Source organism: Phoenix dactylifera, unplaced genomic scaffold, assembly GCF_009389715.1.
Source record: "Phoenix dactylifera cultivar Barhee BC4 unplaced genomic scaffold, palm_55x_up_171113_PBpolish2nd_filt_p 000350F, whole genome shotgun sequence".
NCBI lineage: Eukaryota > Viridiplantae > Streptophyta > Magnoliopsida > Arecales > Arecaceae > Phoenix > Phoenix dactylifera.
The window spans coordinates 208,625-280,713 of record NW_024067808.1 but is presented as its reverse complement, the minus strand read 5'-3'; the positions used below and the strand labels follow the sequence as shown (position 1 = coordinate 280,713).

The window sequence follows — 72,089 nt, the reverse complement described above, 5'->3', positions numbered from 1 at the left end:
CCGAAGAACCTAGGATTCACTTTCAGCTGGAGGTGAACCTTTAGGGACCAAAATTTAGTCGCCAAAAATTTTACCTCCAGCCTGCGTGAAATACTGGACTCGCGCCAACTTGGTTTTGATTTTTCGCGATCAAATATGCATTTAGTTGGTGTAGGACAATTATTCAGTAACTAACAAGGATGCCTGCAAATTTATTTCTAGGCGGATTTTCTATCCTGCCCGTAGGATGTCCAAGAATTCTATATATTTCTAAGCGGATTTCCGTTTCCACGTCCGCATGCCGCATATCCTGTCGATCTGTATATTTATTTGACAAGGAGTCAAGCACCGAGCTTGAGCTTTTAAAAGTATATTATAATAATAATAATAATAATAATAATAAAGAATTTAAGTATGTAGAAAGGTTGTGGGATTGAGATTCAGCCGAAGAGACGAGGATATGCCTAAGTGAATTAAGGTGTTAAACGACACCATTTGAAAATAAGCAGTTTTTTTTTTTGAAACTTAGAAATTAGCATCTTACAGGGGCTAGTACAACATTGTTCAGTTTTACGGAAACCTTCCACTACCAAAAGTTTGGTCACTAAAAAACTCAAACTTTCTGCCCAATTTTTTTATCGGAACAAGGTGCCATTCGTAAAAGTTTTCCTAGACTAAATTTTTTTTAGTCGCTGGAGGTGAACCTTTAAGGACCAAAATTTAGTCGCCAAAAGTTTTACCTCCAGCAAAATATTAGACTTGTGCCAACTTGGTATTGTTTTCCGCGACCAAATATGCATTTAGTCGGTGTAGGACAATTATTTAGTAACTAACAAGAATGTTGGTCGCCTTATTTTCAGCGACCAAACTTTAGTCGCCAAACATTTTACCTCCACCCCGCCAACTTCGTTTTGATTTTCCACGACCAAATATGCATTTAGTCGGTGTAGGACAATCATTCAGTAACTAACAAGGATGTTGGTCGCAAATAGCCTTATTTGCAGCGACCACTATTCATTTGTCGCTGAAAGTGGTCGCTGAAAGTGTATTTTCTTGTAGTATATGTATACTGTCACGACCTCCGCCCCGTTCCGGCAGGCCGCCGCGACGGTCCTAGAGTGCGGGTAGGCATAAGGCCACCAGCCATCGCATAGGACCCTACTACCTATCAATCATCAATAATTTTTGAAAATTTTTGGCATGATGCATGCACAAAATGATCACCTTTTCTATGGTGACCTGTTATGATTATCTCAATACATACAACAACACTACCTGTCAGAGCAGCAATCACATAATCTGTCACATAATGAACCTGGACAATATATATCAATACATCATCACAGGCATATAACTCATATGTATAAAAATCTGGTTTCCATTTTATCCATGGTCAAACCCATATCCACAACAGGATCTATGACTGTAACTATACACTATATACGATAGAAGGTTTATAATACACCAAAATGTATAAATCTCTATCTACATTATACTATACTATGGAGCGGCACAGCTAGCAGGCAACCACTAATCCTGCTCCTCTCTATACAATACCTGTCCTGCAATCAAAAACATCAAACTGGGGAGTGAGTATATGAATACTCAGTGAGTGGAATAGTGAGTACTATGCATATAAGACAGAATGTAATCATGGCTCGAGATGAAATCTCAAGATCAATAATAAGATGAACATGAACTCAACATAGAGAAGATGGAGTAAATCATCAATATCACCACAATCACAATTAACTCATCTGGAGCACATATGGAATAATCAAGTAAACATATATGCTACTCATGAATATGCTCGACAGATCATAATGCTGGAACATACAAAACGGGTGTCAATATGCTGAAACATTGATAAATAGCTATCGAAAGGTGGGTCTTACGCCCCAGGAGAACCACAACAACTCCCTACTGCCATATGCATGCATAGAATATGACACCACACCAATATGTAAATCAGGGTGTCAATATGCGAAGTCATCACTAGACAACTGTCGGAAGGTGGGTCTTATGCCCCAGACAAATCACAACAACTCCCTACTATCACATGCATATGCAGGATAGGACACCACACTGATCATGTAAATGCTGACCAGTATCCAGAACAGAAATTCATAGAAAGATCTCATATCTATATACTAAATGGCACCTCGCGGAAATTCTACATCCGCGGAAAGCCATACTGCACCTCACGGGGTCTTATCCCAGCGGCAAGCAGAATATAAGTCGTAGGACCGGCCGATCCTACGCCTAGGGCCGTGTCCCCCTAGGAAGGGACTGCGCTCCGCCCACCCAGAAGGCTACTATGTGCACACAGGCCGATGTCTAACCCCATCGACTATAGGTGTCCTGTAGATACTGCCAAGCCATGCATAAATGCCATAATGCACCCTCCCAATACTCTACTAAAAAGGAGTATAATCAAGACTACCACTCACTCGGCCACGACCCAATCATAACTAACATCAGGGTTGGGAGTGAGGAATCATGAGAGTGCAATGCAACTCAATTTACCACTGAAAAGGGCTCTACAAATCTTTGAAATAGAGAAAATGAAATTAATTTACAAAAGAAGTCATTTCACAATTTGGATCCAATTTAATTACTCATCTACCCCTCGTAATTACTCTCAATGTTTCCTCAAATGCATGTACAGAATAATCAAGCATGGAGAACAAAATATAGAGGAATCTACCACAACAATTAATCAATAAGTTCAGATGGAATCAAGTCACACTTGGCAACGTTCATGAAAATGAATAAGGAATGTGCTCATGGTACAAAGTACAAACTTCCACTCACCTGCCAATCTAGCACGGTCCTGATACGCCTCCGAAACTCTATGAAAGGCAATAGGGGACTTCTTCCTGTTGATCTTTAGTTCCTTTCCCAACTGAAACATGCATTAATAACACATTTATTCTTGTATCAAGGGCCTATTATCTATGTATCAATCATAACATAGAAAGCTTTAGTTGACTCAACTCCCCCCTCCCTAAATCTTTTTCTTTCTTTTGTTTTATTTTTCTTATTAATTAACTCACCATTTATGTGTATTAGGGACTCCATTGCATGAGTACAAGGTCTTCCTTGGCCTAATCTAGGCTTAATACCTTATTATGGCATGAAATTTCTTATTTTCCCCTCCCGGATAAACAGTAACCTATACCGATAGCTGGTCACTTCATCCCAGGTTTGATCCACTTTTCAAACTCCAAATTTTATGAAATTTTTACCTAACATTCTACACTCATGGAGGATTCCAACGAAGTAATGCATCACTATCGGAGGCCGATTGACCCCCGAAACAATTCGCTGAAGTTGAGACTTTGACATAGTTTTTCCGCAGTGCCGAAAAATTTGTCGAAATCCAATTCTTCCTCTTTTAACCTCCTCTACAACCCTTATCTGATCCCTCTAGATTACATCCACCCTTTGTATAGCCTAATTTCATCAAAAGACTAGGTAGGGATGGGTATTTACCTTTTTCTCTTCGGAAAATCGAGGTCTTTGCGTAGAGGGGAAGGAGATCTACGCTTTTCCCTTCAGTTGGCAGCGCAACCGGGGCTCCCTTCCCTTCTTCTTTCTTCTTCTTCTTCTTCTCCCTTTTTCCTTCTCTCTATGTTTCCACCGCCTGAGACTTCCCCCCCTTCCTTCTCTGTTTCATTCCACTAACAGCACCCAACCCATAAATTAAGTCACATCAAACACTATTCACCCTTTGTTTAATATTATTAAATTTTCATTTTGCCCCTAACACTTCAACATATCTACTGTTATGCCATTAACTTTTGATTTCTTCCAATTTTACCCTTGCCTCTTCAACGCATCTACAACTATCTCATTATCTTTTGATTCGTTCCAATTTTACCCCTTATATCAACTTTAAAGGACTATTCTATTTCTTTTTATATATATAAAAAAAATTGGGGTTATTACATTCTCTCCCTCTTATATAAAATTCGTCCTCGAATTTAAAAGAGTAAATTATCTGATTACTCAAAGATGTGAGGGTATTTGTTCTTCATACTTTGCTCCGACTTCCAAGTGCATTCTTCAACATTGTGCCGGTGCCATTGGACCTTCACCATACATATTTTCTTATTTCTTAGCTTCCTGATCTGAGTATTAAGGATAGCTACAGGAAGCTCTTCATAAGAAATGTCTCCCTCTACTGTAACTTCCTGCACTGGTAGCACATGGGATGGATCCGGCACATATTTTCGGAGCATAGATATATGGAATACTGGATGCACATGGCTGAGGTTTGGAGGCAGTGCTAATCTGTAAGATACATTGCCAACCTTGTCTAGTATCTCAAAGGGGCCAATGTATCAGGGACTAAGCTTGCTTCCATATATTTAATGCAAATATGACAGCAGCCATTTCCAAGTCATGAGTGGGATAGTTTACCTCATGCTTTCTCAGTTGTCTGGATGCATATGCAATCACCTGGCCATTCTGCATTAACACACATCCCAATCCCACTCTGGAAGCATCACAGTAAACTACAAACCCGCTTGTATCTGTGGGTAGAGTCAAAACTGGAGCTGATGTGAGGCAATCTTTTAGCTTCTGAAAGCTTTGTTCACAAGAATCTGTCCAAGTGAACTTAACCTGCTTTCGAGTCAGCTTTGTTAATGGGGCAGCTATTTTTGAGAAGTCCTTTACAAACTTCCTATAGTACCCAGCCAGACCTAGAAAACTCCTGATTTCTGTTACATTTGTTGGTCTCGGCCAATCCATAATTGCCTCAATCTTCTTGGGATCCACCCTGATTCCTTCCTTACATATTATGTGTCCCAAGAATCCAACTTTTTGTAGCCAGAACTCATATTTGGTAAGTTTGGCATACAGTTCATGTTCTCTCAAGATTTGTAGCGCTATCCTCAAATGCTCTTCATGATCAGCCTAACTCTTAGAATATATGAGGATATCATCTATAAAGACTATCACAAATCTGTCAAGATAGGGTTTAAAGACCCTATTCATCAAATCCATGAATGCTGCTGGGGCATTTGTCAGCCCAAATGTAAGCACTAGAAACTCATAGTGCCCATATCTCGTCTGAATGCAGTCTTCAATATATCTTCCTTTCTGATTTTTAACTGATGATACCCAGACTGCAGATCAATCTTCCAGAAGTACTCAGCCCCTATAATTGATCAAACAGGTCATCTATCCTGGGGAGTGGGTATCTATTTTTTGATGGTCACTTTATTCAGCTGTCTATAATCTATACATAATCTCAGCGACCCATCCTTCTTCTTCATAAACAGAACTGGGGCACCCCATGGTGATGTACTGGGTCTAACAAACCCCTTGTATAGCAGATCCTGCAACTGCACCTTCAACTTCCTCAGCTCTGTAGGTGCCATACGATAGGGAGCAATCGATATAGGGTTTGTACCAGAAGAAGTTCAATACCGAACTTAATTTCTCTATCAAGTGGCAATCCTGGTAATTCCTCTGCAAATATATCGGGATACTCCCTAACAACTAGAATCTGCTGTAGATCCACAGACTCTACCTAGGTGTCCATCACATAAGCTAGATAGCCTTGACACCCCTTTCTCAGCAGCCTCTTTGTTTTTACTGCAGACACCAAATTCATTGGGATCTCACTCCTGTCCCCTTGATATGTAAATTCTCCCTTATCTAAAGGTCTGAAGATAACACTCTTTTCTTGGCAGTTAATGGTGGCACGATTGTCTGATAACCAATCCATGCCCAGTATGACATCAAAGTCCAACACTGCCAACTCAATCAAATCGACTTGGAGTATCTTACCTTCTATCTCTATCACATAGATAGGATACACATATCTCACTTCTATACTATCCCCTACAGGTGTGCTAATAACTAAGAAAATATGCATCAATATCTTATCCTTAGCTAACTTTTTAGCAAAATAAGGGGACACAAATGAATGGATAGCTCCAGAATCAAATAACACTCTAGCTTTATTTTTATCAATGAGAAGCATACCTGTCACAGCTGCATTTGATGCCTGTGCCTCCTGTGGATTTACCGTGAACACCCTTCCTTGCCCTCTGCCTGCTGGAGCTGATGGCTGGGATGGTTCAGCACTCTGCTGTGATGCTGGTGTCTGACCTCTACCTCTGCCTATAGGCCTCCTACTACTAGGCTTGTCCATCTGCACAGAAGGGTAGGATGCTGAAGGCACAAACTGCGGGGTGACACCCTGAGGGCATTCTCTAGCAAAATGACCCGGCTGTCCATATCTGTAGCACACTCTCTAACCCATTCTGCATCTGCCAGGGTGCTGCTTCCCACATATGCCACACACTGGCCATGATTGGAACTTGGATTCATTTCTGGCCATAGTGACCGAAGGACGAGGTGCTGATGGTAGAGAAGCATCCTGTGACTGACCTCTTCTCCTCCACTTCCTCTTACGTGGGGCAGGTGGAGCTGAGCGTACAGACTGCTCTGTCGGGCCCTCCGGGAGACTTGCTCCCTCAGATCTACCTCTGCTGCTTTGCCCTTTCCCCATACTCATTTTCCTCTGTTCTCTTTCAGCTCTTTCCTCTTTATTTCTATTCTTCCGCTGTTTTGCTTTATCAATCAGCCTAGACAAGGTGGGGACCTCTACTGCCAGTACTGTATTATAAAGTGGGAAAATCAGACCCCGCCTGAATCTTTCTATCCTGACAGCTTCAGTGGGGATGATGTAAGGAGCATACTTTCCCAATCTAGCGAACTCATGAGCGTACTCAGATACGCTCATTCCGGGCATCTGCTTCAGCCTCTCAAATTGAAGAGCCCGATTCTGCCTCTCAGCCGGAGACAAAAACTCATCCATCACTGCTTGCCTGAACTCTTCTCAGGTTGGAGGATTCCTACTGTACAATCTGTCCTCCATATGCCTCTGGTACCAGTTTCAGGCATCTTCTTTCATTGTGAGCCTTACAAGTTCTATAGCCCTTGCATCAGAATAGGGCAGTCTCCGTATCATCTTTTCAGTCTCCTCCAAGAATCTCTGAGGATCTTCACCTTCTTCCCCCTTAAATTTCGGGGTTCTGAGTCTCAAAAAGTCCTGTACAGTAATCCCCTCGTCATCCAGAGCCCGCATGGCCAAACTCCTTGGCATAGGTGCAAGAGGTTGGATAGATACTACTGATGGGGCAGGAGGTTTCCCCCGAGCAATCTGCTCCCTCAGAGCCTGATTCTCCGCCAGTAATTGTTCCATCAATGCATCTCTACTTCCTACCTCCCCTTGATCATCAACTCTCCGCCTGTCTGCAGGAGGAGATTTTTCTCTCTGGGGCTCAACGTGTGCGGAACCCGCATCCAATGCTATATCTGGCTCCATCCTCCTTCCAGGACGAGCAGGTCCTCTCCTTGGAGGTATTCTTTATATGTCTCTAAAAGAGTCAAAAAGAGAGGGCAGTCGTTACGCACTGAGTCATAATATATTTTACTGAATTGTAAATGACTCATAAATTAACATACAGAAAAACCCTATGCTCCATAGTATAATCCTATACTTAATCCTAACTCATCCTATTGCTCTGACAGGACTCTTCTTTAACCTTTGCTCTGATACCACTTCTGTCACGACCCCCGCTCCGTTCCGGCGGGCCACCACGACGGTCCTAGGGTGCGGGTAGGCATAAGGCTACCAGCCACCGCGTAGAACCCTACTACCTATTAATTATCAATAAATTCTAAAACATTTGGCATAATGCATGCATAAAATGATCACTTTTCCTATGGTGACCTGTCAGGATTATCTCAATACATACAACAACACTACCTGTCAGAGCAGCAATCACATAATCTGTCACATAATGAACTTGGACAATATATATCAATACATCATCACAGGCATATAACTCATCTGTATAAAAATCTAGTTTCCATTCTATCCATGGTCAAACCCATATCCACAACAGGATCTATGACTGTAACTATACACTATATACGACAGAAGGTTTATAATACACCAAAATGTATAAATCTCTATCTACATTATACTATACTATGGAGCGACACAGCTAGTAGGCAACCACTAATCCTGCTCCTCTCTATATAATACCTGCCCTGCAATCAAAAACATCAAACTGGGGAGTGAGTATATGAATACTCAGTGAGTGGAATAGTGAGTACTATGCATATAAGACAGAATATAATCATGGCTCAAGATGAAATCTCAAGATCAATAATAAGATGAACATGAACTCAACATAGAGAATATGGAGTAAATCATCAATATCACCACAATCACAATTAACTCATCTAGAGCACATATGGAATAATCAAGTAAACATATATGCTACTCATGAATATGCTCGACAGGTCATAATGCTGAAACATACAAAACGAGTGTCAATATACTGAAACATTGATAAATAGCTATCAGGAGGTGGGTCTTACGCCCCAGGCGAATCACAACAACTTTCTACTGCTATATGCATGCATAGAATATGACACCATACCAATACGTAAATCAAGGTGTCAATATGCGAAGTCATCACTAGACAGCTGTCAGAAGGTGGGTCTTACGCCCCAGGCGAATCACAACAACTCCCTACTGTCACATACATATGCAGGATAAGACACCACACTAATCATGTAAATGCTGGCCAGTATCCAGAACAGAAATCCATAGAAACGGCACCTATATACTAAACGGCACCTCGCGGAAATTCTACATCCGCGGAAAGCCATACTGCACCTCGCGGGGTCTTACTATGCCCGGCGGCAAGCAGAATATAAGTCGTAGGACCGGCCGATCCTACGCTTAGGGCTGTGTCCCCCCTAGGAAGGCTACTATGTGCACACAGGCCGATGTTTAATCCCATCGACTATAGGTGTCCTGTAGATACTGCCAGCCATGCATAAATGCCATAATGCACCCTCCTAATACTCAACTAAAAAGGAGTATAATCAAGACTACCACTCACTCGGCCATGACCCAATCATAACTAACATCAGGGTTGGGAGTGAGGAATCATGGGAGTGCAATGCAACTCAATATACCACTAAAAAGGGCTCTACAATGATATAGAGAAAATGAAATTAATTTACAAAAGAAGTCATTTCATAATTCAGATCCAATTTAATTACTCATCTACCCCTCGTAATTCCTCTCAATGTTTCTTCAAATGTATGTACAGAATAATCAAGCATGGAGAACAAAACATAGAGGAATCTACCACAATAATTAATCAATAAGTTCAGGTGGAATCAAGTCACACTTGGCAATATTCATGAAAATAAATAAGGAATGTGCTCATGGTGCAAAGTACAAACTCCCACTCACCTGCTAATCCGGCACGGTCTCGATACACCTCCGAAACTCTATGGAAGGCTGTAGGTGTTAGAGACCCGCCCATGCCGCAGAAAAATTGTAAAAATTTCAGATGCAGCGGAAGAGGCATGCGCGGGATCAACCGTTCATCGCATGAACGTTGTTAAAAACCGTTCACAGATAGATAAGGATTAAAAACTTTTCAAAACATTAGAAGATCATATTTTCACCTTGTGTGGGTAGATGATCACCGCAAACTGATGATCGTGATTTTGGATGAAGGTTCGCTTGAAGCCGTTCAAGTGCCCGGCCTCTACGGGTATCCACACGAAGCAGGAACCGATCTAAGCTCTCTATCTCCCCGGGGTGCTAGCTCCCTTGCAGAGATATGTTTTGATGGCTGATCTCCTCTCTTTCTTTCAACTCTTGAATGTGCTTGAGAGGAGGAAGAAGAAGAAGCAACCAAGGAAGAAGATCACCAAGCCTTGCAGCCCTTTTCTTTCCCTTGCGTTGGATGAAGCAAAGGAGGAGGGAGGAGGCTGCCAAGCTTCTTTCTTGTTTCACCTTGCTTGCAGCTGAAACCCAAGGAGAAGGAGGAGGGGGCGTACGGCTGAGGAGAAGAGGGATTCACATGAATTAGGGCGCCTCCTCTTTACCCCCTTTTAAAGCATCTAGGGCTCCTACAAATTAGGAGCCCTTGATGTTATGCCATGTGGGGCGCCTCCCTTTCTTCTTGCCGCACCAAAGGAATCAAGGAGGAGGGGCGTGATCCCCTCCTTCTTGTGATGCCCTAATCGTGTCCCTCTTATGGCTTAGTTCTAATCCAATTAGGTCTTAACCAAATCATGAATCAATTGGGTTCAATCTATGCTAGTCCTAATCCAATTAGAACTTGAATGAACCATGACTCAATTGAACTCTTCAATCCTAATCCAATTAGGAGTCATGTTGATTCATTAGATTAATAATTAATTAGGACTTAAGAAATTCTAATCCAATTAGGACTTGTTTAATTCTAGTCCTAATCCAATTAGGACTCTGATTTGAATTCCAAGTCCTAATCTGATTAGGACTCTGATTTGAATTCCAAGTCCTAATCTGATTAGGACTCTGGAAATCCTACTTCAAGTAGGAATCCAAATTTAATTCAAAACTCCTAATCTAATTAGGATTGTAGGAATCCTACTCCAAGTAGGAATCCTAGTCCTACTCCAAATAGGATTTTCAGTCCAAGTAGGAATCTCAGTCCAAGTAGGAATTCCAGTCCTAATCCAATTAGGGCTCTAGGAATCCTACTCCAAGTAGGACTCTTGTTTCAAGTCCAATTAATTAATTCCCTTTGTTCCTTCTTCAACTTATTATCAATCGAATTGATTACTTGTGATTCCTAATCACGATTCAACCATCGAATCGGTCAATGCTTCTAGTGTGTGTGACCCTATAGGTTCTACTCTGACTGGTAGTGAGATATATTATGATCTCTATTACAATATCATTGAAAACTCCTTTCAATGGGTCGGAACGATTCCAACTCTACTCATTAGGGTTAATCGATCATCGAGATAATCCCTGCGAGTCCCACCATCCACCAGTGACACCTAGCAGCATGTAGTGGCTATCCAGCAGAATAGAATGATGAACTTCTAGGTACAGTTATCATGTAATACAGTCCTTCTATCGTGGATCCCTACAAGACGGAGGTCATGGATAACTCGTCAAACCCCTTCGTCTGTCACATGTCAAGATTTATTTGACTTAAGTTCGAGAGCGGAGAACTCTTTCTTCACTGTGCAATCTGCCCCGGCCGAGGTCTTACGAACTCAGTCTTATAAATCACATAGGATTTCTCCTTATCTATCAAGGTTGATAGATTCCTTATAGGTACATACCCTACTCTTACAGTGAACCTACTGTAGCCAATCTGCACTGCATGGACCCATATGGCTAGAGAACATGTATATATGCAGTCAAACTATAATAACCTCACTGTGAGTAGCCAAAGTATCGCAGGTCAAAGGACCAGTCACACTACTGCAACATCAAGCAAGTCACTAACGAGTGGATAGACATCCAAGTGACTTCTTGTCTTGGTCACGCTCAGTACCCTTGTTCTTAACAAGCACCTGCACTATTACTTCAGTGTCGCCACACTGTGGACTCGAGTCTCGTCCATCCATAAGGAAAGCAATGTGTGCATTGATCGGATCGATCACCGTCCTTGTGATGATCCATTGATCAGGAGCATTCCGAAATTAATCAATGATGCATGGCTCAAATTCTTAACTCTTAAGAATACGCATCATCATCTTATTAATTCTTGGACGATTCATAGACACATAAATAATATGAATAAAAAGATGCCTTTTATTTATTCAATAATAAATAGTCAAGTACAAAATTATGTCCCTAGAATTAACAATGTGTCAGCCAGATTGGCTTCTAGGGCATACATCCAACAATGTCCCACTTGCACTAAAGCCAATCAGTCATATATCTTAGTCCCATCTTCTCAAGATGGGCTTCAGTCTTTTGTTGACTTAGCTGGTTAGTGAATGGGTCTGTCACGTTGTCCGCGGAGTTTACTCTCTGCACCTTGACATACTTCTTTCTCAACATAGTCGCATATGAGGTGGAAGCGCCGCTCTATGTGCTTGGACTTCTGATGAGACTTTGGCTCCTTAGCAAGAGCTATGGCGCCATTATTATCGCAGTAGAGTGTTATGGCATCTGATGTCATCATGTCCAACTCTGCAATGAATTTTTTGAACCAGAAGCCTTCTTTAGCAGCTTCAGAGGCGGCGATGTATTCAGTTTCCATAGTAGAATCAGCAATGATCGATTGTTTAGAACTTTTCTAATTCACCGTACCACCATTGCACAAGAACACATATCCAGATGTTGACTTCCTATCATCGATATCAGGTCATGAAGTCTGAATCTGTGTACCCTTCTACCTTTAACTCTGATGATCCTCCAAAGACCAAGAATAAATCTTTAGTTCTTCTCAAGTACTTAAGAATATTCTTCACAACTGTCCAGTGTTCTGTTGGGTTTTTCAGTGCCCTAGGCGCAGCGGAAGATACGGGGATTATAAAATTTTCATATAATGGGTTTTATAAGAAAATTTTATAATCGTGTATCTTCCGCTGCGCCCTAGGGCACTGAAAAACCCAACAGTGGTATCAGAGCCACCCTTAATCAGTTTAACCAAATGATAATACATGCTATTATCTTGATGCTATGAGATAGCTATGTTGTTTGTATGCATGATTAGTTTATGCCATGAGATAGTGTTATATTCATGTTGTAGCATAGTATAATTGCTAGTGCTAAATTATAGAATGTGCAATGAGACCAATATAGTAGTATGAAAACTTTGGGCTGACCCATTCTGGAACAATCGACTCAATTGGTGTCTAGGAAGGAAGCCACAGGTGGTTACTTAATTAGGACCTCACTCTCTGAGTGAGGGGTGCCTCCCACCTGCTTTCCTGGCCAATTATTTGATTGTCCTTTATGGTTGAGCTTAATGTTAGTAAGATACTACTATTTGAAAGCCCTCACTAAATTCATAATTAAGTCGTAGTGTTAATTGCTTTAAGCTGAGCCATTCTGAATCAATTGACTAAGTTGGTATCTAGAAAAGAGGCTACAGGTGGTTATTTAATTAGGACCTTACTAAGTAAGGAGAGCCTCCCATCTGCTTACCTGGCCAACTATTTGATTGACCTCCATGGAAAAGCTAATTGCTGATATAACACTATAAAGGTCCTTCCTTCATGCTTAGATATTATTATGTCAATATCTATGCTAGCTTGTTATGATTCCCACAAGGCTAGTATTAGGGATTGATATTGTAATATCTTGGTGCATATGATGCATATGGCATATTTTAATATGTTGCCTTGTTGTGATTCCCACAAGGACAGCATTATTCAAATATGACTGTATAAAAAATGAAGGGTTTGACTTAACTAGACACAATAGCTTGTTGTGATTCCCACAAGACTATATGTGTGCTAGAGGACAGAATAAGTTGGAAATTGCATGGGATGCAATTGGAAAGAGTTTCCTACCTTTGAACTTATAAGGATTGTTGTGATTCCCATAAGGTCTTTTATAAGGAATTTGGATCTCAACCCCGCTAAGAAAATTAGTATTTTCTCGTTCATCATACTTGAGGGTTATGATATTCGATAAAAATAGTGGAGGTAACAATTAGATAAAAGTCCTTGTCTGATTGAATACATGTCATCATGATTGGTCTGCTTATATTAGTGTTCTTTGTAATTATAGATTAATTCTGCAAAAATGGCATCTTCACTCTCACTTAGAGGTATCTTAGATACAAACAAATTGACTGGTCCCAACTATGTGGACTGGTTGAGGAATTTAAAGATTGTTCTCACACAAGAAAAACTTTCCTACATTCTTGAAACCCCTGACCTAGGGTCAGTAGGGGAAGATGCAACTGAGGAGGAATTGGCCACATATCGTATGTGGAAAAATGACAGTTTGACTGTCAAATGTATCATTGCTTGCTTCTATGAATAATGAATTGCAGAGGCAGCATGATAGCATGGATACTCACTCCATACTCCTTAACTTGAAGGAGTTATATGGTGAGCAGAGCAGAACTGCTAGATATGAGATATCTAAAGCAGTTGTTCCGTGCTAGAATGATCGAGGGATCGTTGTGCAAGACCACTGTTTAAAGGTTATAGACTTGATCACTCGATTGAGTCAACTTGGCTTTGCTATGGACAGTGAGCTCAGTCAGGATTTGATCCTGCAATCACTACCCGACTCATTCTCACAGTTTGTTGTAAATTATCACATGAACAAACTGAATTCCTCCCTGCCTGAGCTTCTAAATATGCTGAAAACAGCAGAGTCTCACATCAAGAAGGACAAGGGTCCGATCCTTCTTGTTGGTGAAGAGCTCAAAGAAGAAAACGGGCAACAAGGGTTCAAAGAAAAATTAAACCCTAAGAGTCGCATCAAAAAGAAGAAGGAAAAGAAAATCTCTGGACCCGGTACCTATTTCCACTGCGGCAAGATGGGGCATTGGAAAAGGAACTGCAAGAGCTTTCTTGCAAGTGTGAAGCCTGATGCAAGTGTTGCATCAAAAGGTATGTTTTTATTACATGCCAATATGACATTAAGTTCTTCTGATTCTAATTCATAGGTATTAGATACCGGTTGTAGTTCTCACATATGCAAATCTTTGCATGGACTGCAGAAAATTAGAAGACTGAAGAAAGGTGACTTCGAGCTATATGGCGCTGGAGGAGAATCCATCCAGGCTGAAGCTGTTGGCACCTACATACTGGAGCTACCCCTCCGGAAAGTTCTTGAGCTAGAAGACTGTTATTTTATGCCAAAAATCATTAGAAATGTAATTTCAATTCCTTTGTTGCTTAAGAAAGGATTCGAAATAAATGGAAAGAGCAATGGTTGCTCTATTTCTTTATCTAATGAGTATTATTAATATACCCTTCTCTGGCATACCGATTAGGTCATATTAGTGAGACAAGGTTACATAAGTGCTATAAAGATTAAAATTCTTGACCTTATGATTTTGAATCATTAAGAACTTGTGAATCTTGTCTTATGGGTAAAATGACCAAGTCTCCATTCTCGGGACATGGAGAAAGGGCAAGTGAGTTGTTAGAACTCGTACACACTGATGTGTGCGGTCCTATGTCAACTCAAGCTAGAGATGGATACTCTTACTTCATTCACATTTACTGATGACTTATCAAGGTTCGGTTTTGTGTATCTAATGAAACATAAATCCGAAGCCTTTGATAAATTTAAAGAGTATCAAAGTATGGTCGAAAGACAAACTGGAAGTGTATTAAAATCCTTCGATCTGATCGAGAGGAGAATACCTTTCTAGTGAATTTTTAGATTATCTTAAATTAAAGGGTATACTCTCTGAATGGACACCTCCATATACGCCACAATTAAATGGTGTAGCTGAAAGAGAAATCGTACCTTATTAGATATGGTACGGTCCATGATGTGCTTCACAAATCTTTCAATTTTCTTCTGGGGACATGCCCTAGAAACTGCTGCATTATTATTAAATAGAGTACCTTCTAAGTCTGTATCTAGCACTCCATATGAGATATGGAAAGGAAAGAAACCTAATCTTAAGTATCTTAAGATATGGGGTTGTCATGCTTATGTCAAAAGAAATTTTGGACATAAGCTAAGTGCTAGATCAGACAAGTGTACATTTGTAGGTTATCCTAAAGACAGTTTAGGATATATCTTCTATGATCCTACCGAACAAAAGGTATTTGTTGCTAGGCATGCCACTTTCTTGGAAAAAGAGTTTTTCTTAGAAAAGGGCAAGGATAGAAGAATTGAACTTGATGAAGTTCAAGACCTACAAGGTGAGACACATAATAATCCTCAACCAGATGTATCCATGGAAGAGGTACAACCACTACACACTACTCCTCTCCGAAGGTTAGAAAGAGTGCGAAATGCACCTCAGAGGTATGGATTTATCATTGAGAATGATGAAGCCCACATCATTGATAACGATGACCCTCTGACCTATTCGCAAGCTGTCAAGAGTAGGGACTCTGACAGATGGCTGGACGCCATGAAATCCGAGATAGATTCTATGTATACAAACCAAGTGTGGACTTTGGTTGATGCACCTGAGGGAGTGATTCCAATAGGGTGCAAATGGGTATACAAGAAGAAGATAGGAGCTGATAGCCAAGTAGAAACCTACAAGGCCAGGCTAGTGGCAAAAGGTTTCAGGCAAAAACAAGGTATTGATTATGATGAAATTTTTTCGCCAGTAGCTATGCTCAAATCTATTCGGATTATGCTTGCTATAGCTGCATACTATGATTATGAGATATGGCAGATGGATGTCAAAACCGCCTTTCTTAATGGTCACCTTGAGGAAGAGGTTTATATGACACAGCCAGAGGGATTTGTCTCAAGAGGGAGAGCAAATCAAGTATGTAGGCTTAAGAAATCCATTTATGGATTAAAACAGGCATCTAGGAGTTGGAACATCCATTTTGACATGATAGTCAAAGAGTTTGGCTTCATTAAAAATATAGATGAACCTTGTGTGTACAAGAAGACTAGTGGGAGTGCTATTGTCTTCTTGATATTATATGTGGACGATATATTGGTCATTGGAAATGATGTTCCAATGATGCAATCGGTCAAGACTTGGTTATCAAAGAAATTTTCCATGAAAGACTTGGGTGAAGCATCCTATATACTTGGTATAAGGATCTATAGAGATAGATCTAAAAGGATGCTAGGTTTGTCCCAGTCTAGGTACATTGATAATGTGCTGAAGAGGTTCAGCATGGATGGATAGTAAGAAAGGTTTCTTACCCATAGGACATGGCATACAACTCTCTAGGAAGATGTCTCCTAAGACATCTGAAGAGAGGAATAGAATGAGTTCTATTCCCTATGCTTCGGCAGTAGGGTCGATCATGTATGCTATGTTATGTACCAGGCCTGATGTAGCTTATGCCTTGGGTATGGTAAGTAGATTTCAGGCAGATCCCGGGGAGGATCATTGGAAAATTGTGAAAAGCATTCTCAAATACTTGAGAAGGACTAGAGATGTTTTTCTAATTTATGGAGGATCAGAATTGAAACTAGAAGGCTATTCAGATTCTAGCTTTCAATCTAATCCAGATGATAGCAAGTCAATCTCTGGATATATCTTCACTTTGAATGGTGGAGCTGTGAGTTGGAAAAATTCCAAACAGCAAACTGTAGCTGACTCAACTACTGAGGCAGAATACATAGCTGTTAGTGAAGCTGCTAAGGAAGCAGTCTGGATGAAGAAGTTCATCACAGAGCTGGGTGTAGTTCCTGAGATTGCCGGACCAGTCCCAGTTTATTGCGATAATACTGGAGCTGTTGCACAGGCTAAGGAACCAAGGTCTCATCATAGATCCAAGTACATTTTGAGACGCTTCCACCTTGTTCGAGAGATAATCGAAAGACAAGACGTCAAGATTGAACGAGTCGACACAAAGAACAATATAGCAGACCCATTTACTAAAGCTCTACCACAGCAGCAATTCAATCGTCACCTCGATTGTATGGGGTTAAAATATAAGGGCGATTGGCTTTAGTGCAAGTGGGAGATTGAAAGAGTAGATGCCCTATAAGCCAATCATTTGATAGGTTTCTCTTTGTAATCCTCCCAATCATGTACTTTGACACTTGATATATATCAATAAAGGCATTGTGTTTCATCATTTGCTGCTTATCTGTTTTATTATTGGATGATGAACCCCATAAATTAGGACATTGGTTTTAAGGTTATGATGAGATCATACCAGTGAGATCTAAAATCCTAAAATCCTAATTTAGAATATTCCCAGTCAAATTGGTATATTGAGTCGGGGATCAATATTACCGGAAAGACTGGCACATCTTATGTATGCTCAATATAGAGGGTGATTGATCTCACAATCACTTGTGTGAGACACTAATACAAAGATGTGGGTGCTCATTAGAGGAATGAGTTCACTGAAATGACCAGCCATGAGAACATCTTATGGATTCTTACTTAATTATCAAAAGATGGTTCTCATAGTGGGAGTTGTGCAAGTGATCCTTAGACCTGAGATCACCATGGTACCTTGTGCACTTGAAGCTATGTTTTGGTTTACCCTCATTCACGACATTGCGTTGTGTACGGGGTATTCTGGATATGGTGGATTTTGTACGAAGGTTGTGAGTAGGTCAACAAGGAATCAGTCACTTCTAGTAAGAGAAGGTAACATCCTACTTACTCTAATCTTATGATGATTCAAGAAGCCTTTGATCAAAGCAAAATGAATATTAGAAAGAGTTTCTAATGTTTCATTGTTTGAATTATCATATAAAAGATTGAGAGAGACATGAATAAGTGATTGAGTTTGATATTGATCCATACTCATGCACTTATTCAGGATGTAGTATGACTGAGGAATTGAATTGCATAGTAACTTGCCACTGAAGGGTATGTTTGGATTTGTCCAATACATTCCTCATCTTCCGGGTAGACATGATACGTTGCTAGACGTCAATCATGTCTTGTGGGTTGATTGGATCAAAGAGTTTGATTAGATCAAAGCATCAGAAAGGTTCTGATTGCTAAGTCAGGTTTAGCACTAAATTGAACCTAAATTGGATTAGAGGTATTCTAATCAGGTTAGGTCATCTTGCACCTGCACCTACTGCTGGCTAAGATAAGGAACCCAATGGGTCACACACAAGGGAATTGATCAAGGGTCTAATTGGATTAGATCATGTTTGCAAGATGAACATGCTAGCACGTGTTGCAAACCCTAGCTCCTGATTCAAATTAAATTCGAATCTGATTCTTAGGTTAGGTTGATCTAATATGATTAGATTATGACCTAATATGGGTTAGCCAAGAGTTGAAACCCATTTGGCTTTAATTAGACCTGATTTGATTAGGTTTAATGTTTTCTTTAAGTTGGTTAAACCCAATTGGATTGGGTTTGATAGGGCCTTCACTTCTGGACCATTGGATCGCTTCCTGGATGAAGGATCTGGTCCACTGGTTGGCGCCTTCATCTGGACCATTGGATGGATTCCTGGATGAAGGATCTGGACCATTGGTCAGCGCCTGAATCTGGACCACTGGATGGATTCCTGGATGAAGGATCTGGACCATTGATCAGCGCCTGAATCTGGACCACTGGATGGCTCTCTGGATGAAAGATCTGGACCGTTGCTCAGCGCCTGAATCTGGACCATCGGTGATGGCATCTTGCTTCTGGACCATTGGATGGCACCCTGGATGATGATGCCTTGATCTGGACCATTAGATGGTGCCTAGATCTGGACCATTGGCTTTGATTCACTGCATTTGGGCCCTTGGATCATCAGGATTTAAGAGGGAGACATGAGAAAGAAGTTGATACACCCTTCTCCTTAGCACCCCATCATGATGGGATGCCTCTCTTGGCACATGCCTCATCATGATGAGGTGTGTGGATGGGATGCATCCCTTTATGATGCATCCCTCCATCTCTTATAAATAAGGAGGTGCCTTGGGGTTCTAAAGATCATAAAAGAAAAAGTCTCTCCTTCTCTCTCCCTTATCCCTTCTTTCTTACAAGCCTCTCTCTTTTGTCCTAACCCAAGACAAGAGGGTCTTCTTTAGGACAAAAAGGCTAGTGAATGTTTTAGAGGTAGAAAGGAAGAAGGAAGTGAAGGAAAATCAGCCAATTAAATTCTTTGGAAGGATTGAACAATTAGAATCATGTTTTGGTGGAGCTAGAGTCTTGAACCCATTCCTGTGTGGATCAACATCGGAGGGTGAACATTTGGGCACCTTAGGACATCTTCAGACATATTGGATATAGCGTGATAGGTATTCTTCTATACCAAGATTATATTTTCTACATTATTTGGTTATACTATTAAGGTGATCTTGGCTTATTAGGGTTTCATATAATGGATTTTATAAGAAAATTTTATAATCCCGTATCTTCCGCTGCGCCCTAGGGCACTGGGTAACCCAACACTTAAGGTGCTGATTTCTAGATTTGATCTTGTAAGCATGCATGAATTAAATTGTTTGATTCAATTTTTCCGCTGTGTTTTAAAACTTAAAAAGAACTACGTATGGCTTGATCCCCCTTATGAAGGGGTACGTAGGCAACCCGATCAGGTTCAGCCATGGTTTTTTTTTAAAAAAAATCAGCCATGCTTAACACCCGAAGAACCTAGGATTCACTTTCTCCATCACTGAAGTGAAACCCAAAGCTGTTCTATATAGATATCTTCATCAAGATATCCATTCAGGAAAGCAGTTTCACATCCATCTGCCAATTCAAATCATGAAATCTGCAATGCAAGCAATGTTCGGATGGATTTAGCATGCTACAGTGAAAAAGTCTCCTGATATCAATGCCTTCGCATTGACTATACCCTTTCGCCACTAGCCTTGCTTTATAGGTCTCTACCTTTCCATCCGAACCTATCTTCCTTTTGTAGATCCATTTGCATCCATAGGTAAATACCTTCTGTGGATCTACTAAGGTCCAGACTTGGTTGAATCATGAGCTAATCTGACTTCATAGTTCACCATTCTCGAATCGATATCAATATCGCTCTCGTAGTTTTGGATCCTGTTGTATCCCTATCCCACTAGGACATTCTCGTATCCCTCTAGTATACCTGTATCACGGGAGGAGGAGCCTACTAGATCTGCGAGGTGGTTGAGGACATCGTGTACTGGCTCTGTATGATGGGTTCGATAGGATCCATGACTCTTGCTTTTCAAAGACTTTCTTCAAGCTCAATTTCCTCCACAGCCTTATCAAGGAAAACTGGTTTTCCAAGAAGATGGCTGCGCTCACAAACACATTGTATCCTCTGAGACGTAAAAATTGTATCCTAATGACTCTTTAGGATATCCTATAAAACGAGCACTTATGGTCCTAGCCTCTAGTTGTCCGCCTGTAGTCTTTTGACGTGGGCCGGACATCCCAAATCTTGAGATGACCAAGACTTGGTTTCTTACCATGCCATATCTCATACGGTGTGGTAGGAATGGATTTAGAGGGAACTCTATTCAGTAGATATACTGCGGTAAGTAAGGCATCTCCCCAAAGAAACATGGTAGATCAGTGAAGCTCATCATGGACCGGACCATATCCAATAGAGTCCGATTTCTCCTCTCTGAACCCCCGTTGAGTTGAGGTGTACCCGGAGGAGTCCATTGTGAGACTATGCCATTATCCTTGAGATAGTCTCGGAATTCTCCACTAAGGTATTCTCCTCCTCGATCTGATCGAAGAGCCTTAAGAGGTTTTTCAGTTTGTTTTTCTACTTCATTTCTGAACTCTTTGAACTTTTCAAAAGATTCAGATTTGTGTCTCATAAGATACACATACCCATACCGTGAATAATCATCGGTAAAGGTAATGAAGTACGAATAACGTCCCCTGGCTAGCACATCGAATGGGCCACACACATCTGTATGTACTAGGGTAAGTATTTCAGTGGTCCTCTCTCCATGTCCTACAAAGGGTAATCTAGCCATTTTTCCTTGAAGATAGGACTCGCAAACTGGATATGACTCGGAAGTCAATGAGCCGAGAAGCCCATCTTTATCCATTTTGTTCATTCTGTCCTCTCCAATATGGCCAAGCTTGAGGTGCCACAAATATTTTTGGTTTATCTCATCCCTGGATCTCTTGGATCCTTTGGCACTCACTTCTTGCTCAGACACATTTACAGATACATCCATATGTAAATGATAGAGACTGTCAATCATAAAACCACGTGCGACTATTTTATTTCTGAAATAAATAGAACAGCAGTCTTTGTCAAATGTAAAAACATGACCTTCCTGTGCTAGACATGAAACAGAAATCAAATTTCTGCTAGCAGCAGGTACATAATAGCAGTCTCTAAGTAATAAACTAAAACCAGATGGTAGTCGCAGATGGTAGGTGCCCACAGCCACAGCAGCAACTTTTGCCCCGTTGCCAACCCGAAGGGTTACCGCACCTTCCGCCAGCCTTCTACTTTCCTTTAGACCCTGCATGGTAGTGCACAAATGAGCACTAGAATCAGAATCTATAACCCAACTAGAAGTAGAAGAAACCGTTAGATTAGTTTCAATTATGAGCAAGTCTATACCTTCTGAAGGTGTGTCACCCTTTTTGTTCTTTAGGCTCTCGAGGTATGAAGGACAGTTTCTCTTCCAGTGGCCGTCGACATTGCAGTAGAAACATTTTCCTTTGTCATTAGCCTTTTTCTTTTGAACTTCCTTCTTTGGCTTCTTGTCTTTCCTCTGCTTCTTAGCAGGTTTCTTTTTCTTCCAAGTAGATTTTTTCTTGGAACCAGAAGTCAACTCAGCAGCAAGGACATTGCCCCTTGAACCTTTCAAGGCTTCCTCAGCAGTTACCAACATATTTATCAGTTCAGTCTTAGTGCTTTCAATCTTATTCATGTGGTAGTTTATTATAAACTGTCCAAATTAATCAGGCAGGGATTGAAGGATCAGATCTACTTGCAATTTCTTGTGCATGTTCATACCGAGCTTCTCAAGCTCCTTTAGGTCCTTGATCATAGTCAGACCGTGATCATGGACAGACTGCCCCTCGCGCATCTTTGCTTTGAAGAGCATTTTGGACACTTCAAAATGAGCTGTGCGACTCTGCTCACCATACAACTCTTGCAGGTGTGCTAGTATGTCCCTAGCAGTCTTCATATTCTCATGCTGGCATTGGAGTTCATTGGACATGGATGCCATCATATAGCACTTGACTCTAATGTCATCATCCATCCACTTTTGATGCATCTCACGCTGAACATCAGTAGCACGTGTTGGTAGTGTGGGGATATCTGAATCGAGTATGTAGCCTATTTTCTCACAGTTCAAAACAATTTTGAGGTTTCTTAGCCAGTCCTTGTAATTGGTTCCAGTCAGACGGTTGGTCTCAAGAATACGGGTCAAAGGGTTTGAGGCTGACATTATGATCTGCAGAGAGTAAAGATTCTAGTTAGACTTTTGTACTTGATCCTTAATCTGTTCTAAGGTCTTTTAGAACAAATGTACCTCCCACTATTTTCTCGAATCCCTTACACTCCCCTGAAAAGAAAACGGAAATCCTACGCGACTAGGATTTCTAGTAGGTACTGCGGTCTCACCAATCTATATGGCACCTCATCTAACAGTTATTGGTGACACATAGATGGATGAGTGTACAACTCTTGTACAATGCTTCTCAAGCATGTTGCAGTGCAACTTGGTCTCTAAGCCATGAAGACCTCACCTAACAGTTAGTGGTCCCATTTCTTAGTTAAGTCAGACCCACCGTATAACCGTAGAATAAAGTCGTCATTGGGTTCTCACCTAACAGTTATTGGTGCCCAACCCTATCTTTATCCCTACAACATCTCATGTCTATAGAGAGGTCCAGCCCCCCGATGCAACTTGCCCACTGTATCCAGCCGAGACAAATCAACATCAGAAAGACCTTAGCAGCTCTACTACAGTGGAAGACCTATTGACTTAATATTGGTTAATCAGGTCTTAGTGTTTGCAACTTGAGCTCTTCATAAGAGGTAATCGAACAATTGGCCAGGTAAGCAGGTGGGAGGCTCCCCTTACTCAGAGAGTAAGGTCCTAATTAAGTAACCACCTTTTAGGCTTGCCTAGACACCAATTAGATCAATTAATCTAATATGACTAACTCATGTTGGTTCACCCTCGACTTGATTGAGGAGGTTTTAATTTAGGTCTCAATTGGGTTTGCTACATCACATGTAAACCTATCTACCCCGCTCTCATTCACATCACATGCAAACGGCACATCACAGGCAGTTATAATCGCAGCATCAAATAAAGCTAAACTTTAAATAGGTGATGATCATGGATTCTAATTAGGTCGTATTACAAGCACATGCACGTCAATCGATCAATTGGTCTTCAACTCTTGAATTGGTTCCAAGCCTCCTTGATTCGATCCTTGATCAACTCTTGATCCATCGCCATCAACCGCTTAGATCGCCGTTCATCTCATGCCTTGTCTTCAACTTGATCGTTAACGTACATCACATCACAGAAATACAACCAGATATAAAATAAAAATAATAATAAATTACATCCCCTTTTAGGAGGCACGCAAGCCTCTCAAAATATCAAATAAGATGCATGCAAGCATCTGAAAAATTACATGACATTACAGATCACATCGCAGGTCATTACATTTGATACCAAAAGGGTTTGAATCTTATGATCATCACCACATGCAGCAATTATAATTTTCAGATCTGAAAACTAACTTGATTATCTTCATGACATAGGTTGCTGATCATGCTAATCATGATTCTAAACTTTGTAATCCCATTAGAATCATCTTTTTATCACATAAAAATCAGCATGCAAAAATCAGCACCCTAGGAAAAAATCTGCATGCAGAAATTTTCAACATGCATGATCATTCAATTTTCAGATCTAATAAGCCTTTAGATAATTAATTCTTACCTTAATCTACGATGCCCAGGCTCTGATACCACTGTTGGGAACCCGCCCATGCCACTGATATTTCAAAAATAAAATCAGATGGCAGCGGAAGAGGCATGTGCGGGATCGACGTTCATCGTATGAACGTTGTTTCATGAACCGTTCGTAGTTAGGCAAGAATTAAAAACTTTTAAAAACATTAGAAGATCAGATCTTCACCTTGTGCGGGTAGATGATCACCGCAAATCTGAGTTCGTGGTTTTAGGAAGAGGGTTCGCTTTGAAGCCGTTCCAAGTGTCCGGCCTCTACAAGTATCCACACGAAGCAGTGATCCGATCAAAGCTCTCTTGTCTTTCCGAGGTGCTAGCTCCCTTGCAAAGACTTCTTTTGATTGGCTGATTTCTCTCTTTTCAATCAACCCTTGATTGTGCCTGAGAGGAGGAAGAAGAAGGATGAACTCAAGGAAGAAGAACACAGCCTTTCTTTTCCCTTGCGTTGGAAGAAGGATTGGAGGAAGAAGAGTGCCGCCAAGCCTTCTTTCTTCTCTTCTTTGCTTGCGGATGAAACAAGGAGAGGGGAGAGGGTGATGGCGGCTGAAGGAGAGGAGTTCCAAGCTTAGGGCGTCAGCCCCCTTGTATCCTCTTTAAAAACTATCTAGGGCTCCTACAATTTAGGAGCCCTAGACTATCTTCCCTTAAGAGGAGGCGCCGGCCCCTTTCTCCCTTCATGTCGCACCAACCAAGTGAAGAGGGGCTGATGCCCCTCTTTCTTGTGATGCCCTAATCCTCCTCTAAGGAGGATTAGGTGTCCCTCTTATGGCTTAGTCCTAATCCAATTAGGTCTTAACCAAATCATGAATCAAATGAGTTCAATCTATGCTAGTCCTAATCCAATTAGAACTTGAATGAACCATGACTCAATTGAACTCTTCAATCCTAATCCAATTAGGAGTCATGTTGATTCATTAGATTAATAATTAATTAGGACTTAAGAAATTCTAATCCAATTAGGACTTGTTTAATTCTAGTCTTAATCCAATTAGGACTCTGATTTGAATTCCAAGTCCTAATCTGATTAGGACTCTGGAAATCCTACTCCAAGTAGGAATCCAAATTTAATTCAAAACTTCTAATCTAATTAGGATTGTAGGAATCCTACTCCAAGTAGGAATCGTAGTCCTACTCCAAATAGGATTCCCAATCCAAGTAGGAATCCCAGTCCAAGTAGGAATCCCAGTCCTAATCCAATTAGGGCTCTAGGAATCCTACTCCAAGTAGGACTCTGTGTTTAAGTCCAATTAATTAATTTGCCCATTTCCTTCTTCAACTTCTTATCAATCGAATTGATGTTACTCGTGATTCATAATCACTTTTCAACCATCGGATCGGTCAATACTTCTAGTGTGTGTGACCCCATAGGTTCTATTCTGACTGGTAGTGAGATATATCGTGATCTCTATCACAATATCATTGAAAACTCCTTTCAATGGTTGGAACGATTCCAACTCAACTCATTAGGGTTTATCGATCATCGAGACAATTCCTATGAGTCCCACCATCCACCAGTGACACTAGCAGCATGTAGTGGCTACCCAGCAGAATAGAATGGTGAAACCTCTAGGTGCAGTTATCATGTGATAGCAGTCCTACTATCGTGGATCCCTACACGGACGGAGGTCATGGAGCAACTCGTCAAACCCCATCGTCTGTCATATTATGTCAAGATTTATTCGACTTAAGTTCGAGAGTGGAAAACTCTTTCTCCACTGTGCATACTGCCCCGGCCGAGGTCTTACGAACTCAGTCTTATAAATCACATAGGATCTCTCCTTTTCTATCAAGGTCGATAGATTCCTTATAGGTACATACCCTACTCCTACAGTGAACCTACTGCAGCCAATCTACACTGCATGGACCCATATGGCTAGAGACCATGTATGTGTGCAGTCAAACTACAATAACCTCACTGTGAGTAGCCGAAGCACCGCAGGTTAAAGGACCAGTCACACTACTGCAACATCAAGCAAGTCACTGACGAGTGGATAGACATCCAAGTAACTTCTTGTCTTGGTCACGCTCAGTACCCTTGTTCTTAACAAGCACCTGCACTATTACTTCAGTGTCGCCACACTGTGGACTCGAGTCTCGTCCATCCATAAGAAAGCAATGTGCGCACTGATCGATCGGATCGACACTGTCCTTGTAATGATCCATTGATCAGGAGCGTTCAGAAATTAATCAATGATGCATGGCTCAAATTCTTAACTCTTAGAATATGCATCATCATCTTATTAATTTTTGGACGATTTATAGACACATAAACAATATGAATAAAAAGATGTCTTTTATTTATTCAATAATAAATAGTCAAGTACAAAATTATGTCCCTAGAATTAACAATGAGTCAGCCAGATTGGCTTCTAGGGCATATATATAACAGTAGGAGACTTCTTCCTGTTGATCCTTAGTTCCTTACCTAACTGAAACATGCATTAATAACACATTTATTTCTTGTGTCAAGGGCCTATTATTCTATGTATCAATCATAATATAGAAAAGCTTTAGTTAACTCAACTCCCCCCTTCCCTAAATCTTTTTTTTCTTTTTTTTTATTTTTTTTATTAATTAACTCACCATTTATGTGTATTAGGGACTCCCTTGTATGAGTACAAGGTCTCCCTTGGCCTAATTTAGGCTTTAATACCCTATTATGGCCTAAAATTTCTTATTTTCCCCTCTTGGATAAACAGTAATCCGTACCGACAGCCGATCACTTCATCCCGGATTTGATCCACTTTTCAAACTCCAAATTTATGAAATTTTTGCCAAACATTTTACACTCATGGAGGATTACAAGGAGGTAACATGCATCACTATCGAAGGCCGATTGACCTCCAAAATAATTCGCCGAAGTTGAGACTTCGATATAGTTTTCCGCAGTGCCCGAAAAACTTGTCGAAATCCAATTCTTCCTCTTTTAACCACCTCTACAACCCTTATCCGACCCCTCTAGACTACAATCCACCCTTTGTATAGCCTAATTTCATCAAAAGACTAGGTAGGGATGGGTATTTACCTTTTTCTCTTCAAAAATCGAGGTCTTTGCGTAGAGGGAAAGGAGATCTACGCTTTTCTCTTTAGTTGGCAGCGCAACCGGGGCTCCCTTTTCTTCTTCTTTCTTTCTTTTTCTTCTTCTCTCTTTTTCCTTCTCTCTGTGTTTCCACTGCTTGAGACTTCCCCCCTCTTCCTTCTCTGTTTCATTCCACCGACAGCACCCAACCCATGAATTAAGTCACATCAAACACTATTCACCCTTTGTTTAATATATTAAATTCTCATTTTGCCCCTACCACCTCAACGCATCTACAACTATACCATTATCTTTTGATTCCTTCCAATTTTATCCTTACCACTTCAACGCATCTACAACTATGCCATTATCTTTTGATTCCTTCCAATTTTATCCCTTATATCAACTTTAAAGGACTGTTCTATCCCTTTTTATATATAAAAAAAATTTGGGGTTATTACATATACCCTTCTTCTTTTTTTTCATATATATCCATGTCATCTAATACCGTTAAGAAGTTAGTGGTTTAAAATTGAAATGACGAAAATACCATTAGTCGATAAACATACAAAAAAAATATATTTATAAAGGTATACATGCAAATAGCAATTTTAAAATATATTCATGCAATTTTATATATTTAGGAGGGTATACACGCAAGTAAATCCTTAGATTTTTGCATAAATATCCCTCTCAATATTGAAATTTGCATAAATACCATCCAAATTGATATTTATATCCATACCCTCTGTATGAATACCTTTGACATAGCGATTCAGTTAACATAATTAGCAAAAATCATATTTATTTAAATTAAAAATTAATTAAAATTATGAAACTATTGTTTTTATTTTTGAATCGGATTATATATTAATAAGTCTCACCGAAAACTAATATCTCTATCTTTTTTGAGAAATTTTCTAATTCCTCTCGACTCTCTCTTTGACTTCTCCATCTAGAATCAAAACCATTCTCTCGACTCTCTTCTTCACCATAAACAACCCTTCATTGTATCTTTTTTTTACATAAAGATTGTTGGGTACTACTTTTAGTTTTATGAATTATTTTAAAACAAGTGATTTGAGAGATTTGCAACATTTATTCTTTAGTGTATGAAATTTACAATGTTTATCATTTAGAGTTAGAAAATTTTTCATGTATAGGCTGGTGGCTGATTTAAAATTATTATGACAAGATGGGCCCTATACCCTAGATATTTTCTTCTTCTAGAAAATTGAACCTCCAAAGAAAAGTGGCTTAAAGTACACAACGTAAGGGGTGGCCCTCTGCCACATGGTTGCGAAGATTGTTAATGAGGAGTTCATCCCTTACTCCATGATATTTGGTTGATGGTGAGGGAGGCTGTCACATTTCAAGCTGTACATGTATATCGTGAGGTTAACGGGATAGCGGACTGGGTGGTGCATTTGTAGCGCGCCACTCAGGAGGCGCCTATGGGTTGGAGAGGATGAGATGCCTAGTGTATTTCGAGACCTTTTGTTTGCCAATTCTACTGGGTGTATCGGTACCTACATTGTATGATATGCCTATTTCAGCAAAAAAGGGGGGGGCATTTGGTAACCCCAACAGGATCACCACGGTGATCTAAGATCTCTGGTGATCCGAATGCTAGAGTAATTTGATCCTCAGTGATCTAAGATCAATGTGTTTGGTAGGCCATGGTCCAGTGATTAAAAATTTTCGGGTATCAATGAGTAACCTGTTTGGTATGGTACGGAGATCTAAGATCACCGACCACAAAATCCATAAATACCCCTGATATATCTTGGATGGATTTTTTATGTATTTTTAATTCTCATGAATAAAAATATAAGTCAATATGCTAATTTCTATAATAGCTTCATAATTTTGTCACTTATTCTACTTTTAGTAGCCCTTATCATATATTTATTAATCATATAAAATATATTATATTCAAATATTAATATATTTATCAATATATTAATTATTAATATATTCTATAAAATATATATATTACTCCTATAAATTATTAATCTTATAAAAATATGTTATTTTTCATTATAGAATTAATATTTTTATTTATACTTATAATAGATTTTTTAATACTAATAATTATTTTGATTAGGAAAATAAGGCAAATAGGAGTAATATATTAAATATTTTAATTATATAAATATAAAATATAATAATATATTTCTACTATAATTTAAAATTATCCTTCAATAATAATAGGATAATAATATGATTAGTAATAGATTATAATATAATATATATATATCATTAATATAATATATAATATCAACATAACATTATATATATAATATTGACATAATATATTGATGGTATATTGATTTATCAATTTTTCTGCTAAATTGAGGGGTATTTTTGTCTTTAACGTTCAACCTAGGATCACTGCCTTGGGGTGATCTTGGATTTTCGACCTCAAGGATGGGTATCCCATCATCGAGTTGGGCGGTGATTTGAGGAGTGGAGGTGATTTAGGATAACTGTTATGTAGAATCACCGTGGTGCAACCAAACGCGGTGATCTCCTCATCTCCACCCACATCACTCTTGATCCTAGGATGATCACCCATACCAAAAGCCCCCTAGGAGGCGTGTGGAGTGATTGATTAAAACCCCATTTGATTTTGATGAGCTCAAAGCATTTGAGTATATCTTGTGATTACTAATGAATTTAATTGAGTGTTTCAGTGAAAATCCTGTCCAAGTGTTTCTAGACTTGGTTCATAGTATTTTGGATAAGTTAAGAAGTCTGCATGAACCAATGTCTGAGACTCGAGTCGACTCCCGAGTATCACGAGTCGACTCCAAGCGTATCAAGTTCACTAGCACGAGCTCGAGTCGACTCCAGATCAGTACGAGTCGACTCCGACTGAGAACAGACAGAAGGACAGAAAGCTTCAACTCAGAAACTGTCAACGAGTCGACTCCCGAAGTGCGCGAGTCGACTCCAATGTTCAACGAGTCGACTCCAGGGTAGTAAGAGTCGACTCCAAGAGAAACACAAAGAAAAAGTCAGAGAACGATCTTCGGACTCTGAGATTCGAGTCGACTCCCGCAGTACGCGAGTCGACTCCGAGACTGAGCGACCACCAACAAACAGAAGACCATGTTACTGCCTCTGAGATTCGAGTCGACTCACAGACAGCTCGAGTCGACTCCGAGACAAGCTTCACGTCAAAAGGCAGAAGACCAACTTTCGGAAACTGAGAGCCGAGTCGACTCCAAGGAAGTTCGAGTCGACTCCAAGACTGGATGAGCCAAAAGACAGAGAATCGGGAGTTCGGACTCTGAGATTCGAGTCGACTCCCAGGACAGTCGAGTCGACTCGAGTGGACAAAATTCAAATTTGGATCCACGGACTTCAGTGGATGAGCCGACTCCAAAATTGCCACGTCAGCTCCAGAAGTTGGCGAGTCGACTCCAGGTCAAGACGAGTCGACTCCCAGTCAAGACTGCAACTTTAATTCAAATTTGGAACAGTTGCCGAGTCGACTCCGGAAAAGCGTGAGTCGACTCCTGCTACAGCCGAGTCGACTCCTGATCGCGCGAGTCGACTCCAACCCACCAACGGTCATATTGTCAGGCTGCGCAGAGTGTGCAGAACGGCCAGAAAAAGCAGAGTAACGGCTAGTTTCCGTGGGGGTTGGCTTAAATAGCCACAGAGGACTGTAGCAAGGTAGAGAACAGATATTCCACTCCAAGCATTCAAGTTTTCAAGCTCTCCAAGTGCTCTTAAACGAAAAAGGGAAGATCTGCATTTACTGCTCCAACAACTTCTTCCCAACAATCAAAGCTTCCTCCTCCTGCATTCAAGTCGACCACTCTTTCAAGAGGAGACCGGAGTTCCAGAAGCCATACCTCTTCACCAGCTTAAAAGCATTTGAGGGCTTCTAACTCCTTTACGATTATATTGTTTTAAATCTGCTTTTTGAGAAGCTATTTTCTGTTTTCTTCTATCTCTTGTATTTACTTGATTCAATCGGGGGATTGAATCAAGGGGTTTAAGGTTGGTTGGTGAGCCAAGCTAAAAACCAACGTGTGTAAGGGTTTGATTGTGAGCCCGGAAAAACAATCGGGGTTGGTTCTAGTCGGTGAGCCTGGGAAAACCGACCGAGTTCGTTGTGAGCTCGTAAAACAACAAGTTTGGTTGTGAGCTTGCAAAACAACCGGCTGTAATCCAAGGGGGTTATAGTGAATTCCCAAGAGAGACTTGGGGAGTGGACGTAGGAGCAAGGGGTAGCTCCGAACCACTATAAAACTCTGTGTTTGCGTTGGATTGTCTCTTCTCTTCTTCCTCTCACATCACTCACAGCACTTAGCATTAATTAAATAACTTGCAATAGTTTTTAATTAATCATCCATAACGTTTTAATTACCCAAATTAATTTAAAACCCAATTCACCCCCCCCCCTCTTGGGTTGTCTATCTGGGCAACAAGTGGTATCAGAGCCAAAAACTCTTCCACTCAAGAGTTAAAAGATCAAAATGACAACCCCATTTGGATCTTCTCACATTGAGGGTCAGTCCACCCAAAGACCCCCTTTCTTCAATGGATCTGACTACTCATACTGGAAGGCTAGGATGAGAATATTCATCCAAGCCCAAGACTATGAGATGTGGTCCATTGTAGTAAATGGGCCCTACATCCCATCCATATACGTAGATGGTGTTAAGGTACCTAAACTAGAAATGGACTGGGATGAACATGACATGAGGAAGGCACAATTAAACTCTAAACCAATGAATGTCTTCTATTGTGCCTTAGACCGTAATGAATTCAATAGGGTCTCTACTTGCAATTCTGCAAAAGAGATTTGGGACAGACTTGAAGTGACCCATGAGGGCACGAATCAAGTGAAAGAGTCCAAAATAAATATTTTGGTTCATAAATATGAACTATTTAAAATGGACTCTAACGAAACAATTACATGCATGTTCACTAGGTTTACTGATATTGTCAATGGCCTAAAAAGCCTTGGCAAGAACTATACTAACAGTGAACTTGTCAGAAAAATCCTTCGGTGTCTACCAAGGTCGTGGGAAGCTAAAGTGACGGCAATCCAAGAAGCTAAAGACTTGAACAAGCTTCCACTTGAAGAGCTCCTTGGATCCCTTATGACGCATGAGCTTACCATGAAACAACACAACGAGGAAGAGTCCTCCCATAAGAAAAAGGTAATAGCTTTAAAATCTACTTCTTCTAACAAGGACTTGTCTTGCAGCAGCAGCAGTGAAGAAGAAGAAGATGAGGAAGATGGTGGTGAGGCTCTTCTTGTGCGCAAGTTCAAGAAATTCATCAACCACAAGAAGTCCTATCATCAAAGGAGAGGCCCCTCAAATTCCTACCGCAAGGACAAAGGTAAGGAAAGAGAAAATGAGGGGATTTGGTGCTATGAGTGCAAAAAGCCGGGACACATCAGAGCTGAGTGTCCCTTACTAAAGAAGGGCAGCAAGTACAAGAAGAAGAAGAAAGCCCTTGTCATCACCCTATCGGACTCCGACGCATCATCTTCATCATCGGATGAAGAACAAGAAGAGAAGGCCAATTTCTGCTTCATGGCCAACGAAAACGAGGTAACTTCCGATACGCATTTTGATTTTACATTTGATGAACTTTATGATGCATTTAATGAATTAATGATTGAATAAGAATATAAATGTTTAAAACAGAGAACTAAAAGTAACTAACCAAACTTACATTCATAAACATGATTCATTAATTAAGGATAAAGATAATCTTACCAAAGAAAATCTAGAACTTAAGACAAGCAATCAACTCTTAATTAAGAAGACTAACAACTTAACAAAAGATAATGAAAAACTAACTAAGGAACTTTCAGAACTTAAAAACCATAAACAAATCTTAAACAAGGATCTCACAAAAGAACTAAATGATTTAAAAGCAGAAAATCAAACATTAACTAAAGAACTTGGAAAATACAAACCTTTAGTTGAAAAGTTTACGTATAGTTCTGAAAAGTTAAATATGATACTAAATAGTCAACGAGCAGTATTTAATAAAGCGGGTTTAGGGTATAAACCAAGAAATAAACAAAAACTTCTTAGTAACTTCTTTGTTAAAGCTGGAGAAACTAAAACTAAGAAAATAACCTGCTTTTGTTGTGGAACTATAGGACATAAGGCAAATGCATGTGACTATAGGAAAAGTAAAACAAAAAGAAAAATTAAAAGGGTATGGGTTCCAAAAGGAACCAACTTGACTAACCATGAAGGACCCAAGAAAACTTGGGTACCTAAGATGACATGATTTGCTTGTGTAGGAGTGTCTTGCAGCCAAGGTCAACAAAAACCGCTGGTATTTGGATAGTGGCTGCTCAAGGCACATGACGGGTGATAAAGATCAATTTTTCACCCTTGAAGCTAAGAAGGGAGGTGTTGTGACTTTTGGAGACAACAACCAAGGTCATATCATTGGTATTGGTAAAATTCAAATCACCCCTTCTACTTTTATAGATAATGTTAGATATGTTGATGGTCTTAAGCATAACTTGTTAAGTATTAGTCAATTATGTGATATAGGATATGATGTTATGTTTAAACCATCACTATGCATTATAACAAATCCTAATGATAATAGTTTAGTTTTTAAAGGAATTAGACGTGGAAATGTATATGTTGTAGACCTAGAAGATCTTGCAAAACATAACCAATGTCTAGTTGTAAATGAAACTAGAGATAATGATGCTAGTTGGTTATGGCACCGTAAGTTAGGTCATGCAAGCATGGACACAATAACTAAACTAGTTAAAAGAGACTCCGTGATAGGTTTGCCAAAATTAAAATTTGAAAAGAACAAAATATGTGAAGCATGTCAATTTGGCAAACAATCTAGGAACTCATTTAAATCCATAAAATGTGTCTCTACTTCTAGACCTCTAGAATTATTACACATGGATCTATTCGGTCCAACTAGAACAACAAGCCTAGGTGGAAATAAAAATGGTCTAGTCATTGTAGATGATTATTCTAGGTACACATGGGTCATGTTCCTAGCACATAAGGATCAAGCATTTTCTGTCTTTAAGAAATTCCATAAAGAAGTAACCAATGCTAGAGATAACTCAGTAATAGCTATTAGAAGTGACCATGGTACCGAATTCGAAAATCAGTCATTTGAGGAGTTTTGTAGTAAAAAGGGGATAACCCATAATTTTTCAGCACCTAGGACACCACAACAAAATGGAGTTGTGGAAAGGAAAAATAGAACACTAGAAGAAATGGCTAGAACTATGTTATGTGAAAGTAACCTCCCTAAGTACTTTTGGGGAGAAGCCATTAATACTTCTTGCCATATATTAAATAGAGTTTTGTTAAGACCCATTATAAAGAAAACACCTTATGAACTTTGGAAAAAACAGAAAACCAAAAGTTAATTACTTTCATGTTTTTGGATGTAGGTGTTTTGTTCATAATAATGGGAAAGATAATCTAGGTAAATTTGACTCTAAATCGGATGAAGGAATATTCTTAGGTTATTCTACAACTAGTAAAGCCTATAGAGTATTTAATAAAAGAACCTTAGTCATAGAAGAATCTATACATGTAGTATTTGATGACTCTAGTGACATCTCCTCTAGTAAGAAAGTTAATTTTGATGATGATGTTGAAATACTTGAGGAAAAGATAGATGAGATGGGATTACAAGATGATAATCAAAAGTTGATTGAAGGAGAATCATCAAGCCAAGAGGCTATTGTGGATCATGGGCTAACAAAAGCTTGGAGGTATGCTCACGGGCATCCTAAGGAACTCATTCTAGATGATCCATCTCAACCGGTTAGGACTAGAGCTTCACTTAGAAATCTAAATAACCATCTAGCTTTTGTTTCACACTTTGAGCCCAAACATATAGAAGAAGCCGAAAATGATGTAAATTGGATAAATGCAATGCAAGAAGAACTAAACCAATTTACTAGAAACAAAGTGTGGGATCTAGTAGAGAGACCTTCTAAATATCCAATTATAGGTACAAAATGGATATATAAAAATAAGCTAGATGAAAATGGAATTGTTATAAGGAATAAGGCTAGACTAGTGGCAAAGGGTTATAATCAAGAAGAAGGCATAGATTTTGATGAAACCTTTGCTCCCGTAGCTAGACTTGAGGCTATTAGACTATTATTAGCATATGCATGCTCTAAGGATTTCAAACTATTTCAAATGGATGTAAAAAGTGCATTTTTAAATGGGTATATTAATGAGGAAGTGTATGTAGAACAACCTCCTGGTTTTGAAAATCATCAATACCCTAATCATGTGTATAAACTGAACAAAGCACTTTATGGATTAAAACAAGCACCTAGAGCATGGTATGAGAGACTTAGTAAATTCCTATTAGAACATGAATTCTCTAGGGGAAATGTAGACACAACATTATTTCTGAAAAAGCAAAATAAGGAGATGCTATTAGTACAGATTTATGTTGATGATATCATTTTCGGTGCTACTAACAATCGCCTCTGCGAAGAGTTTGCTGATTTGATGCAGAGTGAGTTTGAGATGAGCATGATGGGAGAGCTGAACTACTTCCTCGGGCTTCAAATCAAACAATCTGAAGGAGGCATCTTTATCAATCAAGCAAAATATGTCAAGGAGATGCTCAAGAAGTTTGATATGGAAGGAAACAAATCAATCAGCATCCCCATGAGCTCATCATGCAAATTAGATCAAGATGAATCAGGTAAATCTGTAGATCAAAAACTTTATAGAGGTATGATAGGATCTTTACTATATCTTACTGCAAGTAGACCTGATATTATGTTTAGTGTTTGCATGTGTGCTAGATATCAGGCTAATCCTAAAGAATCACACCTAGCTGCAGTTAAGAGAATTTTTAAATACTTAATAGGAACTAAGAACATAGGGCTATGGTACTCTAAAGAATCTAGCCTAAACTTAATAGGGTACACAGATTCAGACTTCGCTGGATGTAAGCTTGATAGAAAAAGTACCAGCGGGTCGTGTCAGTTTCTAGGAGAAAACCTAATCTCATGGTTTAGCAAGAAACAAAACTCGGTTGCATTATCCACTGCAGAAGCTGAATATGTGGCAGCCGGGAGTTGTTGTGCTCAAATCTTGTGGATTAAACAACAATTAGAAGATTATGGCATTAAACAAGATAAAATTCCCATTAATTGTGATAATACAAGTGCCATAAATCTAACTAAAAATCCAATTCAACATTCAAGAACTAAACATATTGAGATAAGACATCACTTCATAAGAGATCATGTATTGAATGGTGATGTGTCACTCCAATTTGTTTGCACTGATAATCAATTAGCAGATATTTTTACAAAACCCCTAAGTGAAGAGAGGTTTAGCGTGCTTAGGAGGGGATTAGGAGTGATTGATCCATCCTAGTGGGAGTTTCCACTAGATTAATTGATTTTGATGATTAGAATACGGTTAAAATAGAGTTTACATTCAATGATCATCAAATCAGATCCCAATTAGGTGATTTTCCCTCATTTGGCACGGTTATAGCATGACTTTTAGGTGCGTGCCAAGGTTAGAGACGACTCGAGTAAGTTTCAGAGCCGGCTCCTAAGGGGGAGTCGACTCGCGCATTTGCGGGAGTCGACTCGCAAAGATGGCAGCTGAGGAGGAGTCGACTCGCACATTATCGGGAGTCGACTCGAAGTCTACAGGCGCATAAGGAGAGTCGACTCGCGCATATTCTAGAGTCGACTCGAGGTCGAGTCGACTCGCGACTCAGGGGAGTCGACTCGCAGTCGGGATCCGACTTTTTAACCCTAGATTTGTCGTTTCGAAAACACTTTTCTCTCAAGCCGCCACTGTTCAAAAAGCCCTAGAGCCGACTCCTAGGTCGTCCCCGATCGTCTCCAACCCTTTTTCCGTCGATTTTTCACCGGTTCTTAGGGTTTTCGTCCGTTCCTAGGTCGTCTCCGGTCCGTCCCAAGCTTCCTCCGTCGACCCTTCACCGTCCTCTAGGTATTTTTCTTCCCATTTAGGTCAAGATGCCTCGTAAGACCGTCGTTAGGAAGAGGTCCCGTCCCGAGGCCGGTCCCGAGCGGCGCTCCAAGGCGCGGCACGATCCCGCGAGGCAACCACCTCCGGATCGTTCCCCGCCTAGGGTGGTTCTCGTTAGGCCGTTGGCCGGGAAGGCCGTCACCTCCGGGAGGTTTGTCGATTTCGACTATCTCTCCCGGGAGGGGTTCACCATAGGCGATAGGCTTAGAGCCCAGGGCCTAGAGTACTTCCTCACCTTGGACCTTCCCACCTATCCTGGCCTAGTTCAAGAGTTTTACAGTACTGTCCATCGGGGAGATGGAGGTATCGAGGGCACGGTAGTAGGTGTCCCGTTGCGTGTCACAGAGGACCTCATTGCCCATATCCTTCACCTTCCATTAGTAGGGGTGGCTCCCGCACACCCTGAGGATAGAGTTGCGGCCCTTACGGTCGTCTTAGGGCATCCACCTCAGTCCCCCCTAGATGAGGTATCTGCTAGCTCACTTCCTATTGAAGTGAGAATCCTTTTGAGCATTCTGTCCAGGTCCATCTTCCCTAAGACAGGGAGATTTGATTTTGTGAATGAGAGGGACTTAGCTATTATGTCTTATATCCTTCAGGACACCCCGATCAACTTCCCAAAGCTCATTTATAGGTATATGTGTGAGCCCCTAGATAGACCTAGGCTCTCACTCCCATACGGGATGTTATTCACTCTTCTTTTTAGGCAGTACGAGATTCCCATTCCTGAGAGGGAACCCTCTCGTGCCTTGCGATGGACTGATCGCTTATGTACGGGGACTATGCACAGGATGGGGTTTCGGAAGAAAGAAGGGATCTGGGTTAGGAAGTCCACTCTCACTGCTCAGACCACCAGACCATCACCCAGTCCTGAGCCAGATTCAGACTACCCAGACCTTCCAGACCATCCAGACCTCCCATCCACTCCTCCTGCTCCTACCACCTCTGCCGGACCTTCCTCCTCAGTTCCACCATCTATGGAGGTCCGTATTGATACAGAGCAACTCCGGGAGCTGCGGCAGGAGATCGTCCGAGATCTGAAGGACGAGCTGCTTCGGGAGATCCGCGGATCGGTGCCTGCTCCCTCTTCTGCGCCCACTTCCTCTGCCCTGGTCCCTTCCTTGACAGCCGTGACTGACATGACGGCTCATGTACGGAAAGAGATCTACAATATCCGGAGTTTGGTCCAGGCCCAGTTCCATAGCATGAGTGAGGTCACGAGCTCCACTCGACAGATGCGAGAGGAGATAGGTCGTGACATGCACACCACCACCGAGGGGGCCGAGCGCTTGTCGAATGTACTCATCGACAAGCTGGACGCACTACAGACATCGGTGACTCGACTTCAGGCGTCGGTGACAGAGCTCTCCACTACACATAGCAGAGCCACCACGTCTATTATCACGCAGCTCGGACATGTGACAGATGCAGTCACCCTCCTCATGGAGCAGAGCCGATTGAGAGGAGGAGCACCATCCTCCAGAGGAGGCGCCACATCCTCGAGAGGAGGAGCCACACCCTCCAGAGGAGGAGATGCATCCTCGAGAGGGGGAGCTTCATCCTCGAGGAGGACATAGATGTGTTTGAGTTGTGTTTTGTCTTGCTTTGCTTTACTTATTGTATTCTCACATGTATTCACATTCATATCAATACAATGAGTAGACATTTTATCTTTAATTATGTGCCATTTGATGATTGGTTGTGCCATTGATTGTGTGTGATTACCTCCTTTTTGGTATGATGACAAAAAGGGGGAGAAATATGTATAAAATATGTAAAAAGGGGAGAAATATGAAAAAATATGTAAAAGAAATCAATGGAAATAAATAAAAAGATAAACTCTTAATAACACACACAAATTTGTTCTAAGTGGATTCGGTACCTCGAGGCTCATTATCTCTCTTTTGGGGCTCCTAATGGAGTAATCTCCAGAATCTATTCAAGGGATATTCGGAGATTAGCTGAATCCTACTCAAGAACAAATTGACAGATTTTCCCTCTAAAAAGATAAAATTCAGTTCAAAAACTTCAAAGCATTAAAAGAAAATTCAGAGAATCAAAACATAGTTGAATGCATATGTTGAGGGGGAGAATCTGAATTTTAATCAAGCTAAATCATTAATGACATATAAGCCGAACAATTGATTGCATAATATGAAGGCTTATATAATTCCAAATGAAAGGGGGAGCTTTAACTCCGAAATTTAATGTTTCACTCCTTTCAAACTTGGATAAATTAAATTATCAGACATTTGAATTCATTTATGGATTTTACTTCATTGTTTTATGAGCAATTCACTTTACATATACTCAAAGTTTTGTCATCATCAAAAAGGGGGAGATTGTGGAGTGATTGATTAAAACCCCATTTGATTTTGATGAGCTCAAAGCATTTGAGTATATCTTGTGATTACTAATGAATTCAATTGAGTGTTTCAGTGAAAATCCTGTCCAAGTGTTTCTAGACTTGGTTCATAGTATTTTGGATAAGTTAAGAAGTCTGCATGAACCAATGTCTGAGACTCGAGTCGACTCCCGAGTATCACGAGTCGACTCCAAGCGTATCAAGTTCACTAGCACGAGCTCGAGTCGACTCCAGATCAGTACGAGTCGACTCCGACTGAGAACAGACAGAAGGACAGAAAGCTTCAACTCAGAAACTGTCAACGAGTCGACTCCCGAAGTGCGCGAGTCGACTCCAATGTTCAACGAGTCGACTCCAGGGTAGTAAGAGTCGACTCCAAGAGAAACACAAAGAAAAAGTCAGAGAACGATCTTCGGACTCTGAGATTCGAGTCGACTCCCGCAGTACGCGAGTCGACTCCGAGACTGAGCGACCATCAACAGACAGAAGACCATGTTACTGCCTCTGAGATTCGAGTCGACTCACAGACAGCTCGAGTCGACTCCGAGACAAGCTTCACGTCAAAAGGCAGAAGACCAACTTTCGGAAACTGAGAGCCGAGTCGACTCCAAGGAAGTTCGAGTCGACTCCAAGACTGGATGAGCCAAAAGACAGAGAATCGGGAGTTCGGGCTCTGAGATTCGAGTCGACTCCCAGGACAGTCGAGTCGACTCGAGTGGACAAAATTCAAATTTGGATCCACGGACTTCAGTGGATGAGCCGACTCCAAAATTGCCACGTCAGCTCCAAAAGTTGGCGAGTCGACTCCAGGTCAAGACGAGTCGACTCCCAGTCAAGACTGCAACTTTAATTCAAATTTGGAACAGTTGCCGAGTCGACTCCGGAAAAGCGTGAGTCGACTCCTGCTACAGCCGAGTCGACTCCTGATCGCGCGAGTCGACTCCAACCCACCAACGGTCATATTGTCAGGCTGCGCAGAGTGTGCAGAACGGCCAGAAAAAGCAGAGTAACGGCTAGTTTCCGTGGGGGTTGGCTTAAATAGCCACAGAGGACTGTAGCAAGGTAGAGAACAGATATTCCACTCCAAGCATTCAAGTTTTCAAGCTCTCCAAGTGCTCTTAAACGAAAAAGGGAAGATCTGCATTTACTGCTCCAACAACTTCTTCCCAACAATCAAAGCTTCCTCCTCCTGCATTCAAGTCGACCACTCTTTCAAGAGGAGACCGGAGTTCCAGAAGCCATACCTCTTCACCAGCTTAAAAGCGTTTGAGGGCTTCTAACTCCTTTACGATTATATTGTTTTAAATCTGCTTTTTGAGAAGCTATTTTCTGTTTTCTTCTATCTCTTGTATTTACTTGATTCAATCGGGGGATTGAATCAAGGGGTTTAAGGTTGGTTGGTGAGCCAAGTTAAAAACCAACGTGTGTAAGGGTTTGATTGTGAGCCCGGGAAAACAATCGGGGTTGGTTCTAGTCGGTGAGCCTGGAAAAACCGACCGAGTTCGTTGTGAGCTCGTAAAACAACAAGTTTGGTTGTGAGCTTGCAAAACAACCGGCTGTAATCCAAGGGGGTTATAGTGAATTCCCAAGAGAGACTTGGGGAGTGGACGTAGGAGCAAGGGGTAGCTCCGAACCACTATAAAACTCTGTGTTTGCATTGGATTGTCTCTTCTCTTCTTCCTCTCACATCACTCACAGCACTTAGCATTAATTAAATAACTTGCAATAGTTTTTAATTAATCATCCATAACGTTTTAATTACCCAAATTAATTTAAAACCCAATTCACCCCCCCCCCCCTCTTGGGTTGTCTATCTGGGCAACAAGGCGTTTGGTAACCCCAACAGGATCACCATGGTGATCTAAGATCCTCCGTGATCTGAATACTGGGATGATTTGATCTCCAGTGATCTAAGATCAATGTATTTGGTAGGTTATGGTCGAGTGATTAACAATTTTTGGATATCCATGAGTAACTTGTTTGGTATGGTACAGGGATCCAAAATCACTGACCACATAATACCACAAATACTCCTGATATATCTTAGATGGATTTTTTATGTGTTTTTAATTCTCATGAATTAAAAATGTAAGTCAATATGCTAATTTCTATAATAGTTCCATAAGTTTGTCACATATTCTACTTTTAGTATCCCTTATCATATATTTATTAATCATATAAAATATATTATAATAAAATATTAATATATTTATCAATATATTAATTATTAATATATTCTATAAAAATATATTTATTACTATATAAATTATTAATCTTATAAAAATATGTAATTTTTCATTATAGAATTAATATTTTTATTTATACTTATAATAGATTTTTTAATACTAATAATTATTTTGATTGGAAAAATAAGGTAAATAGGAGTAATATAGTAATATGTTAAATATTTTCATTATATAAATATAAAATATAATAATATATTTCTACTATAATTTAAAATTATCCTTCAATAATAATAGGATAATAATATGATTAGTAATATATTATAATATAATATATATCATTAACATAATATATAATATCAACATAATTATATATATAACATTGACATAATATATTGATGGTATATTGATATATCAATTTTTCTGCTAACTTGAAGGGTATTCTTGTCTTTAACTTTCAACTCAGGATCACTGCTATGGGGTGATCTTGGATCCCGACCTCAAGGACGGGTATCCCATCACCGAGTTGAGGGGTGATTTGAGAAGTGGAGGTAATTTAAGATCACCGCTACGTAGGATCACTGTGGTGCAACCAAACACGGTGATCTCATCACCTCCACCTACATCATCCTTGATCCTAGGACAATCACCCCATACCAAACGCCCCCCCTAAAGAGTTTGAAGTTCTTTAATGATTTTGCTTGGGGATGATTGATGTTATTTTTCTATCCATAAGCATAGCAATAGCAAGAAAGTTCAATCATCGCAATCTATCGTGTGCCTTTAAGAGATTCTAATCATTTTCTATATTCTAATACATGCCCTCATATATGCATTAGTAATAACAAATATTACGAGCTAGTTTTTGATAAAATAAGATATAGTGGTTGTTATTAATAAAGAAGAATAAAGTAGAATAATTCTATGATTAGTGAAAAAACTTCTATAATTATTTTTGTTATCTAATTATTGAATCAATCTTTTTCTTAAGCAATATTTTTACGAAAAATATTGAGTATGCACTAGACAAATTCGAGTGTTAAAATAAGTTAAAATAGAAAAAAATTAAATTAATTTTTTTGCATGTAAACCCTCCTGAATATGTAAAATTACATGAATATCCTTATAAAGTGTTATTTGTAAATCTACCCTTATCAAATATTTCTTTTTGCATATCTACCAATTATAGGTATTTGAGTTATTTTTAATTTTAAACCACTAATTTCTTAACCACATTAGATGGTATGGGCATATATGCAAGAAAAAAAGAAAAATGAAGAGTATACACATAAAATAAATATATATAAGGGTATACATGCAAATATCAATTTTGAAGGAAATGTATTCATGCAAAGTTTTATATTTAGGAGGATATGTACGCAAAAAATTCTAAAATAATAAGGTTCCAAATAAGTCACGTTGATCCATGACTCAACCTAACCCGACCTGCTTAGATCCGATCCAACCTGATTTAAAGGACCTGTGGGGTCGGGTCAGGTTCTAAAATTAGACCTATGTCATTTTTTCAGTCAGGTCTAGATTTACTAAATTCTAATTTGACCCGACTTGATCCGACCCATAAATACTGAAATTAGAGTCCCCTTTCTCTATGCAGAACAAATTTCCCTTTAACTATTCCTTCGTATTTATATTTGTTACAGCTAATTGCATGCAGCTTGAAGGCTTCCTAAAGCACAAGTTCTCTCACTTTATCGAAAAATGAAGGGGCCTCCAGATTGGCTGAGATGGTGCATTGGTCATGGTCCAAACAAGCCCAACTTAGAGTGGTGGGCTTTCCAACTTGGTGCTAAAGCAAAATATGGTTGTTTCTGCTTTCCATGGCTTGTCCTTTGCCACGACTAAACCTCATCTTGGAGGGGTACGCTTCTATAATAGAAAATACTTGGCGGAGGGCATGCAAAAAACTATACAGTACTTGTATTTGTCCATTAAAAATTTATTGTCTCAATGAAAACTTAGGCTTGTATATTATGCATATCAATCATTAAGAAAAGTAACATGCATGTTTGTGCGAACAATCATCATAGACAATTACCCCACACTCATTTTATTTAAAAAATGCACCTTATTTTGTCCCTAATTTGTAGATTTCCTGTTCTATTATGTCATCAATAATCCCCTCCCAAATGAATACTAAAAATTAAAGGAGATTCGTTAATTATACATGAATTTTTATAATGCATTGTGCATGAATACTGTAATCTACTTCATATAAATTTTGTAAAGTTGAATGAGGTCCGAACCGAACTCCAACCGGACCCGATTTTTTTGGGTTGGAATCGGGTTATACATGGATCAGACATAACCCGAATGACCTGTTGGGTCAAAAATTGTAGCTATAGGCTCGACCCGACCTGATCTTTTATTGGGTTGGATCTGGATCCAAAATTAAAACCTGAACAAGGAACCGGATTGGATCAGCGTCACTCATGACCTGATCCGATCCGACCTATTTGCACTCCTAAAAATATACAAATTAATAGTCTTTTTTTCCTTAATAACTAGAAGAGAATCTCCATCATTGATAATCAAACAGCTAATTAAGTTTGCAAATGGGTCAGGTTGACCTGTGACCCGACCCGACCCGATCCAACCCGGCCCGTTTTAGAGGACCCATAGGTCTGGGTCGGGCTCTAAAATTGGACTCGTTTTGTTTTTTAGGTCGGATTTGGGTCAACCCAATCTCGACCCAATCCAGACCCGACCCGAATCTAACCCATTTTTGGATTGTTTACCTAACGACCCGATCCGACCCGAACTCGGACCCGAACCCAGACTCGAACAGAGGTAAGAGCACATGGGGGGTGAAGGGAATCAGTCTCATCCAATTACAGTCACTCTTGGCGAGCGAGTGAGAGCTGGTCCGGTTGGATTGATTCAAAGTAGAGAGCCTGATATTTGATTGATAAGGAGAAGTGCTGGTCTAAGTCTGGGTGCGAAAGGCGAGTAGGTAAAGATGGATATCCTGTTATTGTCCATGTCAAGTGAGGGGCTATGTGGTCCAGACCAGTTACCGGCCCACCGAGCTTTTGGGCGAGGTTAATGAGGGTGGTGAGGAGGGGAAGGTCGGGGGAGACGCCGTCGGCGTCGAGGAAGAGGAGGAAGAGGGCGGTGTTGATGTGGCCAGCCTGGCCGAGGGCAGAGATGAGGGTGGAGTAGGTGATGACGTCGGGGGAGAGGCAGAGGGAGAGACGCATCTCGTGGAGGAGGCCAAGGGCGAGGGTGAATTGGCGGGCGTGGAGCGCGTTGCAGAGGACGACGTTGAAGACGAAGATGGAAGCTGGGTAGGAGGCGACATCGAGCATCTAGTCGAGGAGGGTGAGGGAGCGATGCTAGTCGGGCTTGCAGGAGAGGAGGGAGACTATGAAGCGAGGGGAGAGCCGGTGGAGGTGCCGAGATAAGGAGACATCACGGTGTGGAGCTCTTCTGGGGTGGTGGTCTGGCTTAGAGCCAAGAGCAGCACATCCATGTCGACGCTCCGGTCCATATAATGCTGGTTAGGGATGGCAAAATATGACTCGACCCACCAACCTAACCCGTATTCGACCTACCATAAATATATTTGTGTTTGGCTTAAATAGGTTCGGGTCGTAAATAGGTTGACCCGTTTAACCTGTTTATTAATTAGGTCGGATAGAAGTTTTAGATGTCTGACCTGTTTAACCCGTATAACCTATTTAATATATGGGCCACATTGGGCCTTATTCTATCCCAAATAAAATAGATGGAGGCTAACAATTCCAAGATCCAATGGCTGGGAGCGGGAGATGAGATCCAATGGCTCTTTCCCTCTTTCCCTCCTCCATCTCTCCCTCTCTTCCCCCGGCTGCCGAGCCGCCGTCTCTCCCTCTCTTCCCTCGGCTGCCGAGCCGCCGAAGGTCTCCCTTCGGCTGTCGCCCCTCCTGCCGTCCCCTCACATATGAGCTTTTCATGGGATTTGATGATGCCGAGGAGAAGCGGAAGATTCGGGGACGACAGGCCTTTGATGATGCTGAGGAGGTCGGTGAGGAGGGACTCGACGACGACGATGGCATTGCCGGCGTCGAGGTCGGAGGAGGGGGCCAAGGGTCGAAGGATTTCATCGAGATCCGAGGGGTCGTCGGAGGAGCAAAGGAGGGAGTGGTGGCCGTGGAGAGAGACGTGCTGGTCGATGGCCCAGGGCTTGCCGCGGTTGGGGTCGTGGGACCTTCCGACTTCCGAGGCGGGGCTTCCGGAAGGTGGGCGGCGGCCGCCGGCGGCGGATGGAGGGAGAGGCGAATGAAGTGGGAAAGGCGGCGTCTTGGAGGAGACGGGTGAGATTTTACCGAAAAAAAAAAAAGGAGACGGGTGAGGGCCCGGGTGAGAGGAGAACAGGGAGGGGAGGGGAGGACGGGGAGGGGAGAACTGGGAGGGCCTGGTGAGGGGAGACGGGTGAGGGCCCTGGTGAGCGGAGAATGGGAGGGGAGGGGGTCGGGTGGGCACTGGGCAGCATGGACTGTTTAAATGGATCGGGTGGGCAATTTAAACGGGTCGGGTGGGCTGTTTAAACGGTTTAAACAGGTTACCTATTTATTAAACAGGTTAAATGGGTCGGATCGGGTTACCTATTTAATAAACAGATCGGATTCAAGTTGTAATTTCTGACCTGTTTAATAAACATGTCAGATTCAAGTTTATAATTTTTTGACCCGACCTGCATCCCAACCCAACCTGTTTATGCCCGACCCGACCCGAATGCTACCCCTAATGCTGGTTCCATGGAGTTCTCCTCTATATGTCTCTGTCACCACCACAACCACCACTTGTAGAGGAGAGAACAGGAGGAGGGGAAGCAAGATGGGTGGAAGCGGCGACGATGGAGTTCTAGGTAAGGGTTGGTTTAACCGGTTGTGACGAAGGATGAGCAAAAATTCTTTGTTATAACTTGAAACCGAATCCGAACCCGGCCCAAAAAATTTAGGTCCGAACCTGAATTTTTTGGGTCGGGTCCGGATTATACATGGACCCAACCCAACCCAAATAACCTATTGGGTCAAAAATTGTAGCCGTGGTTTGATCCAACCCGACTTGATCTTTAATCGGATCGGATCTGAGTTCAAAATTAAGATCCAAACAAAAAATTGGGTCAGGTCAGGATCACTCAAGATCCGATGTGATCCGACTTATTTGCACCCCAGCAGCTAATATTGAAAATCCTTTCCTCAAGGGTAGAGTGAGCCATTAGATTTTGATCCAATGCATGCTCAATTACTTCCTAAGTACCATGTTCGAGGAACCAATTGACGTCGTGTCAGAACTTCACCAATCCAGCCGATTATAATCTCCCTTTTTTATTTAAGGAGAATATTTGACTCTGTTTATTTTGAAACGCAACGCACCATACCATCATGACCCGTCACCCTCTCCTCCCATACACCAGAGATCACTCTTTCCTTCTCCATCTCTTTCCTTTCTATATATATGGTTTTGGGCTCTTTTATGGTAGCTTTCTTAATTGAGACGAGCGAAATTGGAGGAAGAGCAGGAAAAAGTAACCGGAGATAGAGATTCCGTTCCTTCTTTCCTACAAGAAAAAAGGAATAGAGGCCTGGGGGCGAGTATATATGAGGCGCTCCTCTGTTGTTCTTCCGATGCCGGCTCCCAGATCTTACTGAAGAGATTGCACGCGAGCGAGCGAGAGAGAGAGAGCGAGGATCCCCTCTCGAACTCTCGATTCCGAAGCGTCTCAGATCGGTCGGTAAGCGTTCCTTGTTCGATTTTTTTCTTTTGTTTCTTCTTTTTTTTTTTGATTCCCATACTCTATTCCTGATGGCTGAAGCTGTCTGAATTCTATCTTTCTGTCGATTTGATCGGTGTCGTGAGGTGCTGGATTTGGCTATGGTCGATCCGAAGAGGATCCGAAGCTCCTCGATCGAATTCGATGGGATCCTTGTTTACTCTTTGGATTTTTCACTGGATGTTATGCGATTTGTGTTGGGTTCTGTTGCTCTTCTCTTCTCTCTTTTTGTTTATTAGATCTGATGTCGATCGTGTGATGCTTCTTTTCTTATCTATCTATTTCATCGGATGTTAAAAAAAATGGATTTTGATATGTGTGCATCGGTTTTCCTTTGAATTGTGTATTCTAGATTGGATCTGATACTTGTGGTAGCTGTTATTGTTGAATTAGATGAATAACATTGGTTTTGTGCTGGAATTGGAGCTTGGATTCTTGTCATGGTGATGATTTCTATGGGCGGATTGCAGAGTAAAGGATGGAGTTGGATCATGGAAAACTTTTCATCGGAGGGATTTCGTGGGACACCAACGAAGACCGCCTCCGGGAGTACTTCAAGGGTTTCGGGGAGGTAGTGGAGGCCGTTATCATGAAGGACCGGACCACTGGCCGTGCGCGTGGTTTCGGGTTCGTCGTCTTTGCGGACCCTGCCGTTGCGGAGAGAGTTGTCACGGAGAAACACTTGATTGATGGCCGGATGGTAGCCACTTAGCTCTGCCTTTCAGCTGTTTTCAATTATATGCAGATGCATTCGGATTAACATGTTATCCCTAATTCAGCATTGCCATTGTTATAGGATTGCTCTGATCCTTTGTTTGCTCAATATAATTTTGAGTGTTTGGTTAATGAATTTTGCAGGTGGAGGCGAAAAAAGCTGTTCCAAGGGATGACCAACAGATCCTTCACCGAAACAGCAGTAGTTCCCATGGTTCTCCGGTTCCTGGTCGCACCAAAAAAATTTTTGTTGGAGGCTTGGCATCCACTGTAACCGAAGCTGACTTCAAGAAGTACTTTGAGCAGTTTGGGACTATCACTGATGTTGTTGTGATGTATGATCACAACACACGAAGGCCGAGGGGCTTTGGATTCATCACTTTTGGTTCAGAGGATGCTGCGGATAAGGTGCTGCTTAAAACCTTTCATGAGCTTAATGGTAAGATGGTTGAGGTCAAGAAGGCTGTTCCCAAAGAACTGTCCCCAGGGCCAAGCATGCGCTCACCTGTTGGGGGATATAACTATGGTTTGAGCAGGGTCAGTAGCCTTCTCAATGCGTACACGCAGGCTTACAATCCAAGCCCCATAGGAGGCAATGGAATGAGGATGGATGGTAGATTTGGAGCAGTAGCTGGTGGGCGTAATGGGTTCTCTTCATTTGGTGCTGGCTATGGAATTGGATTGAACTTTGAGCCAGGGATGAGCCCTAACTTTGGTGGAAGCTCAAATTTCAATAATAACATCAATTATGGACGTGCATTGAGCCCTTATTATAGTGGGAATATGAGTAGATATAGTAACCCTATTGGGTACAGTGGGGGTAATGTTGGTACTAGGTCAGTTTTCAGTTCAGCGACTCGTAACTCATGGGGTTGCGGTGGCCTTAATTATACTACCAACTCTGCAAGTTCTAATGCCTTAATGGCATCTGGAAGTGGGAGCCTTGGTGGATTTGGTAATAGCAGTGTGATTTGGGGTGGTTCCTCTTCACCTATTTTGGCTCATAGTATGGGCAGTGGTTCGGGCTATGCTAGAATGAGTCTGGATCTGGATTATGGAGCTGGGGAGAGTAGCTTTGATACCAGCACTTATGGAAGAATCCCTGGGACTGGTCCTGTTAATTCCTCCTTTACTGCATCAAGCAATGTGTATGAAGGAAACTATGCAGATTCATCTGGTAATAGTTCAATATATGGAGACACAACTTGGAGGACTGTATCCTCAGAACTTGATGGGTCCGGTCCATTCAGTTATGGGCTTGGCAATGCAGCTTCGGATGTCACTGCCAAGGGTTCAGCAGCTTATATGGGTGGTCATAGTGTTACCAATAGACAAACAAATAGAGGTGAGAGGCTCCTTCAGCTTCATTTTATTTCCCTCTGAGATATGAATTTTCTGTATTTTATAAGCTAATCTTAGATAATTTAGATTATCTGGTAATATTGGTGGTTTTGTTGTTACCAACTGATATACACATATAGGTAAGAGACTTCATCACCTTATCTAACTGCATGCAAGTTCTGTATATAGGAAGATGGAAGTATAGAAAAAAACTTGGAACTCATAGAAAACATGGAACTCTATACGAGTTTTTCTTCTATATGTCTTCAGTCGAAGGAGTCTTGTATGTCAAAACATTTGAATATTTGCACCATATGTTTGTGCAAGTCTTGCAGCATGACTGGATGTTTGCATGTGGAGATAATGCTTCTTTGATTTCACTCCCATCTTTTGTGAATTACATCCTTCTTAAGGACTGCATAATACTTTAGCAAGAAAAACAAAGGAAGTACATCATTGAAAAAAATATAAATGTACTTAGTAGGTTGATTGTATCACGACCAATCATTAAGTTTCCATGACTTTCAAAAATGCCATGCACATTTTGTGTGGTGAGTCTTGGTGAAAGTTGGGATATATTAGAAAGCCTTTTCCTATCTACTTGGTACCAGCGGTATCTCGTCATCTTCATTGATTCGCATCTGTACTTGTGCTCTCCATAATAATTTTCCTCATCCATGTTATTTGGTCCCTCCACTTCATTTGAGTCTCAAACATGGATTCGACATCCACACCACATTGGCTGTGCCTTGGCCTATGTCATAATTATCAGCAACCGTTTTATGCTTGCAAGGGTTTTCTTCTTTCTACCTTGTTATTGGAAACTCATCGATGTTTGAAACTCTTGAAGTTGAACGCATACCTTTTTCCAGAGCCCATATGGGGCATTCCGGATGGCATCTCGCTGGACTTGTGAATGGGCTGTCAAATGATTTATGATGCTAAACTGACTACTCAAAACAAATGATTCAAATTAAGAAATCAATCACGTCTAAATTAAATTGTTAATTAATGCCTTCTTTCCAAGAAACACTTAATCTCATGGTTTAAAAATTGTAAATATTATTGACCCCTAGGTGTGTTCTAATAGTCTGCTGATATGAGGAACTGGTTAGAGATTGTTTAACTCGAAAATAAATATAGAAGGTTGAATTCTAAACAGTTGTCAAATGTTTCCTTTTACCGAGTCAAGAAAACAGTGTTTTGTTTCTATATAGATCCATAATACTTATGACGATGATCTAATTTCACAATGCTTAGAAATCAAGGATTGGTAAAACAGTACTTCTGGCATGTCCATCAGTCTAATTGATGAACTGCATCGCAATGTAGCTAATAGCTTTTAAAATACTTATAAATGGATGCTCATAATACTAACCTTATGAAATAGTGGTTAAAGTGTCAGATGGATTTTAGCCAATCTTGTCCTGTCAAACATATCGGACATGTAGGGAGGACAAATTTTTATTTATAGTAAGGTTTCATTGCTGCATTAATTCTAACAATATGGTTGTTTATTTTGAGGGATGCCTTAAATTTTTCATGCATGCTTTCCATGTTCTTTATGTTTTTATTACATGTTCTTTGTCATTGCATCAATAATTAGCAATGACGACAGCTGATCTGATTTTCTGTTGGTTTTTTGTTATCATTTGCTCAGGAATTGCTACATAGGAAGAGATTATTCTTTCAATACGAGAGTTATAATAGGTGAAGAATCCAGTGGATCAGGCGCTTGACTGTGAATTTCAGACATTCTATAAAATATATGGGTTAGTTAATTATTAGAGCTAACCAGAGAGTTGGTTTCAAAAATTTAAATTCTGGAGAATTCAAATATATAGGATTTTGTGTAAGGTTTGAGATTTGAGTTTCTTTTCTACATTGAGTTTAGGTTTGAGTTCCGTTTCTACATTGAGTTAAGGTTTGAGTTTTGTTTCTACATTGAGTTTAGGTTTGGTTTTTTGGGGTTTGATTGAGATGTAAAATCAGATTGCGGGATATATTCGGAAGTGTTTTGATTTATGCTGGCGCCATACGGACTAATACTATTTTTTTCAAACAAAAAACTTCTGTAATATCTGGCAGTGTGATAGCTATTGTCAAGTATGTGCTATTTTTTATATTTTTGTACTGCAGATGTACCAGAAAGCTGGTTGATTTACTAAGAATAAGGCTACCAAATATTCTGATTAATTTCTATTCAAATTTGCTTTCAGTAAACATTATTTTTTTTTTCCTATTGCATTTATTTGTTTGTTCCTTTTTTTTTTTTTTTTTTTTGGGTCGGCTGCTTTACAAAGCCCTAGAGTAAATACATCCACTCGCATTGCTTAATATGACATCCCGAAAGCAAGCGGATAAGATCGAGGGGGAGTCCCAAATCACTGAGTTGCCATCCAGTCAGTTGTACAATTTGCTTCCCCAAAAATTTGCTCAACCCATGAACAGATATTTGTTATGAATCTCCGCATATCTGGCATCAAAGGATGGATAATTCTCTGTAAAGATTCAGGAGATCATTGTTTTGAAGTCCCCTTCATAAAGATAATTAACTATTTGGTTCAAGAATTTTTCTTAATGAATAAGTACCTTGATTTTTCTAGCTGTACACTATTTTTAGTTTCTTTCTGGAGATGGCTTTTTGTTTCTCAAGATGTTCTGGTCTGGCTTCAGTGCGCCTTTGGGCAGGCATCTCCTCTTTCTCTCTTCTTTTTTTCTCTTTATAGGTAGTCAAAGCATCCCGTGCAGAGTCCTGATATATATTCCACAAAGGGTGGTGTCTTGATGCCCTTTGTCTCCCATCCTCAACTCGGGGCTAGATTCTGTAGGATTTCCTTGGCCAAGTTAAGGTTATTTTTACTTTGCCAAATCTGGCATGGGTTTGTCCTATATCACTACCTCGTATCCTCTCACAGAAGCATTGCCTTCACTCAAGATTGATGTATGGTGCTTTTCATGACTTCTATACTGATCAAGCACATGTATAACCAGTGTATTTAGGTGTAAGGTAGGGATTCATTTTATTCTACGGCTTGTCAGTTCTCTTGATAATTTGGCAGACTGAGGTTGTCTGGGCATGCATGTAAACAATAAGATTGCCAACACTAATAACATTAAAAATATTATTGGATTATATTAATGTTATGTAATATTATGACAACAATTATCTAAATAATAATTATAATATTGTATTAAATATTATATATTATATTCTATGTAATTTGTAATTGTATGAACTACATAATTATAGTATGTAATATATTATATTATTTAATAATTTTAATATTATTAATATTAAAATTAGAATTAATATTCTATCATAATATTATTTAAATCATAGTACTTATATTATTATAATATACTAGTATCTAATATTATTTACAGTCAATAACAAAATTAATGTTGTTATTATGATTAAGACATAATTCAAATAGAAGTGAGATGGTAAATAATCTATTAATATAATATGTATTATAATAAAAACAAAACTTATTTAGTAATATAATAATTATAAAAAGACAACTGAATAATATATAGTCTATGAAATACCAATATTATATAGTATATTTAATATTATATTATCTAATAAATAATAAATTACTGCAGTAAATTTTTGGTAAATAATTAATATTAAGATAGTATTAAAACTTTTTTATTATCACTCAACCTTAGTGAAAAGATATCCAGGCCTGGGATTTGGTTTTACCTCTTTTTATGGCAATGCAATACCCAAAAAAATCAGCATTTTCATGTCCAAATGAGTTACCAAAGATGAGAATAGGATCGATAGGATATCCATTTTCATCTCGCAATTGCTTTCAATCAAACATGGCGTTAATCTGTGTCTTCCAGAGTATTTAAGAAGCGGAATCATGTAAAAACTAGCAATAGGTGGCCCCTTTGGCAAATAAGTCTCCAATCCAAACTGGAGGTCATTGCAGCTTGGATGGAGAACGGTGGTCCTTGTTCTAAGGGCATATGAATAAATTTCTGTAGGCGCTGAATTGTCTTCTTTTCATTGGCATTCCAAGCCGAAGGTCTATCCCTATCAATTAATTTGGACCATGCAACTTGTGGGTCACTTGGATGAATGCCAACCACCTTAAATTTTATCTCCCGATTCTGCTTTTCATATTCCTTTTAAACTAGGTCCTTGTTTTAGGGATAATTTTGTCGCTGGTTAAACTAGTCATAGAAACAGTGGAGAAATTTCTTACTGTAAAACCTATTTTAAGGTAACGTTCTAGGCAGAATGGAGTTTTCAAGAGGCAGACAAGGGTGTTTGTTGGATAGTCATTGCATACTAACCATAGTGCTCAAAAAGGGATTAGATCATTTTTTGTTTATGGATCACAGTACAAATATTCTCTAAATATTGAAACGTTATTGATTGTTGATGATTTTTCCATTGGCAAGAATGATTCCGGACTTTGATGAATGATTCAACTAAGAGTTAATCGTCATGAATTTTCTGATTTATTCATGAATTATTCATAAGTTATGCCAAAATTGCACTAAGTAAGTTGCAACAAAATGGTTTTAGTTATTTTTGTTAGAATCTTTTTAGTTCTCAGGGATAGAGCCAGAAAATCACAGAATTGTAAAAGGCTAACTTGACAGCACATTTCAATGTCTACCCTGCTTTGGGGCAGCTGCGTGAACTGATCCCATGCAAGAGAGATGTTGCCGAGGGAGATTCACCTTATCTTAGCCACTGAATTGGCTTCATCATTTTGCTTACTTGAAATATAATGCAGTATTACTATATGGTGATCCAAAATGTTACTTATCTTCTTGATTGCATTCCCCAGTTGTTTCGAACCATATTTTATCGGAAGTTGACGACTAATGAAGCTTCCAAAGGGAATAATCTTGGTCTTCCACAAGCCATGCTTATAGATTCATTTCAAGCTTATTACCTTATTCCGGATTCTGACATAATTGGTACTTCATGCTAAATAGATTGAAGACGCTCAACAATAGGAGTCCATAAAGCAACAGCCTGCACTTATGGATCAACTACCCAGCCAATCTTTGGGAACTAATTTTCTGAGTTTGCTTAGTATGAGAAATGTCTTTACAACGCCAACTTTGGCCTTGTTCCCTTTTGGCCAGGCCTTACCACAACCAACCTCACTGAACCCTTCTAGAGGGAGACCACCAATTAGGCAAAACCAATCCCCAGATCCTAAAAATATGAATTCTTCCCCTACTTACATGAGTTTTTCACTTTGTTTCTGAATTCTAGATCTCCATCCATGCCTAACTCTCTCTCTCTCTCTCTCTCTCTCTCTCTGAATTGCCAGTTTTCCAAACTGCTGTAAGTACTGATGCAATGCAGATGACGAAGCCACAAATAATGGACCACCATTTAATGATGCTTCTCTGATTATTTGCCAGATATGCCTTTTAGGCGGCACTCTTTTTAAGGCAGTGATCCATCCCATGGGCCGTGGGTCAGAGAAACGCTTGCACTCGAGGATGCTGCAAGTCGAGTGGCAGTCTTTTTGCTGAGATCTAACATGTGGGCCCTTGGCAAAACATGCAACGCATGCACGTTATCTGTCCCCATCTTTCTTCATGGTCTTTGGTTTCTTGATCTCTCTCCATATTAGGAGACTTTCTTTTCAAAATATAGTGTAAATCACCTCCCAAAATGGCATCTCAGATTATGCCCTTATCGGTTTAGATCTGCAAGCTATTTGAGCCCATAATTGATTTTTTAGATTGGAGAAAACTTGACTGAAAAAAATATTTGAGAGTTTCATTGTAACTCCTAATCTTCGACAAGGTTGAATGTTGTTTCTCCAAATTGAGAGCCTTGAAATTTAGGTAAGTATAGACATGGGAAGAAGAAGAAGTTTTTGAACGTTAAGTTCTCCAAACTCAGATTTTGAAAATATCGAAATTTTGCATATCAAAGGAGAATTCTCTATAACCATTTTCGAGAAGGGTGATGGGAGTAACCTTAAAGCATTGTTGGAGGACTTGCAAGATAAAGAAAAAGACCCTTGGATAAGCAAAGATGCGGAATCAGTTGGATTCATTAAGGGGACCATAATATTTTAGCCATCTATCACAGAATGACCAATGCTAGGAGAATGTTAAACTTCATCCTTTTGTTAAATGGAACAATAAAGAAGGTTCAATTAAAGAAGAACTGTTTGGAAAATACTTTGGGGGCCTAGTTATTGCAAATGAAAGGTTCCCTAGTCCTACAAATGCTAGGCTGGCAACTCAATAGTCAACCCACTACCATGTATCTCACTAATTCTTATGAGTTGCATTGATTCTTCTCTCATGCCACTTGGCGAGAGGGAGAGAGCATTTTGTTCTTCTAACATTTCAAGGTCATAGTGTAGTCTAGTATCTTAGTCCTTCAAGGATCTTTATTTGAGGAAATGGGCTTACGGAGGCTTGATTATTCCTACATATATAATAGTGCTCATCATGAAGGAGAATCGCGGTTCCCTACTGGATTTCAAGCCTATTGATCTCATCAACAATACCTTTAAGATTAGGGTTTTGCCGTGATATTTCTTTATGTTTTTTTAACAAAACTAGTTAGTGAATGATGAATGTTATAATAGCAAAATAATTATTACCAGTTTCCCTTGGTTGAGCCTAGACACATGACGTGCAGCAATTTTTCCTTTGGCTTGCGAATGTAATTGATATGGAGCACAAATTATCTGATGTGCGCACACGACACTGCAGGTGTTGTACAGCTATGGATAGCCGCTATCAAGAAATGGGTGTCTATAAAATATGGTAGTCCATGAGCACATGCCATATCATACACAAAGCATATTTGATGGCTGTCCATCTCCTAATGACTGCACTGAAGAGAATCCTAGTTGATTGGCATGGCCTTTGTCCTCTACTGCAACATTTCAAATACCGGCTTAGGTGAGAGGTCAATCCTGGTCTTCGTATGCATTCCTCTCTCCATCCTATGCTCCTTGTTCTCACCATCATCTCAGTCTCCTCCTCATCACCCAGATCGAAGAAACCACTATGGTCGCCGTTGCCTTCAAGGATTTAGCCACCTGGGCCACCTTTGCTCTCGTCATTACCCCCTACAGCAGCAAGGTCAGTGGCTAAAAGCATATGTATGCATAATATGTATATATATACATATGCACGTATATGTATGTATACATATGAACGTATATGTATGTATACATATGCACGTATATGTATGTACATATGCATGTATGTACATAGATACGTATACGTATGTATATATAACTAATGTTAGTAAGACAGAAGGGTGCACATATAATGGGGGCGGGCGCCCTCATGAGAGAAGGGTCGGCCCGGGCCTCCCACTTGTTTCTAAAGCAGCGAATCCAAGAGGCCCTTTTAATTAGATGACCAAGGAGTAGGTGGTTTATAAAATCGATGTAAGGATGGAAAGGCACCCAACCAGCCGTTGTGCACAAATTTGCATATTTGTCTGAGTAGTTTGGCTATCAAAGTGACTCGATTCATTCCAGTTTACATGAATCATTCAGGTCTAAAGATACCCAAATGCTATTGCACGATTAAAATATTGCCACTGTTAATAGTGGGTTCAATTAGACATTTTCTCAGTCTAGCTAGCTAACGGGACATGTCACACTCAAATGCTGATATAGAGTCTTTATTTCGATAAGTGAAAAATGATTGCCACCAACTTATGGTCATCATCTACCTTCAGACTGTGAAACCCAATGGACATGGCCTAGTCCACTTACCGGCCATTCAGGAGGAAGACTCCTGCTGGAGTCTTCTTCCTCCCTCGCGATCGCGACGATCGAAAGTTCATCATGATCCGCAGACCGGCCGGATAAGACTAGGACAATCTATTTAAAGACCCCTTTCTCCACTTTCGAGTTCACCAGAATAAAGAAGAGAATGACCCACCTGCCAATAGATTCCCTGTTCTCCAACTTTTCCCCACGAAGCCCGGCTGACATTTGAGCATCTCAGAATTTAATGCATACGCTCTTTGTTAGCTTTCATTCTAAATGTGGAAGTTGGAATTTAGAAATCAGAGAGCAAATAGGAGACAGCCATAAAAGAAGTGTGATGCTTCAGTCTTCCACAAGCACTTCTGAAGAAAATAATCAACTAGATGCATGCACAAGTGCAGATTATTGCACTCAAATTTTCACAGGAAAAAAAAAATTTGTTAACTAGGCGACAACATAACACTAACTTTCTACTCCACCATGAATTGATGCTATTAAATACATTGCAATATCTTAATATAAAAGGTACGGATATCAAGCCTAATTATTTCAAAAGGGAGCTCATTCACACATGAAGTGGTTGCTGTCTTCTGGCACTAGGAAAGCATCAGAGTAAAAGAAATAAGAGGCCTCCAGCTCTGACACGCATTTCTCGACAAACCAAACAACAGAACTTAAACAGGCAAGTCAATCAGGTCCGGAATTATGAACCTAGGTACCAATGTGTTTCTACCATTCTCAGTCCATTTCAAGCACCTGTCCATCTAAAAAAGATAATTTGATGGGCATCAACAACTCCACAAGCACCAATTACTTTGATGTCTCTGCTATATTTTCACTCGTTGCTGCACTTGCAGTACAGAAAGCTCCAAAAACATGATTAGGATAATTTTGATGAGATGTTATAAATAAACATTTCTTTTCACAATTTATCAAGTGATCTAAAGATAACTGCAAAGTTCTCATGTACTGCAAGACAGCAAATTAAACATGAAACCAGAAATCCAAAGAAACACCTTAGCATACAAGGTGTTCAAAATTAAGACGATTGATTGGAACTGGGAGATGTTCTGGAAGCAAAGTAACTGCATTTTTAGTTCGAAAGGAGTTCCTTGAAGCCAGATTTCTTGCTTACGGAGAGAAAACAAAGAGAGTTGTGTTTAAACGGTGCAGTGCTTTTCGACTTGCAAGTGGAATGTAAAGGATTCATGCATACAGAACAAAGAAAACATTGTCATAGAATTAGTTAAGCCAAGCTAGAACCCAGCAAAACCAATAAATTTTACAAAATCTTTGTTCGGGTTTGGAGTGGTCTCCTGTCATATCATAAATCCTTTAATTGAACACTATCCCAGTACCATCAGGGTCAGCCAAGAATCTTGAAAGAACTTGTAAAGAAAACAGGAGCCTCAAAGATTAATTATCACTGACGTGTATGAATGAAATAACCGCACTTGTGACAGCTGCTAAGCTTCCCAGGACAAGTTCTTAGACCTGCCACTGGCTTGACGGAGTTGTGGCTGATTATTGTAAATGCCCTTGGAGCGGATTGAATCCACTGTAAACCACAGAATAGCAGTTTAGGAGCCGCAATGAACCATGAAAGGCAAGGCAGAGTGCAAGGCATGAACATCATCTAGAGCATAGTCTAATCCAAGCCATATGGAGCTGCAAAGGTGATTGTAGAGAGATGTCGGCATGCAAATTGGATAATTACGCGATCGCTGTGGCAGCTGGGCCAATATCAGATCCAGGTTTCAGAGATGGCTTTCCAGAATGATTTGCTATTTATCATAGACACATGTTTCAGGGTCTTTTGGGAGCAAAAAAATAGCTGTTACAACATAAGCACTAGATGTCCTATCTATTATTTTCAGAACAATCAGGAATGACTGAACCAGATTGCTAATCTCCAGATGTCAGTAAGATATCAGAGCATCCAATCTCACATGTCACACATTAACTGCCAATTCAGATACAAAATTTTCAAAAAAATTATCAATCACTGGCTCGAAATTCTTGCTTGCCTCAATCACTTTATAACAATTGAAGTGACACCTGTAGATGAAAATATGCACGCATAGAGCTGCACTCTTTCCATTACCTGTTGATCTTTATTTTTCATACTTGGATTAGATCATGACAGTACAGTCAAGTAAGCTTGCCAGAGCAGAATCTGGATAAAGCCCATCCATGATGATGACAGAAAAAAGCCAGAGCCAAAGCATAAAAATTCATGTTTGTCGCATTCCGAAAACACTGGTTCTTCATTTTAAGCTCCAGTTATTCTGAAAGCTGGAAAGTAATTTACAAGTCTAACAAAAAAAAAGAAGAGGAGAAGACCTCTTCTACTTGCCAACATTATTATTCCAAAATCAAAATAAGCAAAACACGATCACAGCTATGACAAATCGCCATATTCCACGTTCAATATAATTTGGGTTCTGAATGAGGGATTTCAAGGATTAACAAACTCCATACATGACATTGACAAACGGAAACTCATCTCATGAAGCACAATCAGCAAGAGAAGATCAGTTCGACAAATATTCAAGCAACTCCAAGAGTTTGACCAACATGCATCTATAGTTGAAGAAAACGAACTGCAATAGCATGAAAAACAATTGGTAGTGCCAGCATAGAAATTATGTCTCAAAATTGCAATCTGGATTTCCCAGATGCCATTAGAGCATCATATGATGTCAAGTTTCTGTCCTACAGAAAACACTCATTCACAATCTCTGGCAAGTTCTGAACGCTGAAAAGTAATTTAGAACCCCACTTGAGATTGAAGAAGGCCTCTTCTTCAGGCACACATTTATCTTTTCAAACATAGAATAAGCAAATCACAATCATTGCTACAACAAATCGCCATATTCTAGGGTTCTGGATGAGGGATTTCAAGCTGAAGGTGACAGCAGGATATGCGAACTTGTCTCAGAAAGCAAAGTCAATATGACAGAAGAGATCAGTTTGACAAATCTTCTAACAACTCAAAAGGCTTGGCACTATGCAAAACAACCAGAAATAGCGTGAAAAATGATACTTCAAAATTGGAAGAAGGAATCTCTCATATGTCAGTGCTAAAGCAGCATACTTTTCCTTGTTTCCAGCCTAATGAAAAACTCATCCTCATTACAATTCCCAGCTCGTTCTGAAACCTGGAAATTTTGCAGGCCCAACAGAAATTAAAGACAACTTCTACTGGCCCACAATAATTAAATCAAACCCAAGACAAGGAAATTATAATCACTGCCGTGGCAGATCACCATATTCTGCAGTCAATATGATTAGTATTCTAAGTGAGGGATTTTAATGATTAACAAACCCAATTTGAAGATAATAGCAATAATTGCAAACACGTCTCAGTAAGCAAGGTCAAAATAAGGACAAATCTTCAAACAACTGAGAAAGTTTGGCATTCATCCAACTAATGGATCAAGAACACAACCAGCCGTAACATGAAAAAAGATCTGAGGGTGCAGTCTTCAATTTATTCTTGAAATGGATCATCATATGATAATGTAAATAAAAAACAAAGATGAAAATGTTTAGCAATTACTATGAAGTATGAATCATGTAAGGCGATTTTGTTGGCTGGGGTTTCTGATGGAGATTTGCAACAATTCGACAATGGTGCTTGGACAGCTGATAGAGTTAGACATTGTAAGAAAAATATGAAAGAAAAATTAATTTGTGAGCAGGAGATAATTTAGAGCGTGTTCAAAATGGAATATCTCTGAGTCAGATTCTCAAATGTATTTAAAATTATTTGAAAATTGGATGCCAGCAACCTTATATTGATAGTGTGATATCATAAATACTGCTAAAAATAGATCCTGTATGCCCAAAAGATATATTTCTGCTCATGACAACGACTAAAAAAAGCAGGGGTCAAACAAAGAAATGGTAAGGGAACACTCCTAATGACAGGCTTGCAGAAGACGCAATAATTTATGCTGTCAGTCAAGAACTTCAACATTTTTCATTACAAATGCCAATTTAACAGGTAAAATATAGAATGCCAGGTGATTAATCTGGAACTTAGATAAGAACATTTCCTTATGTTCAAGCTTATTGTCTAGCTTGTGCAATTTAGCTGTGGATACATCCATAGTCAAGCATATTGTTAAGTGCCAGAACGGTAACATCAGGTGCTCCCCAATATGAGACCATAGCATGAGCACTATAGGATGTGGAAATGATACTGTGAGGTGTTCCATGCAGTATGCTACGGAAAAAGCAACCTTTACACCACACACTAGAAAATCTAATACAGGGCAGGGTGATTAGATGAAAAATATAAATGCGAGCATAGAGGTTCTCAAATCTCAAATCACAGAATAACAGAAATTAGGTTCTGCTTATGGAGTTTGTCAACAGGTGACAACTAAACTTTACATAAACAGAAAGATCGATAACTTTCTCTGCAAATCATGTGTTTTCTCACCTTTCTCTCTTGCAAGCAAACAGCAGAAATATATACCCATAACCAATGAGGATCTCAGCCAATTTTCCTATTCTATCATCCTTCAGACCATGGAATATTGAAGCATCAGACTACAAGATCCACTTCAGGAGGGGAGATCAGAGGGCAGCTTGGCAAGTAAATTCTTTTCTTTGCATATTCATCTTTTGCAAGCTCATAATTCCATAAATCCATGAGCTATGCATCACCATCACAAATATTATATGGTTAGACAGCAACATAACCAGAAGAGAAGCTCAGTCTGATCAAATGCAGGAATTCAAAAATGTGTTGCTTTGCATGCCAATGGACAGAAGTAGAAGACTTAGCAAATGTAACATGGCAAGAACGAGAATATGAGAACCTCCACAAGTGTTAGCACAAACCGCCCAATTCACATTTTATCTTGGCGTTGGAGGCCCTAACCTTCAAGAAACCCCTTGCACCAAACTACAGGTGATTGGTTGTTCATATTGACTAAGAAAGATCCCATTACTTTATAAAGATACTACTGCGCTGCTGACTTCCAGAAACCAGCACTCACCTCCAACACCAACAGCACAACATTTTCCGGTATAATTCATGAGTTCTCCACTGAGGAATCAAGTTAGAAGATCTGAGATGTGAATTTAGCTAAATAGTGACTTACCCATGGGATCTCATTTGGTATGCAATTTTTTTGCCGGGCAGCAATGCATCACTTACCATCACTAGTGCACTAATATAGCCCCAAAATTTAGAGCACTCCAAGGAACTATTGCCAAATCCAGCATACAACTAATTCCCACACTCTTTTCCTACTAACATTCACCTAACATGACCAGTTATGAGCATATTATCTTTAGGGCACCTAGCCACCAAGATATTCTCACTAGGTGCTGAGGATGTCAGGTGAAATAGTAATTAATTATTGTAATAACCCAAGTCAATACACATTCAACATAATGAATACCTACATACTATCTCATACCACAGAGCAATAAGCTTATATTTGCTAGATGTTGTCACAAATTGGGTGGAAACACTTCACCCCACAATTGTTGACTTAACCAAAATTAGGTAAACAAGCAGGTAGCCTTAGACAGGTCTTATAAATCATGATAAGTTAATAACAACATAAGAAATAGAAAAGAATCATAACTAATAAATGCATGATACACTTGCAATTATTAGACATGTCACAAAATCACCTTTATCATTAAGCAATAGGACGGTCATAAGATAATTATCAAGGCATCGTCTCTTTGAAAGAATCATAATTGTTTCTTATATTGAGGAATTGGTAAACTTTAAGCCTAAACTTTCTAGGCATTGGTATTCTAAATGGCTAAGAAGTTATTCTTTCCACCACAAAAAAGTACCTATATTTTCAGATGAATTCACAAACAATTTTATAATTTGACAAATTATTATTGTTGGCTATTATCACAGAAAGTTAAGTTTATAATTTCTTGTAAGGTTTAATAACATAGATGGTCAACATAAGGTCACTAATAGCTATATTGTGATGAAGTCAGTTAGCTAGGTGAGTCCTTTAAAATCTGTATCACGTGCAAGAAATCCCATGGTGACAATTACCATTGTTGTTTAACTATGGCGGCCAACATAGTCTTAAAAAGGTTCATTGCCCAGTTAGATTCCCGACTATCTAGTGTCCTAGGAGGGGCGAACTAGGGACAGACCTAACCATTGGCATTTTTTACATAAAGTCACTGCCCCAGGACTTGAACGTCAGCCCAAGCCTTTACCATTGCACCAAACAATGGCCCCTATTAGTCAACATAGTGTAGCAGACAACAAATCAATCTGAAACAACATTTAACTTTTAGAAAACCTAAAGAACCAAAGAGATGGTTTACTTGGCACTAAACTGATCTTGGAAAGAAGAAAGATCAACAGAAGTTGAATGTAACCATTGATAATAAGTCTTTGATTTGTCTGTTTGGACAGTCTTCTTAATAACTCGTATTGGTATTTAATAAACATTATAATCTTGAGCTAAATAACCACTTTAATGTTTAACATACTTTATAAGCTGTAATAGAAAATTGTTATTTTTCCTCTGATAATTAAAATTTTTATCATGACTAACCACTTTTTATCAGGATTATTAAAGAATAAGATTAACCAACCTCCCCCTAACCTTGTAAAAACCAATGTTCATGGTACCCTTTGTCCCTAGCTTTTTAGAGAATATTTGGACATAAGACAGGAAACTAAAGAAATCTTCACCTTATCGAAGTTTTGATAACATTTTGAGATCAATGCCCCACTAAGTTAGCTATTGTATACAATCACCATTCGATATATCAAATCAGCTTTAAGATATTCTGCACTCAGTGGTGCTCAAATCATCACTAAACAAGACAAACATATAATTTACGATTTTCAGTTTCCAAGAAAGGCATATCTATTCGATAAATTCTTACCATCTATAGTTAAGGATAGATCCTTCATACTTATCAAGCACTTATGGTATTCATTAGTTCACACAGAAGGTGGCCCCATTGCAGATATATAACATTTAAATCCAAAATAAAGATGGTAATGGGGAAAAAAAGCAACAAAACAAGAATTTTCTGAAAATATTAACAATCTGATCACAACTCCACACAATCAGGAAAGGAAAGCAAGCATATCAGATACATGTAAAAGTAGTACTATCAGCAAGTTTGTACTTTGTAGTGAGTACAGGTCATCTTTCACCTTCTGATAAACATAAACAGCATACAAAAAGGTGCTCATTTTCACTACTATGCATTAAGTGACCGCTGTAAGCTCCAAGTCTAGAGGCACCCACATATCCACCAGCGGGAAACTTCAGAAGAAAGCCCTGCTTCCATAGAAAACTCTAGAACCAGTTCCTTTGGCTGCTGGCAACTTTTTTTCAGAACCAGAAGTAACATTTTCCATGGTGGGGCTGCTATTCTCGATATCCATCGGAAGTTTCATTTTGGCCAATGACTCTGTAAACTGCTGCATGCTTTTCATATACATATCAGCAATGTCCTTCTGATCAACGGTCTGCTCTGGCTCAATGTTTATGCTAATAAGAGGTTTCACGAATGCATTGTCAGAGGATGAATCAGCCTCACCTTCTGTAACTTCTGCACTCTTATCTTTCTGGCTCAGATATGATGAGGTTGCCGATGGATCAGAGATGGACTGCGAGGAGGTAGGAAGCGCCGCAGGAGATTCAGTTGTTGAGACACTGCTTACAGGAGTGTCATTTTTCAAAGCTCCAGCAGAATCAACACTATTGTCAGTTGAGAAACTCTCGACAACACGTACCCCTGCATCATCGTCTGGGCAGTTGCCATTCTCCGAAGTAATCAAGCTCTCCGAGCTCTGAGCATCCAAATTGGTGCATTGGATACCAAAATACTCAGAAACCATAAGCTGATTTTCGTTCACAATCTTCAAGTCAGGGAACTCAATTTTCTCATACTCGCAAGGGATTGCATCATCCTTCCCCGAATCTGGCAAAGTAACATCTTGAATAACAGAGGCTGTGGGAGCTGGAATGGCCATAACCTCCGGTGAAGAACCGATGTAGGAAAGTGATAATTGAACGAAACCAGCTGGTGAATGGAAGAGATCAGTAGAAGAGAGGGAGAATTCCTGCTCCAACTTCCCATTGGCTAAGACAACATCTGATAGAGGCACCAAAGAAAAGCCCAGCAGCTGGTCCTGGAGATAATTCTTGACCCTACTCAGCATCCAGACCTCACACTTGAGAGACGTGTCAATGGTCCGGACATTGAGCCGGAGATTATCGTTGAAGACCGGGTTCCGCCCTCCACCATTTATGATTTTGGTCGAGACGGTTACTTCAGGGTCGCAAGTGAGGCAGAGCTTGGCATAAACATCCTGCTTGTGGTAGATGCAGATGTTCTGAATGTCGCGTGCCTGGTGAATGAAGATCTCGAGACAGCCAACGAATCCATCAGGGTTCGACACCATCAGCGCAGGCTGCTGGGTGGTGACTTCACCGGGGAAGCTGTTGAAGCTCTGCTTGACAGGCTCAGGTCTAGGCTTCTCAAGCACGCCCATGGCAGCAGAAGATTTGGAGGATGGTGAAAAGGGTTGGTAAGACTCCATGAATTGAATTAAGGAACTGTCTTTTCCTGCAATACCACATCACAAAATTAAGGAACTGTTTTTAGACCATAATTGGGTACTAATTAAGATCTGGGCGGTGTAACCAGATGAAGACGAAATTGCAAAAGTTAATTCCAGCAGGAGTTGCTCAACCATATCTAAGATTGCAGAACTGAAATCAGCACGCAAATTGAAACACAGAAGCAGTAAAATCGGCAAAATTCCTTCAGCTGAAAACTTGGAATTTGCTTAGATAAACCGATGCTTATAGTCGCAACCCACCCAACTTTAAATCGAAACCCTAGCAAAGAGAGGGGGGGTCCAAACTTCCGAGAAGACCAACTCCAAAAGCTCTTGGCTTTGGCTTTTTGGCTTAAAAATCCCCAAAAGTCCAGAACCCTTAGGTTTCAAATTCGCAAAAACACCAAACTTCACAGGCCAAAATCGATTTTGGCGCCTCGGAAGAGGTCCCAGAACCCAAATTCCAAAAACCTAGAAACCAAAATCCTCCCAAAAAGAAGCAGAGATCTCGGGCCCAATCCACCACAACCCAAGATCCCGCTACAAAACATATAAAAAAAAGGAAACAATTTTCTTTTATAATCTATCTCGACGGATCCAATCGAAAAGGAACACCAAACGGCACCAGAACCCGATAAAAATCTCACCTTTGGCCGAGAAGAGACCGAAACCCCAGAATCCAAGAAGCGAAACAGTGGGGTGAGAAAGCGCTAGAAAAGCCTTATCCTCCGATAAACCAGAAGACCTCGTAAAGACAATAAAAAGGCGACTCGGTCTCTCCTCTTTTACTCAAAAAGTCAAGATATTTCAGTCGAAATCTTGGAAATTTGGGCTCTTTTTTGTTCGAAGGGCCAGATCGGGACCCAAGACCAATAAATATCTCCAAAGAGAAAGAAAATAATAAAAAAAATAGAGGAATAACCCGGAAGGAGAACGGTTCTTTCGGAGCGGGGTCTTCAAGCCTTTCACACTTTGTGCTGCCGCTCTTTGTCCGACTGTTAAATTTATTTATCTTTTTTTTTGTTCACTTATGTCCCACTTGAGATGACTCTTCTTTGTTTGTACGAGTACTTTAGCTTGTCGTCAAGTCGAAAAGTCAAAAGGGCATGGTGAGTTGGGATTTGGGAACGATGTGGCGTGGTGTTCTAAGCAGGCCTTCTCTCTCTCTCTGCTTTTTTTTTTTTTTTTTTTTTTTTCCCTACTTCTTGTTCTCCTCCTCCGCCTCTTTCTCCTCCTCTTTAATCTTCTTTCTTTCAAAACGGCAAATTATATAGCTCTAAAGTGAGTATATCCTACCAGATCATGAAAAACTAAAGAGTACAAAGAGAAGAAAATGTCTTCCATAAATGTCCAAAAAAAATTTTCGGAATGTCGGACGACGAAGGAGGCGACCCAGTCTGCTGCCCTGTTCGCCTCCCGAAATACGTGTACTGCCTAAAAGCCCCCCAACTCCTGAGCCAGTCTCCGAGTATTTCTAATGAGAGGATGGCCATCACCATATCTATCCACACCTCGAATCCAGTCAATCACCACCGAGGAGTCCCCCTCAAGAAGCACCCACTCGGCACCAAAGACTCTCCTTACAAATGACAACCCCTCCTATGCTGCTCGAAGCTCTGCCCCTACAATTGTAAGTCCTAACGTGCGCTGACCCCTGGCTGCCACTAGCTTGCCACAAGAGTCTCTGATTACAAATCCAACACCTCCAGTAGTACCATCCACCGACATGCTCCCGTCGAAATTTACTTTGAGATAACCAAGGGGTGGGGGCACACAAGAAATGAGGGCGAACCTAGGCACTGTGACAGTAGATGAAGTGCCCCAAATGTCCCTGGCCATCCCAACAGTGAACAATGCTGAGGCTGTAATAACCTCCTCGGACTGTGATATAACTCTATTAACTACCATCCTCAGTGAAAGCCTCCTACCCTCAAATATGCTAGCATTCATGTCCAACCAAACATGGTAAGCCAGGTATGCTCTGAGGATGCCCTCCTCCCAAGACCTGGGGCTCCAAATGGAGGATCTCAATAAAAGAATCAGAACCTGGGCTGACTCCACCGACTGGAGCAAGAGGATCGGTGAACTGCTCCATATCTCTCTCACCCTCGGGCACTGCACAAGAACATGGTCAGTAGTCTCCTCCACCTCCGTGCACACCATACAACACTGCGCAACCCTCACTCCTCGTCGGGCTAGCAGACTCTTAGTCGGTAGGCAGCCCCATGCCGCCTTCCAGATGAATAGCGCTACACGCGGATGAATCCGCATCCTCCAAATCCATCCTCCCTCAATCTGTCGGCCAGACTCCCTACTGAACATAGGAAGAAGATCTCTAGCTCATACCCACGTCCGTCCCGATGGCCTCCACACTAGCCTGTCAGACTCCTCTCGCGATGAAACCGGAAGTGCCAGAACCAACTCTGCTAGCTGCTTTCCAAATGCCTCCCGAATCAGCCCCTCCCTCCACTGACACACAATAGAATCACATACTCTGTATCCATCCAATCTCGCCGAGTCCACCAAGGTCGGCAGACAACTGATCGGCTGCTCGGTCACCCAACTATCTGCCAAGACATCGATCGATCGTCCGTCACCGATAGACAAGCAGGCCTTCTTCGCGCCATGCTCACGGATATGCAAAAACCTACCATGGATACTGGGTAGTTGTCCATTTGACTTGCCCCTTCAAAATTTCGTGCCATAAAATTTGTATTTTAGGATATATTTGGTTCGCTACTAAAATTAAAAATATAATCAGAATCAAAACTAATTGGGATAGAAATTAGATAGCCATATTTTCTGATTTATTCCATTTGTTACTCAAGTCAAAATTGAAATTAAAATAAAATTTAAATATTATAATTAAATTTTAGAAGATCAGACATTTTTATTTATCCTGCATATAAAAATAATTTTTTTAACTAAACAGTTAGAATAAACATCACTCATTTTTATTTCTATTTTAAAGTACAACTTCCTCAGACCAAACTAACATGCCCTTGGTTTTAAATGAGACCAAAAAAATAAAAAAAATGATCAGAAACTTGAAGCATGGCCTTATTCTTCAACTTAGGCAAGCATTGTTTCTTTCTTTTTCATGGATTGAACTGAATCTCTCTCCATTAAGACTAGCTAAACAACTAAATCCATTATTTGATTGATTAAATTGTCCTGTTGAGATTTCAAGACTACATAATAACATCAATGTTATAGAGTGTCGGTTTCATTAACACCAAGAACTCAACCTGCCACATGACACAGAGATTTGGTATCTTTTACAATTAATAATCAATACACATGAGGGTGGTTGGCATGGAGTTTCCAATTAATATCCATGTGGAGGTGTGTTGATGTTTGCATGTTTTAAGATAAATAGAAATTTTACTATTTTGTTTCATTTTATGTCATGGTCTGGAAACACACTTCATGGCTGACTCTAATATCTATCCCTCCAAAGGTTTGGAAGTGTTGTTCTTGTTGTTATTGTACAGACACTAGTTTCCTGTGAATAGAGAACTTGATGACTATGATGCATGGTTACAGATTGGTATATGATGTGATACAATATGTGAAGGAATATCTGATTACTAATATCATAGACAATGTAATTACGTCAGTTTTTCAACGCTTGATTAATTGCACAGATTTGGTATCGGAGAGGATAGTTTGAAGGGACCATAAGCTTGGAAGATGGTTATTAGAGACACCCTATCACTGACCTTGATGTTGATAGAGTGGATGTTACATGTGAGAGCTTTGAGAGAGGCTGAAAAGAGTTGGTAGACCGGCCGCTGGACATTTAGTTAAGATGGCTCATCTGGTGGAACTTTTTTTAGTTTGGCCGACGGTCCAAACCACTATGAGTAAAAAAAACACTGGTCTTGCAAGCTGTTACCATGTAATAAATTGCAAAGCAAATTTTCTTTGCTGTGGACTTCAAACCAACAAATATGAACAGATGTATTCAGTTTGCGTTCAAATTATTCGAATGCGATATTTAACAATTCGACCAAATCCAATTTAGTCATCCCTGCCACCAAAATATTAGCCTCACTGCGAATAATCAACAAAGGGATGCGAAAAATTGCGTCTCGCTCTCATTAATCTGAGCCAAGAACTAGAATAGCTCCAATCCAATATAACTATTATTGCCGATGGTGCTCTGTAAAAGTCAAAACAAATTGATCTAATGTTATTAAATTAACAAAACTGATAATTGTAATGCTAAAAAGGGTGTAAACTGGGTTTTTGGTGGAGTGTGGATGGAATACCCATTTAGGTTCTGAAGGGCATATGGTGCATGCACCGGCTTCCTTAAATTAAATGCTTGACTTGGAACTCGTTTGGATCATGCAGACAAAACCTAAACTAATACCCACGTATGGTAAGGGGTAGCTTTCATCTCCCAAAAATAGTTAGACCATCACTACTGGGGATCACTTGGACTAGCCTGGTAGAAATATATGCATGATTTGATTTAAAGGGAATTTTAAATAAGCCAAAACATTGTAACATGTTTTTGTTTATAGAAATCGACATCATCCACTCCGTTGATTGAGGAGCATGTCCTTAAATTATGAGCTGTTAACTAGCTATCAAAGAGAATCCAGCCTCCAGACTTGAGAGATAGTCAAGATAACATGGAGTCCACTTGCGGATTGACTAGTGTGCTCCAAGGGCTATGTAAGCACATACATCATTAGGAGAACAGATGGAAAACATCACAGTCATCTAGATGGTTGAATCTCTTTCTTTTTTCAGGCAAATCCGGATTGGAAGCTTGGGTTGACTTAAGAGTTGCATGTTTAGAAATCTATCCATGTTTACAAATGCGGATCTATGTGATCCGTATAAAAGATTACTAAATATCTTGTCATTAATAAGTGATTACTTGCAGGACCTTCATAGGAAGTGACTGTATATATAGTTACAATGTTCCTGAGATTACCAAGGTGTCTCATCATTCTGCTTGGTTGTCGATGAGAGCACAAAAGAACGATCTACACACAGTTTAAATTAGTATTATTGCTAACAGATAACAATAAAATTGCTGATTTAATATTATATTTTTGTTTGGCACAGGTTATCATAAATTAGAGCTTAAATGCGTATTTGGTACAGATGGCGCAGGCCCAATCCTACCATGACCTGGTCAAGCACATTTGCCCTCGAACGATTTTCCATCCAGCCCACGCATATTAGCCCATCTCCCACGTCCCCTGCTTCCGGATTCACCTCTCGGAGAGCTGCCAAATCCAAGAAGGAATCTGATGGAGTCCCACCAACCGTCCACATCCTTTCAAATCAGTCTCCACGTATCTCATCCCGTGAGATCACGCATGAGCCCAAGCATCAAGTCACAGCATACCATGAAGCTCCCACGTTCATCCGAATCCACATGATCAACTCCCTTCCTAAGATCTAGCCACTCACCAGCCGGCATGTCCGAAATCATCCAGCGTATCGCGCCCGCGTGCCAGCCCATCTGCATCCCAAGCCGTGATCGGCTCCTCCCAGCATCCGTTTCTCCTCCCAACAGTCCCACAGCGCCCCTCTTCCGAGTTCCAGCTCCATTCCATCGATCCCACGGCACCCTCCACGGATCCTGCATCCGTCCCGAGTCCGTGATCAACGTCCCAGCCGCTCGTGAAGCCCCGTTGATCGCGTCTGCCCTCTTCCTCCTCCCAGTGATCCCGAGAGATCACGCGTTATCTCAGCATCCAACCTTCAACATCTCAGCAAGGCATGATCTCAGACACCATTTTCAGCTTCTTCCGGAGCCGACCCAGCCTCCTCCGCGTCCCAGCCATCCACGAAGCTTCCAATTCAGCCATCCTCTTCCATTTCTAGCCATCAAGGAGCCCGTGAAGCCAGCCATCCTCTTCTTCAACCTTCCGCGCATCCCTCACGCAATCAGCGCCCGTCCGCTTCTTTCCCCATTTCAAAAATCCTCCCAGCAAAGATCCCGCAGCCAGCCGAGATGGTGATTGCGCATCATCAGCACCCCACAAC

General features: G+C 40.3%; 3 protein-coding genes across 4 annotated transcripts; 1 reads left to right on the top strand and 2 right to left on the bottom strand.

Annotated features, from left to right (window-relative positions):
- The first annotated feature begins 47,304 nt into the window (after nt 1-47,304).
- LOC103724005 (heterogeneous nuclear ribonucleoprotein 1-like) lies at nt 47,305-51,968 on the top strand. 2 transcript variants are annotated; one of them, XM_008815122.4, is made up of 4 exons: nt 47,305-47,647; nt 48,161-48,390; nt 48,549-49,749; nt 51,406-51,968. In XM_008815122.4, exons 2-4 carry the CDS (start codon nt 48,169-48,171, stop codon nt 51,417-51,419), a joined length of 1,437 nt encoding a protein of 478 aa, XP_008813344.1. In that variant the 5' UTR covers nt 47,305-47,647; nt 48,161-48,168; the 3' UTR covers nt 51,420-51,968. The 2 variants fall into 2 exon arrangements, with proteins under 2 accessions (XP_008813344.1, XP_008813343.1); XM_008815121.4 differs by having other exon boundaries at nt 47,305-47,651.
- A 12,532-nt stretch (nt 51,969-64,500) lies between these two features.
- Nucleotides 64,501-66,963, bottom strand: LOC103724006. The gene is made up of 2 exons (XM_008815124.4): nt 66,722-66,963; nt 64,501-66,079 (listed from the first exon to the last, which is right to left on the bottom strand). Exon 2 carries the CDS (start codon nt 66,051-66,053, stop codon nt 64,773-64,775), a length of 1,281 nt encoding a protein of 426 aa, XP_008813346.2. The 5' UTR covers nt 66,054-66,079; nt 66,722-66,963; the 3' UTR covers nt 64,501-64,772.
- Nucleotides 66,964-67,673: 710 nt separating this feature from the next.
- LOC120105721 lies at nt 67,674-68,237 on the bottom strand. The gene has a single exon (XM_039118436.1). It carries the CDS (start codon nt 68,235-68,237, stop codon nt 67,674-67,676), a length of 564 nt encoding a protein of 187 aa, XP_038974364.1.
- Nucleotides 68,238-72,089: the final 3,852 nt, after the last annotated feature.

Excerpts from the sequence above, each read along its gene's own strand:
- LOC103724005 (XM_008815122.4), top strand. The coding sequence starts at position 48,169 with ATGGAGTTGGATCATGGAAAACTTTTCATCGGAGGGATTTCGTGGGAC. Across the intron at positions 48,391-48,548 it reads ACTTGATTGATGGCCGGATG|GTGGAGGCGAAAAAAGCTGT; the intron begins GTAGCCACTTAG and ends TGAATTTTGCAG.
- LOC103724006 (XM_008815124.4), bottom strand. The coding sequence starts at position 66,053 with ATGGAGTCTTACCAACCCTTTTCACCATCCTCCAAATCTTCTGCTGCC.
- LOC120105721 (XM_039118436.1), bottom strand. The coding sequence starts at position 68,237 with ATGGTGTGCACGGAGGTGGAGGAGACTACTGACCATGTTCTTGTGCAG.